Source organism: Strongylocentrotus purpuratus, unplaced genomic scaffold (genome assembly GCF_000002235.5).
Source record: "Strongylocentrotus purpuratus isolate Spur 01 unplaced genomic scaffold, Spur_5.0 spur5_contig_815, whole genome shotgun sequence".
Lineage (NCBI taxonomy): Eukaryota > Metazoa > Echinodermata > Echinoidea > Camarodonta > Strongylocentrotidae > Strongylocentrotus > Strongylocentrotus purpuratus.
In genome coordinates, this window is record NW_022145519.1 from 311,393 (window position 1) to 371,415 (window position 60,023).

The following is a 60,023-nucleotide window of genomic DNA, read 5'->3' on the forward strand; positions in this document are numbered from 1 at the left end:
GTCACATAATTTGGCAAAACTGTCATATTCAATTCAATTCAATGCCAGACTCAGCTGCAAGAGCAGAGGTCCATAGGGGGTACCATATTTACATCTACATGTACCGGTATATAAGCGTAGGCCTAATCTATTCATATAGACCTGCATGTTTATTTAATAGTTTAAAATTTAGATAGTTTGGCAAAGTTGGTATTATGATTTTAGACTCCATTCTTCAGTGTAAACATGTACTTCTTAATTTCAAACTTTGATCTATCACTGTAAATGCAGATTGCACTTTGAACGAATTTCGTTTTGCAGATCGGGGTGCTAATATGGTCATACGACATACATGGACTTCATGTTCAACTTTCATGTTTGCAGTGTGATGAAAAGAGATTGCGCCATTTAAATTTGCTTGGAATTTGTACCAGTAAATCATGCTATCTCTCAAGGAACACAAGTATGAAATGTATGGCAGATCTCTGCTTGAAACATACTTGTACATATATGCATGGCCATCATTCGTACCAGTATAAATACAAAAACATATCTATGAACCTTTAAAAAGAAAACCTGAGCACCAGGAATGACATGCCATACTGCATGATATATCATTTACAAGGATAAAAAGCAAAGGAAACATATGTTTTTTACTTTTTGTTTATCACATCGATGACAGACACTTCGACATAAATATCACATTGGATTTGAAACCAGGCTTGTAATTCACGGCTAAACGATCAATCATTATGGTGTACTCCCGCCTAACTCCCAGCCGATGAAACATACCAGGTTTTTTATGAAGTGGTTAAAGAATAAGATTTATCGAACCTATCAAGTTTGACTTTTAAGATTTTTAGACAGTCTGCCGACAATTTCGACAAACACGTCTTTTGTAGAAACTGTGCATGTAGATAATAGTCAAATGATGGTTTAAACCTCATTAAATATCCTTTCTTATCCAAATGATTATACTATTAGTTAGTTAGTTTCTCTCTATTTCTCTCTTTCTTATAATGTACATACAGAAAATGAACAGGGAGTTTTCATACACATTGTACTATGTACATCTGCATTACAAAGTCTGAAATCAAGTTTTATTTTTGGAGATGTTGAAGTTTTCATTTTCTAACTAGGAGATTGGGAAACTGTATATCACCCAAATATTGTTTTGTTTTTTTTAATTCTTTTTACAATAGTGCAATAATGTTTCACTGCCTTTTATTTTGCCTACTTTTATATTCAGTGATTCCATTCCATTTTACATTTCGATTCAGGTTTAATTTCTCCTCCACCCCTCCTTTTTCTCTGTGTCTGTCTGTCTGTCTCTCTCTGTCTCTCTCTCTCTCTCTATCTCTTTCTTTTTCTCTCTCTCTCTCCTCCTCCCCTCCAGCTCTATGTCCCCTTTCAGCATTGCCATAGTCAGAGATGTTCAGTATAGCATAGAATAGCTAAGAGAATTACTTGTATTTTTGCCATATTGAGCAAGCTAAAACGGGCATTACCGTATTCAACCTCCCTGTACTGTTTCATTTGCTGCACACACTAAGCTCTGATGAATTAACTTGAAAGCTTCATGTTTATTTTTAACTCTAGAGAAAGCACCTTCTTTACCTCAATCCCTTCTACAAATGAATGGGTTTCTGTCGACACTATTTACCCAAGTCTCTGGACCCTGGGCAATTTAATACCTCTATCCATTTGCAAATTAGGGGCTGATGAAGGATAGATTCTGAATGGAATACCCATGGCCATGTACTTTTTGTTCGGCGATGAATGATTCTTAAATTGTTCTTACTTCACTCTTATAGTTATACTGATTTGTTGGGTCGGTGGGTTGCCTTGAAAACAAGCCTGCTGTATTTGTGTCCTTGTATTCTGTCCAAGACTCCAATACTGTTTTCACACTGGCAATATTTTGCTTAACCCCGTACTATAGGTGGGGTTAAGGGGGGGTCTTAGCCCCACCTATAGTACGGGGTTAAGCCTATTCCACTTTCTGTTCAGACTGGTTTTTACCAAAGTGGGCTAAAGTTGGCTAACCCCACCTATAGTACGGGGTTAACTAACCCTGCAAAATAGCAGGGCTAACTCCGCAATTGTGGTGCTAACTCCTGCTAACCCCGCAATTGCAGTGCTAAGCAAATGAATGAGAACAGAAACGAAAAATAGTCCGGTACTACGTAATGGAGCGTATCGCAGCTGGCCAGATGCGAGGTATGTCCAATCATAACATACGCGATATCCGGGGTTAACGAAATGCAGTGAGAACAGCGGGAATTTTCTTATTCCGGAATAGGCGCTAGTACGGGACTAAAAACAGCGAGTGTGAAAAGCCAAAAAAATAGTCCGGGGTTAAGGATAGTACGGGGCTAAGCAAAGTACGGGGTTAAGCAAAACCAGTGTGAAAAGAGTATTATAGTTATACTGATTTGTTGGGTCGGTGGGTTGCCTTGAAACCAAGCCTGCTGTATTTGTGTCCTTGTATTCTGTCCAAGTGTCTATAGACTAGAGCACAGATGTACTAGCCTGCAATTATTGAAATACTCATGGGTAGGATACTTCTTGGACTGTGAGTGACTCAAATAGTGCAAATTACAATTTTTTGATATAAATTCAGGGTTGCCAATTGCTATCAGATAAGCACAGTACAATCAAGGAGGTATCCTCCTGCCTCCTTGGTACATTAAGCTTGAATCATGAGGTATCTCTTCATCAGCTCGAGATTGCCAAATAGCCTGCTATTTCTGATTTTGGAAATAAGCCTGAAGTTCAAATTGCGTCCTCATCAGCTCGAGACTTGACCTCTGGAAATTAGCTCGAGATTTTTTGCTCAGCGTTCACGCATTGAGCAAGTCTTCGGCTGGTGACGACGCACCAGACAAATAGCCCAAGATGAGATAATTATCTCGACCAAATATCCCGCTAATTGCAACTGCGGGCTGATGAAGACGCAAATTAGCTGGATAATTTGCAATCGGGATAGTTCAAATAGCAGGTTATTTGGCAGTCTCGACCTGATGAAGACAAGCTTAAGGATGCTTGAATGAAGGTGTACAGGTTTCAAACTGAAACTCGGCTGATTATGTAACACCTGTTAAGAGCCAAAAGGGTGTTGACTCATTGTTAAAGTATATGATTTTACCATATATATGGGTCCACAGGAAAGGGTTTAATTCTTCATATATTTAATGTGAATATATAACATTTCATCATTACATCTAAATACGTGTATTTTCTGTGAAACATGCAGAGATGCCATTTCTGGTCATGCTGTACACTGTTGAGCTCGTAATACAATGTACATGTAGGTCAAATTTGAATACAGGTGTGTGCTTGAAATTAAATTGAACTATTGTAAAGCAGCAAATCCAGCAATGCATTGTACGCCATACATGTACTGTACATATGACCGTATCCTCTCATGCTATTACCATGGACCTACTACGAAGTAGGTCCATGCTATTACGGTACTAACTCAACTGTGTGGCTTTTTTTTCCAGAGCAATAAATTCACCATGCCATTGTAATGCTGATTGTGACTGAATAGACCATTAAACACAGACATTTACTTATAAGAAGCGATAGCTGTCTCTCGCTATTTTCATGATTCTAAGAATTGCTTACAAGTGCAGGGATAAGATTGAGTTGTCAGTAGTTGTCAGCATTTGTTGATTGCAAAAGTACCTCAGCCTTGTAGTTATTTTGCATTATGCTTTAGACAAGCATACACACATACATGTACAACCATGAAGAAAAAAAAATCATATTTGTTCAAAATGGCCAGATGAGAAAATGTACCGGGTAATGAATGAATTTGTGGATTATAAATGGATTGCTTTTCATAAATTCAGGTATTTTAACACCTGGAAAAAAGTGAAAAGCGAATAGGGGGAATTAGATTCATCAATGTCTCTCACAAATACAATCATTATGAATTATGAAGGCATTTGCATTATTTTGATCAAAGCTTTCAATTGGTAAAATAATGTCTGCAGCCTGCAATTACACTCTCTTCTGAATCAGGCAACATGCTACATTGCAATTTTTGTAGGTAATGACAGTGTGTCTAAACTGGCTATGCCCATATAGGGGCTCTATCCCTATGTGATTGTGACCTTGAAAGTTGTCGGTAATTGATCAATTGGGAAATGATTGCAGAGGAGAAAGGTGGTGTAAAATGTTTGTAACTAGGCAACGGCTATCGATTTCCATGAGCGAACGTTTACATTGTATGTACTATGTACATGAGAAAGCCAATCAATTTTCTGAACATTATAATAAACTGAAGGTAGTACAAATATTGCTAAGTATTGCTGCACACAACATAGTATGTCTGCACAGTGCATACGTTGTGGTTTTCAACCTAGGGGACATTTTTACCATTTTCTGAAAAAAGCTAGAGAGGTCAAGTTGCATCGAGTATGTAGCTTTAGCGCTCTATGAAAGAATAGATGTTATAAAGCAATGTCTAAGTTAGTTATTTTCACAATTATACCGTACGGCCATGTGTTGTAACTGTACCAGACTACCAGTCTATTCCATTTATTTTTTCTGTGAAAATCATGAAGTGGGGTTTCGTTGAATCGTTTGCATTCATGTGTAAAATTTCACCATTTGGTAGATACTAGATAGCTGAGTTTCAGGGACAAGTACAGGTACCTTTTGCTCTCTCTAGCCAGAAAATTTACAGAAATGCTGTGTAAACTGTGAAGCTGAATATGTGATAACATCCTGTAGCAACTGCATTATGCAGGTACTTTGATTTGCATACCTTGCTTGAAAACCATGTTTTTCACACGACTGGTGACAGCCTCATTTTATGGTATAGAAGGCAAAACATTGATGTAGATTCTTCCTTTCTTTGTTGTTGTTTTGATTTTTGTGTAGTGTTTAAGGTTGACAACATTTAAATTTCATTTTTACTTGTCACTGCCGTCCAAAGCCATTTAAAATAAAGAATTGATTATACTTCTAGTTATGTAGTAGAAGTCTCTGCAAGCATTTTCTTCTTTTCTTACCTATGTTAGCATACATTTTCCCATTTCCTGTTTCTGATAAGGTACTTTTCATGATTTTCATTGTGTTTTTGTTACATACGTTTGATTTTCACTTCCTAAACTTGTCCTGTATATTTGTTGAATTTACATTTTTGAAATTCCAAGCTACATGTAAGCATATCAATCCCCCGAAAATGCATTGCTTCAATGTTGCAAAAGGCAGCACCATATTCAGATCTAGCTGTGTTACCATGGCAATGGAATACCTTAATCCCTTCATTGTGAAAGCATCCATTATGTTATTTTTTTTTGTATTTAACAGACTTGTACATGACAGCTCACATCCTTAATTCTCCTGCATAGAGTAACATAGTACATGCATTTATATTCCGTTTTAGGATGAGCATGTACATGTACAATTTAGTATGTACCAAACTACCTGTTACAATGGTAATGCGCAGGAGTTCCCATACCCTTTGATATGACAGACTTAGGTTGCGTTTATCAACCAGATTTTTGGCTAGAATCGGGTTTCTCAAACGTCTTTCAGGCAAATTTAGAAGGTGATAAACGCAAAGCCTTTTTCAAACGTCTTTAGATATGGGCATATCTAAAGACGCAAAAAGGTGCATTTTGTATGTGACATACAGCCAGAATCGCGTTTCTGAGAGATCGATAAACGCAAAGCTGTTTTGAACCTCACATACAAATAGGACCACCCAGGTGTTGTGTACAAGCATGTGTGTGAAGTTGACCTCCGAGAAACTGTCTGCTTCCCTGGTCAAAACAGCTGGGCAGACACAAGGCCTTTATTTTGAATCGTGAAGGGACGATAAACGCGACATCCCGCAAATCACGATCGTATAGTGGGGTTCGATAGTGGGGTACGATATGTACATATCTAGTGGCAAGCCCTGATAAACGCACCCTTAAATTATGTTAGATAACTATATAATTTGTTTATTTGACATTGATTCTTATGTAGTGGCTATTAATCAATGTATTTAATAATAACTGTTTTTGACTATTAGTAATACTAAAGTAATAATCTAAGTAACAAATTGCCTAACATAATATATTAGACATCAAACTTTATAAATTTTGTGACTATTGTCTGTGACACAATATACAATGCACCATACCAGTATGTAATAACTTGTAGCTTGTAGTGACAAATATTATCTGAAATTATATATTCACATTTTCTATCAAAATAGACATTGAAAGTAATTACTGAAATGAAAAATATGTCAAGATTAAACGTTCATAATTGTTTGAATATTAAGTGTAATGATATTATGAATATTATCATGTTTTAAATTAATCTCCATTTAGACAAATTGAGATCAAATCAGTCCCTAATTTTGGTTCATAAATCTATTCTTTTTTATATTTTGTATTTAATTATGATAAAGAATTGCCAATTGCATGTATAATATTTATGTGTGTCTGAAAAGCCGAACAATAATCATGTGGCAGTCAGCTTAGAAATTCCCTTGAGGTTGCAGAACTTGTCATTAGTTCAATTTTTGAATTATTACAAAGAAAACAAACCCTGTCTCTAATGAAGAGAAGAGAGAGAGAGAGAACAAATATGAAGACAACGCCATATAGAACCTTGGCCAAAATAGAACTGGATTTGTTAATGAGCAGCATCATTGTTCTTTATTTATAGCTGAAATGCAAGGGTGTGTCTGTCAATTAAGAACTACGTGTAGACTATGGTATGTAGACTTATTAATTACAAAAACAACCCAGAGGGTTATGTAATACTGTTTGTTCATCAGCTTTGAACAATTACCCTGTAAAAGAAACCCTTAATTAAGAGATTGCAGTCATCCCTCGTGTAATGTGATTTTAAAGATAGGTATATATCTGATGGTCTTGCTCCCAGAGAGCTGATTGCATTTCAGCTTGCTTTTTTTTTTTAAATACATTATTGCAGTTCTGATGCAAGTGAAAAATTACTTTAGATATTGCAGTCAATGCAGTGATCATGATTTTTTTTTTGTGCTCACTTTACCATGTTGTTCAAAATGAAGTGATGTAATTTGAATACTGATAAATCATTCATTTGTGACATCATGACATGAATCATTCCTGTTGTAATACTCATAACTGTTACATTTTTTTCATCCAATCTGTGTCTAAAGGGATTTCATAATACATAGGGAGAAGTCACGGACCTCCTTTTTGGTGTTGTCATCCGTTAGTTTATTTTCTAATTTCTTCTAGGATTTCTGCATATTGTCAGATCATATTTGAGTTCCTCGAGCAATAGTTACCTTGAGTTTCAGTAGAAATGTGAAATATAATTGATGTCATGCGTAAAGAGCCATTTTAACGGGAAATATGTTAGTAATTATCGGAGGCAACTGCCCCCATACCCCCCCCCCAGGTCAATGCCCTTATTGTCACAGATGTATTTGAAACCATTCCTTGATTGATACAATCCTGTTTAGCTTTAGAATGTACTATCAATTTTTGAATGATTAATTAGTAGGCTATTTCATTTAAAAAGTCCTTCTTCTCTTCTTTCTGATTTTAGATGTATTCCTGTGAGGTTAACGTGTGCATGTATCGCTGTACTAGATCTCTGTATTCAATGGTACTATTGTATTCCAATTACTATCCTGTCTGTATTGGTTGTGGCTTACTACCTATATCATATGTTAATTTATGTTATGTGCCTTATTATGTTGATGTAAATATGTGTATATACCCTGATATATTATGAATTACGAAAGATATATTATCGAACTCGAATAAACGAAGTGACACCATCGAAAAAATATCAAGTGTGCAAATTTGTGGTTTATATATTGATTCATGTTGGATTGGTGATAATTTTATGTTGTATTTTGCATCAGAATTCTTGGAAAAATATATTGATTACATTATTTAAACACAATGTAATAACAAAATGTTAAAGCATTTAGATGATTTATAGATTTATAAGAATTAATGGTCGTATATTATGTGACAAGATCTCAAAGACTTATTAGGAATCAACTCAAGGATGATTCAATATAGCGTACACTTATATAACAACATATAATTCATGTTCAGATTATACTGATAACGGTATTGTAATGTCTGCACATTGTGATAGGTGATGGATGAGATTTGAAATTGCCGAAGGTTAATTTTTCATAGGTCTTTGCGATCTTGTGGTGTTCAAATTGCAATCGACAGTGGCATTTTCAAGGGCAAGAACATCCAAGAAGGAATACGAGTTGCATGAGTGAGAGAGAGAGAGAGAAAGAGAGAGAGAGAGAGAGAGAGAGAGAGAGAGAGAGAGATGAGAGAGCCAAAGAAAGAGTGATAGATCGAGAGGGAGAGAAACAGACAGAGAGCAAGAAAGTATATAAATCGATGTTCATTAAGATGCTAATTTGGGGAATTACAGACATTTCGGATGAAAACCATCACTCGTCTTTGTCTAAAAGGTATACAAGATTAATGAAAAGCATCTTATTTCATTCTGGCTCCTGTCATAATAGTTATTGATGACCCAATCCTCTCTTTGTCTTTGGAAGTCGGTAATTAAAGCTATTCACAGGGCCATTTAACACACTTGACTTTCTTTATCGCGCCAAGATTGGTTGTCAATTAGTTTGGACTTGATGAGGCACTCGGGTCGGACTGACCATGGGGAGAAGGGGGAATCACCCCCCACTGGCCGATATAGATGTTTTGGCTGGGAGCCGGTCGATTTATGGTCTGAGGACCGGTTGACGATGTACGTGGGGGGGGGGGGGGTTACGCTGCCCGGTCACGTCGAAATTCCTCAACCGAAGTTCAGTCCAAGTCCACCCTTTTCACTTCGATGGAATAAAACCCGATGTTAACTTTCTGAAGAATTGTTCATGTAGGTGATGTTGGCAAATGCTCCAGAAATAGATAAACAAAGAGCGCAATTCTACCCAGCTCGTTGGGGGGGGGGGGAGTGTAGACCTTGGCAGCTCCGGTGTATGTTTAAAAATATCTTTTCCTGTGCTAATTGCGCCACTGCATACTTTCATAACTCGAGTCGGAGCAAAGCCATGCAGACTGAAAACAGGTTCTCATTATCATTGCCTCCGGTGAAGCATATGGTTTTAATGAGAAATAAATCAATCGTGGGTTTCTAATCATGCTGGTATAAAAGAAAATTACCAAGGTCATTTCAACCTCGCCGCTTACGGAGGCTGGCAGGGATTCATAATAGGCGTTCTTAAAGGTACTCTTCGGAATAAGTGGTCAAGGACAAAAATTATTCTCGACGTTTTAAGAATGGAAATTGCATTAAAAAGAATGCATCCACCAATTTAAAGGCCAGCTGTACTAGTCTTGAGAGCCCCAAATTCGACAAAAATTTGATGGCAAAATTTCACTTCATTTGTATCAGTCAGTAGATTTGTATCAGTCAGTAGAGCGTCCGCCTCACAACCGGGAGGTCGTGGGTTCGAACCCCGGCCGCGTCATAACCAAAAGACGTTAAAAGATGGGAGTTGTTGCTACCTTGTTTGGCGTTCAACAATAAGGGATAGAGCAACGTCGATCTGGCGCTGCTCAGTGGCTGCCGGGCTCACGATCAATTGGGCAAAAAGAATTTCCGTTTCGGTTTAATAAAATTTGGAGTGGACTATTAGGCTATTATATATAAATGAAATATGTGAGGGAGGATGATGCCCAAAAGAAAAATGTGTTTGAAGACAAAATTGATTAAAGAATACATACTTGGGTTTTCTGTTGTACGCAGAAACCTAAATGTTGTCTTCTGTCATCAATACTCGACTTCAAACACATTTGTTTTGAAATTCCTTGTTAAATGGCATCCTCTTTCACATTATGATACAATTTAAGTGAATTTTTGCCATCACAATAGTTGGGGCTCCCATTATTGTACAGGGGCTTTAAAGATTTACTCTCCCTTTACACAATTTTAACCACTTTCTTCACTTTAAAAAAACACCACATGATGTATAGAACGCATGGACCATGGACCTTCATACCATGGACCTAGTCCATTGAATTTAGCAGCTGCTAATTGACATTGATTGATGACAGAAGCAAAGAAGGAGGATGTTCGCTCCGTTGCCAATGTATTGTCTTCTCAGTATATTAATCATGTGTCGGTGGTATTATAGAATATTTTTTTATCTCGTGCCCGTTGTTGGCCCCATCTGAGATGTTTTCATTTATACCACAGACAAGGCTGATATGATTTCATCTGTAGAAGGCATCTTGCTCACCGCATAATTTATATCTCTGCTTGACTCGTCCGGACCACAAACTGAACTTAGCATCCCGCCATTTTTCATCTATAACGTATATAATTATCTAGAACGGATCTTTGGATCTGTTATTGATGATTGGAAGTGATCAAATATATAGCCTTATAGGGAAATGATTTTTAACAACCAGACTGAATTATATTTTGTTACTTTGGGCCAAATATTGTCAAATTCAAATATTATCCCTATTCGTATTATATTAAATGCGACAATAAGGCGGTGATTTGATAAACATTTTATTCTCTTGTCAGGAGTCCCCAAGGCTTTTCATGATGTTCATGGATGTAATGCAACGATGGTTTTAGATGAAACAAAAAGCAGCTCTTGATGTAACAACTATACACTGCTATAGGGCAGGTGAGGATCTATTGGTGCCGCGAATATTAAAAATGTGTAGCAAGTTTGCGATACCCTTATCGTCATGGAAACACCCTATGGTCATTTAGTCGATGAAATTATGTATGACTACTTTCACAACGATCAATTTTCGTCTTGGAGTCTCAAAATTGACCCAAGGCCAAATCACATTGCACCAAACGCATTCTTTGCTCCATGCCGCCGAGATGGTAGAGCTCTTCAGTGGCGTAGCTCGTTCCAAGCAGGGAAAGGGGGGCTGGTAATTATAGGCGAGATAGTGGCGGGGGAGGGAGTGGCGGTAGAATAGCGGGGAAGGGCAGGTGTGGAGGAGAGGGGGAGCAGTTTCGAGGGCCAAAAAAAAATAGTGCTCACTCACTACCCCCCCCCCCCCCCTCCCAAACTGATCGAAATATTGGCCGGCACGATTTTCAAATTTCAGCACACTAAATTTCAAATTGATTTCAAATTTGGGCCCCTCAAAGAAATCCTGGATCCACGCCTGAGGGGAAGGGGGTGGGGATAGGGAAAGGGGAATTAATAGCAATCAGGGCCCGAGATATTACGCGCAAAAATATATAAACGTCTAATCGAGATGAATATGAGATTTTGAGAATAAAATCGGACTCAATTTAGGACTGTCTACCCTACTTCTAGTATTTAGTAGCATTACTAAAGATATATTTGCTCTAGTACTATAAGAGTCGCTTGAATTAATATTTTCAAAGATTTAAAAAAACTGATTGATTTCCTTGAAAAAACGGGTTATATAATGAACACACCGCCCTCCCTCAAAATTGAGGGATGTATTACCCTCATCACCCCCTCCCCTCCCCGACGCCCATTCATGGATCTTTCTTGACCTCTGTAATCGCTTGTCATTTTGAACAAGGTGTTGTTCTTGTCAAACTTGGCCTTTCTTCGTGGCTCGCTTGTTGGTGTTTTCATACATATCGTAGGTCACGGAAATTTGCCCTACACAGCTGGCTTTTCTTCCCTATGTTTTCTGCGGCGTGAGGGACAGGCATAGGCCTTCGGATGAGAAGAAATGGTGATTACAAGAATCTCGTTAGACATGAATTGTAAAAAGATTTCTTTGTATTCTATAGTTGTTTCCCTGATTTGACGAGTTAACAAGGTTTCAATAAAGTAACTTAAGATAGTTTTCCTTAATTAATCCACTCGAACATACGCTATTCTAGATAGTTTTTTGATAGTTTGGAGGGGGAAATTCCCTTATGTTTCGACGTCTTGTAAAGCAGGCGGTAAAAGAAGGCATTATGTCGCTGAATAATAGCATTGAATACAGAAATACAAGATAAAAAACTTTAATAGTCTTTATTCACTCTTATACGCCTTTCTTATGTAGTACTTATCATCTCAGTTATATAGTTCAGTGAATTCTTCACTACATATTCCTAGTAATGTAGAAGAAAAAATCCAGAAAGTTCTTTTTTGTCCTACTTAAAAATGGGAAGAATACGCGCAACACACAGTCATCAAAATTTATAGGCTCTCATAACATTTGTTAACAGATTTGTTTATATTTTGCTACAAAAGTTGAGTATACCTTTAGAACAAGTTTCATGTTATATATATATATATCAAGTTGGTTATTAATTTTGTTTTCGTTTTTTTTTTTCTTTTTAAGGAGAGTGAGATGGGGCTGTGTGTGTGTGTGAAAGAGAAAAAATATACAAAGAAAGACAGAGATTAGAGAGACAAAGTAAAACAGACACAACGAGCATGGAACTATAGATGGAGACAGACAGAGAGTTGGAGAGAGAAAGAGAGAGGGAGACAGTGGAAATCTGGAAACATTGAGAGAAGGGTGGGATTCCATCTCCCTCCCAGCATGACGACACAGCAGTCATGTCAACAATCTGAAAGTCGTCAAAATATGACGCTGCTGTTTATTTATCATGACACTAACTTTATGTCCTGCGAAGATCAAGTGTCTATATATACCCTGGCAGTGGCGTAATGAGCAGAAACGTTTGGGGGGGGGGGGGCTGACAAAAAAAAAAATCCGAATCACCCCACTCTAACATGCAGGCCCCGCTGAACGTTTCTCAAACTGGGGTCTAGGTGCAAAGCCTCGGCTTTGAACCATTCTCAACTCTTAATCCTTGTCTGAATTGCGCCCCCCCCCCCCTTCGCGCAAAGCGCGGAAGCTTTGACGTTTCAATAAATTATTACTATTAATCCTTGTCTGAATTCATTTTTGCCCATCCCGCGCGAAACGCGGAAGCTTTCAATTTTCTTTAAATTATTAGAGAAAGAAGACGAATCGTTTTATTGTGTCTTTGTCTGAATTCAGTTCCCTCCTCCCACGCGAAGCGCGGAAGCTTTGTTGTTTCATTTAATTATTACTCTTAATCCTTGTCTGAAATCATTTTCGCGTTTCATTAATTATTAGAGAAAAATTAAGGCGTTTCGTTGTACCGTTTTCGACTCTTAATCCTATAGTCTGAAATTAGTTTCCCCCCCCCCCCCCCCCCGCCCGCGCAAAGCGCGGAAGCTTAGCCGTTTCATTAAATTATTAGAGAAATAAGACAATTCGTTGTACCGTTCTCTACTCTTAATCTTGTCTGAATTATATTTTCCCCCACTGGGCCCCTTAACGGTATATGTGCAGTGTTACATGATGTAAGTATGAAACGTTCTTTCGTAAATATGTGCATCCTCAGCCCGAGTGGTGGGTAGCATGTTATCTCCCGGCAGTGCTTTGCACAGTAGCTTCTGGAAAGGAATTAGTAAAACTGTTAGTGCTCACTATAAGGCCCTTAGTGACTATAAAAAAAACATATGCTCTTTCTGGCTATTTGGGAATGGGTCAGTTTGCAAGAAATAATAAGCATTTTGTTGAAAATCATGTGATATCACGAACATTTATACATTACTTGTGAAAATAAGTCATGGTTCAATTTTATTTGGGGGGGGGCTGGCGCCCCCCCCCCCCCCCACCAGTACGCCAGTGTACCCTGGTGTATTTGTGGCACGAGTTTCTCAAAAAATGATAGGCCTAATATGGTTGATTCTTCAGTACGTCTTTATTCACTGCTTTTCTCTCTCACTCTATATTCTCTCTCATGTTATGTATATCCTTTTTAATTCAATAACAATAAAAACCAACATGCCAAAGTATGATTGATATAGCTACGGATAGTCAGTATATTCTAATTGTATTTTCATTTGTGTTATATTTTGAAGTTACCCGCACACTTGCACTTCGTACACACACAAACGCACCAGCATCACACATGCAGTTGTTCATCCTCCAAATTTTCGGTACTTTACATAACACGTATCGTTAAATGAATTCGCACGCGCACACTCCCGATATTCCTGTCGACGATATAAACGAGAGCAAATACTACACACCCCAAGAATTCAAAAATTCATTTTCTTACAAACCAGACAATATTTCACTTTTACATATAAACTCCAGAAGTCTGAACAAAAATTTCGAATACGTTGAAAACCTTTTACACTCTTTAAATAATTTTGCATTTTCCGTCATTGGAATAAGTGAGACATGGTTATATCAGAATTCTCCAGATATGTTCAATTTGCCTAATTATAAGTTGATTAGGGCGGACCGCAAAGGAAGAAGAGGTGGCGGTGTTGCGTTTTATATTACACAAAACATAAACTTCAAAATCCGTTCAGATATTAAACTAACACAAGCAGAATCTTTATTTATCGAAATTAATAACTCAAATGCCAAAAATGTCATCATAGGTTTGATTTATAGACCCCCTGATTCTAATTGTGATTTATTCTGTGACGAACTGGATTTTTATCTTCATAAAATAGGGGATGAAAATAAACACAATTTTTATCCTTGGTGACTTTAACATCAACTTCTCACCTTCATCTGATAACAGTAACTCAACCAATTGTATGCAGTTGATGCATTCATACGGCTTTTTTTCGATTATAAATAAACCCACCAGAATAAATCCACATTCATCAACTCAGATTGACAATATTTTTTCAAACGTACATAACAACAAAACTATCGGTGGAATATTGTGTTCTGAAGTGTCGGATCACCTATACCCATATTTTTAACTTGTGAATGCAAACTATCTGGCCGTAAATCATTTGATGAGCTTATATATCGCAAAGAATCCAAACGTAATATAGAATTGCTGAAACAGGATTTATTTTTCGAGGGATGGGCTGAGGTATATAGTGTAAATGATGTCAATACTGCATATAAACATTTTAATAACAAATTGCAATATTATTATGAAAAGAATATTCCTTTAGGCAAAATGAGTAATAAGCGAAATAAACCCAGGAATCCTTGGATAACGAAAGGTTTATTGAAATCAATACAAACACGCAATCGCCTCTACAAATTACATTTACACAATCCAACTGACACTAACCTATAAACACATATAAAATTTATCGAAACAAATTAACAAAACTTATCCGTACATCCCGTAGATTGCATTTTTCTAATAAAATTAAAAAAAAGGCCAGTTCAAACACAACTGCAACTTGGAAAATTATCAAAGAGGTAATGGGAAAAAAAACGAATCCCCCACCCACGGATAATATCACATCAAATGGCACTAAAATACATGATCCTAGTCTTCATGCAAATTCATTTAACTCATTTTTTACGAATATCGGCCCTGAACTCGCCAGCAAAATTAATAGAACTCACGCTCACTTTAAAGACTATCTTTCCAATCAAAACCAAGAGTCTCTCTTTTTAAATCCAACAAATCCTAGCGAAATTATTAACATTACCCAATCTCTTAACAACTCAAAATCGCACGGTTTTGATAAAATAAGTATGTCTCTCCTAAAAGAAATAATGTATCCACTTGCAAAGCCTTTAACTCACATATTTAATCACTCGTTATCGCAAGGTGTTTTCCCTGATCTATTAAAACTAGCTAAGGTCAACCCCATTCTCAAAAAAGATGATCCTCACGAAATTAGTAACTATCGTCCAATTTCCCTACTCCCAAGTATATCCAAAGTCTTAGAAAAGATTGTTCATAATAGGCTACACAAATTTATCACTAAACACAAAATACTCAATTCAAATCAATATGGCTTCAGAAAAAATTACTCAACTGACTTAGCATTAATTCAAATTTATGACAAAATTACAAGTGCCATAGCTAACAAAGAGCATGTTATAGGTATATTCTGTGACTTGAGTAAAGCATTTGATACGCTCAATCACGCTATTCTACTCTCCAAACTCAGTCATTACGGAATTAGGGGTCAGCCACTCTTATGGTTTAAAGATTATTTAACAAACAGAAGACAATATGTTACATTTAATAGTTATGATTCTGATCCTCTTTTAATTCAATGCGGTGTTCCTCAAGGCTCCATCTTAGGTCCACTGTTATTTCTTCTTTATGTAAATGATATTATCAATACATCCCCCCCTCCTTTCTTTTATCTTATTTGCCGATGATACAAATATCTTTTATTCCCATAAAGACCTTAATTCGTTAAACAATACTTTGAATTATGAAATTAACAAAGTATCAGATTGGTTTAAATCCAATAAACTTTCCTTTAATACAAAAAAGACTCATTTCATGTATTTTAAACATCATTCTCATAATACAGAAACACCTATATATATTAAAATCGATGGTATGCTACTACAGAAGAAAACTAATTCCAAGTTTTTGGGTGTTCTTATAGATGAAACCTTGACTTGGAATGATCATTTACACCAAGTTACAATGTGCATTTCCAAAAGTATTGGAATAATCTCCAAGTTAAAGTTTCTTCTACCCCATGCAACCTTATTCCTACTATATAATTCGCTAGTTCTCCCGTATATAACATATTGTAATAGTGTATGGGCTAATTGTGGTTCGACAAAAATCAATTCTATTTTCAAACTGCAAAAGAAAGCCATACGTATTTGTACAGGTTCGCATTTCTTAGCTCACACTGATCCTTTATTCTATAAACTTAAAACACTAAAAATTTTCGATCTGAACACTACTCAAGTAGCAGTTATTATGTTTAAGTACATTAATAATCTGCTTCCACCATCCTTTGATAACATGTTTAGGTTTAATAATTCCGTTCATTCATACTCTACTCGCATATCTGGAAACTTCCATCTTACAAACCCCAAATTATCAATAACACACAAATCTGTTAGACATTCTGGCCCGGAAATTTGGAATGATTTACCCGACAACATAAAGTCTTGTTCAACCATCTACTCCTTAAAAGCTACACTTAAACGACAAATAATACAATCATATGCTCCCCCTCTCTAAATTAGTATAACAAAACCGTGACTTATTTATTCTTTATCATGCAACTGCTCACTGCACCTGCACTTGCACCGCACCCTCTTGATCACTCAGTTTTTCGAAGAGAGTTATGTCGCCAATTCTTTTTACGAGGCCGCCATCCATCTCCAGCCTAACCGCTCACGATGGTGGTCTCCTGCGTTCCGAATTACCTCTCTAATTTATTGAATATATTTCATATTTCTTATGTTATTGTATGCTTCGTACATGTTTATCGAATGATATAATATTGTACACGGATTTTTCATTTAATTACTTTTGTAAACATTGTAATCATTGTATTTGTTATTGTTCGAAATTTTGTACTTTGACTTTGAATTTGTATATTTTTGAACGCAGAAATAAAATCAATCAAACAAAAAAAAAATATTCTTAAAGCCGGCATATTCCTCTTTGCATAAAAGAAAATGTATAAAAAAAACTGGAACTATACGAAGTAAATACAACATCCATGGAGCTCTTGGTAAACATAAGAAAGGAACATAATATATATTAAATGATTGCAACCAAAATAATAATTATTACAAATTAGCTTGTGTATCAGTTTCTAAGGAATTGATTGATAAAAAAGTTTGCACGATAGGGCATTTGATTACACGATGAAAATGGGAATATACTAGATGAATATATTGAAACCTCTTATACTGTTCGTTTGCCACTTATTCTCATGTAGCTGAGACGGATGCCAGAGTATGTACCAGCCTAATGTCAAATTATGAAATTTCGAGACCAAAAAAAAAAAAAAAAAGTGTCCGCTTACCCCCCCCCCCCCCCCCCCTTGAAAAAATCCTGCGTACGCCCCTGGTACCAGCACACCCTTTTTGACGGATGCTTAATCTTCCTCATTAGAATATCATAAGTAAGTCAAGTAGTATGATGAATAAGAATTTTCCTTCCCGCCCAGTTGTAAAGTTTCTGTAATAGACCTAGATCTATACCAAAATGCGAACACGTACTCCCCACAAAATACTCCTTTTGTGTTTGCTACCCTGAAGATACCGTACGTCCCTGGTGAATGTAAACAAATTTCAATTTTGAAAAGTGCTGAGACCGTTTTCCCATCTTTTAATCTAGTTTTGATGCGAAACGTCACCTTTTAGATCGAAATTTCATCTGGTAAGTAAATCCTGCTATTCTATATTTAACTTGCGTATGTTTACGATTGATCTAGTCTAGTATGTTCACGGTGTATGGAGCTATAGATTATTAGAGTCTAGATCTAGATCTAATAATATATTTTTCAAAAGCCCGTTCATGCCGCGTACAGTTTCATGATGTGTGTACTTGTTTGAGGATGCAAATCCGATCGTGACTGTGTGTTGTCTGGCGATGTACTGCGATAGGAGGCTCCGCCGCCCGCCGAAGCTCCTCGGCCACTAAATATACACATCCCCGAGCGAAGCTACGCACGGCGTCTGGTCAGGCTACTCGGCCACGTGCATCTGGGTGGTGGGGGAGTTCTGAATTTGAATCTGAAAATACTCATCAGCATCAGTAGAATCTATACGGAAGTGTGAGGTGACGTGATCCTGTTGAAACTTCCGGTCATGCCAACGATGGAGTAAAGTAAGAAGGACTGGGTGTTTGCATGAAATAATAAACAAATATATTTTTCACTGAAAATGCTGTTGTCTGTGGAACATGAGAATCAGTGAACGATGAACCTGGTTGGTATGTATAGAAGTCACAATTTCAGTCTGTAAAGTGTCATGACTCAGACTCAAGACTAGGACCCCGTTCTCACTCACTTCCTACTATCCTAGACTGATCCAGACTAGACCCTATGCCTAGATCAGTCTAGAGTCTATAACTGTGAGTGTGAACAGACAAGCGGTCCAGCCGTCCAGGAAGCTGGAAGCGATCTTCTGGACCGATCCAGAAGCTAGAAGATCACTTCGCAAAGTGGTCTTCTGAACCAGTTCACTTCCTAGATTGCCCCAGACCGATCTAGCTTGCAGTGTGAACATAACCAATGCAGGAAGCATTCTTCAAACAGAAGTGAGTGTGTTTTGGCGGGAAAGTAATGAAAGAAAGAAAGACAATGATAAAAACAAAGAATAACATAAGAGAAGGTGAGAGAAGGAAGAAACGAAGAATAACACAAGGAAAGACAGAAAGAGAAAATGTTAGAATGATAAAAAACAAAAAACAATATTTAAAAAATATTTAAAAAAACGTGTCGCAGCCCAATGGCTAAATTGGTCATGTGTACAATTAAAAGACTGTAATTAAATTACATATATTTCAAACCTAAAATAGAGTTACAATTGATTTGTCAATATTGAAATATCTTGAAGTTTGATATTGCAAGTATTTGTATTATTGCTTAGAAAAGTGATATAAAAAACTACAATTATGGCAATCTATCATTCATTTTCTTTCAGAAATAAAGTGGCTATTGAAGGGAAAGGGAACAGTATTTTGTTATTTTGGTTTCTTGTTATCTTATGGAGACTGAGAGTAAAAATCAGGAAACTTCAACATTTATTAATAGAATATATAATTCAAATAAAATATATATTAATTCATCTATTTTGATTAATTGGGCTTGGCTTTATTGAGACGATCAACAAAGTATTATATGTAGGGGGCTATTTTAGAAACGATTGGTTTTGCACTTGAATTGTTGATATCTAGAAGCATGGTGTAAGGAGATGGCTGTGTTTTTCGAAGGAGGTAAGCAGGACCAGGTACATGTTGGGTGTTTAGCTAAGGATGTAGCAAAATCCAGACAAAGCTTTTCTCTTCTGCATCTAATTCAAGCATTCAAAGGTTACATATTTGGCAAGCATTGGTATAATTTATGTGTTCTGGACCCAACATGATTCTACATACTCTTTTTTTTGGCTTGTTCCCCAAAACTTACAATTGAGTTTGATCAATCTTCTAATAAGAATGTTATGATGCAGCATTTCGAAAGCTTTGCTGGAGTCAGTACACAAAACAGTGGATAAACTCTTGCTCTTTTCACCATTTTCATGACAAATTGTGGAGTAAAATAACCAAGTGAGTGGTCGATAAACCAGGGCGGTTTCCAAATTGTGGGCATCAATTTTGTCGACGATATCCTTAAAGAGCCATTTAGCTATGAAAGATTCAGCATTTTTTGCAAACTGACTCGTTAGTGCAATTGGTAGGAGATTATTGCTGGTTGCTGGTAATGATTTTGGATTAGGGGTTATCCAATCTTGCTTCCACTGTCTTGGTACTATTGTAACTATCCCTTGTTGAAAGGATGATTAATCAGATCTGTTAAAGGTACACCCAATTCATATGCAATTTTTTTCAAGATCTGAAGAGGCAAGTCATTGGTTAATCCAGCTTTACCAGTCTGTAATTTTTTAAATTTTGAATGCACCTCATAAACTTGAGCCTGAGGACATGAACATGGACATGGTGAAAAAAAAGCAGGTAATGTTTCTCTGTCAAGAGATGGAAGGCCAGATGCTATTGACACAAAATGTTTGTTAATTGCATTCGCTGCTACTTTAAGTCGTTTTGGATCAGTACCAGGGATATCTATAGTAACTGGGTCAGTAATCCTATTAGTAAAGTATTTTGTATTTTGATTGTACCATGCTGATTGGTTTTCAGGTTTTAGATTACTGACATGAGTGCTTCAGATAGGGAATGAATAACTTTATTTCTGAGAACAAGCCATAATGCTTCGTTACTTTTCTTGAAGGCCTTTTGCCTACTTTGGATTAAAGATTAGAGACATTTTCCAGATGAATCTTTTGTTTGGTAGATTTCTTCCCATTTGTGTCCTGTGATCCATTGACCCAAAGCCATTAATCCACCATCTCTTAAAGCCCCAACTAGTTTGGCCAGGAGGGATACATGTACAGGGTGTATGTGTAGTTTGACACAGAACCATTAATTGGTATGCTGTGTAGAGAGTGGACATGAAGAATGGTGCCAATCACAAAGAGAGATGAGCACAAAAGGATGGAGAGCACAATACAAGATAATTTTTTTAAGTAGGCCATTGTCAATCCAGAAACTGGTTTGACCAAGATGAAGAGTGAATAGGATTAAGTAAACTTCAAGTCAATAAAGCAGGTAATCAGATTAACAGTTCAAAGTAACACCCTTAAAGTGAAACTAGTATGGCCATTGTTGCCCCCCCCCCCCCTCTCTGAGCATAACTCTATAGGCCTCTTTATCCTCCACCCTCCTTTCTCTGCCCCCTCTCCTTGGAATGGTATCCCCTGAAAGTCTGCTTGGGACATTACAACCATGTGGTCATTCTCTTTTTGCTCCTGAACATTGTGAGGGGAAGACGTGTACTGGTAATGGCTCCTTTTATAGGTAAGAGAAAAATATTCTCACTATTCTGACATTCTCATTCTCAATCTAGAGTGATGTATATACCTGTATATTGCTAGGTAAATGCATTTCACTTCTTAAAACTTTATTCACATGATCATGATGATGAATATCATTTAAATGCGCTTTCTCAGTCAGACTCGGATGACCTTTCATTGTAGGACACTTGTGATTTGCTACATACAGTGAAGTCTTAGTACATTCTCTGAAGACTTGTTTATTACCTTGCCTGAGTGGGTACTGAGTGAGAGTAATGTTGGTCAATTGATATTTCATAGGCATACATCTCCTGTGGATTAAAGTTGTATTATATACGTAAACAACTGTTGGCTTTTAGAGCATCCCTTGTAAATATAGTACTAGGTATAATGATCCCGATTTGGAGAAGCTACATATAGGCATACAGAGTCTGAATGACTTGGACCAGATGCTAGTTGAAGGACACAGAAGGAAAAGGTCTGTGTAAAGAAAGGATTTGATTGTTTTAGCAGGGAACACTCTCCCTGGTTTTAGTACATGTGCTACATTACATGCATGCACGCTACTGTTTTAGGGATTCTAGGGGATTTTTATACATCGCTTACTCTTTAATATTTGACTGTTTACAAGTTACAACCTATGCAGACCTGCCAACCAGTACGATTTAGTCATATTCAGTACGATTTTTAGAAGCAAATACGACAGTACGATTTTCCTCAATAAAATACGATTTTCCAAAAAAAAAAAAAAACGATTTTTTTTTTTTTTTTTTTTTTTTTTTTTTTTTTTTTTATTTATTTATTTTTTAAATTTATTTTATTTATTTTTTGGATATTTTTTCTTGGTGGTATTTTGTGAGTGTGTGTGTACCATTTCCAATGGCAAAATGCCCATTCTGTCCTATAAAGTATCCTACAAGCATCTCACATTGGGGCTTTAGGGATGTTCATTGGTTCATCGAACACACCAGTCGTGATGAAATCATGCATATTCAACCAACGATCCTTTAAAAAAAATTCTTCCTGCATTGAACCGCGTAACAGTCCGTGTTTATATTTAAGAATACAACTTTTGTCAGTAAAATACAACTTTTGGGATTAACGAATAGAGTTTTTGAACTCCAGAGGTTGGCAGGTCTGCCTATGTTTTGCCTTACTATGCCTCTCTGTACTGACCTCCCTGCATAACATTAATTTAAACACAAATCTGGTATTACAATAGTATGGCTGCTATATCACACCAGCATTTGCAGCATCTATCAGCAACAATTTGAACTTTTGAAGTCATAAAATACACTACAATTCAACACCAGATTTCAACATAAATGGTCTAGTAAGTTCCATGATAATTCACAATAAAACTGGTATCATGATTGATCACGGTAGTCAGCGCATACACACAAAACTTGACAAATCAATTGGAGCGACGTCACGGGCAACCCATGCCCATGCAAGAAGAAAGAAACAAGAAAGCGTAAGGAAAGATAGGGAGAGAAAATAATAGAATAATAAAAACAATGAATAACATAACAGAAGGTGATTGAAGGAATAACAAAGAACAGGATAAGGAAAGGTAGGAAGAAAATGATTGATCTATAAAAACAAAGGATTACATAAGAAAAGGTGATAGAAGGAAGAAGCAAAGAATAACATGAGGACAGATAGAAAGAAAAAATGACAGAATGATAACAACAAACAATAACGTAAGAGATGATAGAAGATGCAATCTACATGTATGATCTAACTTTCAACCTGCAAGGAATGGGAGCACTCGCAGACCTCGTATCAAATTCGCTGCCAAAAAAAAAATCATGGGTGATTTTGAAGCAGTGAATTTGCGCTGCAAATTGCAGCTCAACACCTCAAAGAAACTTAGAAAATTGAATTTTCAGAAAATCATATTTTGTATTACAGGTAGTAGGGGCCTTTTTATACACTCCAGAAATCTTAGTAGATTTGCCTGAAAAAAATGTCTATTTTGTTTTCTGTTTTTTTCTAGGCTAAATATAAAGAAAGTTTTATCGGTAATGGGCCTGATGTTTCTCTTTTTACACTCGCATGTTATTTTTCACTTACATGTTATTTTTCACTTACATTAAACATAGGATGGTTAGGGGTAAGACTGGAAAACATAAAACAGATTTTTCTGTATAAATGTGCCTAACTAAAAGTAAAACTAGAGATTGCACACCCTCGTAAAATGCTATGAACTTAGATTGCTACTTCCCCATTCACTTCCACCTGGCATTGTTAGTGGGTGCCTTAGTTACCAACTTTAAATTTCCAATATTTAGATCGCCTTTGACAGTGGCAAAATATATTGCCTTGTTAGTACGAGATTATAATCTGTTCTTTTCTTATAATGCAGGTCAAAGGTTGACATCGGGTAGGCAACATGGATTCCTTCAAGGTTGTCTACCTCCAGGTGTGCCGGGAGAATAGGATCACCCCGCAGCAGAGTGTCCTAGATCAGCTGATGGATGCGGACCCCAAGTCCTCTCTCCATAGGAGTGGGTCCAGAAGTAGGTCCAGGTCCAGGTCTTCCCTTACCACCCTTGACCTGTCCACGACCTCACTGACCGTGCAGACATGCTCGGTGCTAGGAAGGGCTCTGGCAACCAATCATATCATCCAGGAGCTCTTGTTGTCGGATTGCATGATTGGAGATGAAGGTATTTATTTGAAGGCATTAATCTTCATTTGCCACACTCAACCCAGGTGAGGTAAATGGGTACCTGGCAGGAATTAATTCCTTGAAATGCTGGACCACTGTAATGGTAGCTAGGCTAAAGCCGAAGTAATAATACATGTATATGCGCCTCTGAAAAGAATTCTAGATAGAACGCGCTATAGAAATGCCTATTATTATTATTATTATTATGTTTTTTTCCATCCAAAGTCTTGCTCACAAAATGAAAGAATTATTAGAAAATTATTGAAAGATTAATTCCTTATCTAAATGAAAAATACACTCCATTTCTATGGTAGTTCATACAGTTAGTTTTATATTCAGTTTACGTGCACCTACTACGAAAGTTTGCCAAGAAATGGGATATCCGATGAGTTTACCAACACTGGACTAAACAAGAATTTTTATTTACCTCGTGAAACATTCCAAAACCTGTTAACACGTGTGAATACAATCTGGGCCCCATTTCACAAAACTTGTCATCAGTGACAAATGACAGTTTTGTTATAAGCTACTGAAATGCTTGCTTCTGATTGGTTATCAGCAGATTTGTCACTGATTTTTGTCATTTGTTATTGATATCAAGTTTTGTGAAACACTTCCCTGATCTATATATCTTTTGTAGGTGCCAAACACCTGCTCCATGGGTTATGTTCAAATACCTCTATCAGAGCCTTGGACCTCAAAGGGAACAACATGAGAGGGGCTAGTGCTGAGGCCATGGGAAAACTATTCAGACAGAACCATTCAATCAAAAGGTGAGTTATGTGTACAAACAAGGATGGATATATTAAAGTCGTCAGATACATGAAGGTGTTTCTAGTGAGTTCAAGTGAGTTTATTGAAGTCCATTTGGTACCATTTTGCCAAGTTTTCTCTTATGGGTTTTTTTTTCAGGCACAGTGTTCAACAAGGTATCGACCAGTTTTGGAAACGCCCCCCCCCCCTTCCCCTCTCAAAAAATGAATTGGAAGCTCTTATTACCAATCATGTGAAATAATATGTTTTGACTAATACGTGATGGTAGAAATTTTGCCGGGAAACCGCCTACTAATTGATATATTTGATATATTTGGTAAATTATTATATCTATCTGGACTGGATAGATATCGCGTAGTCCCATATACATCTTTTTGTGTACAGTGCTTGTAACTTTACCAAGACTGGGCCAAATTTCTTATCATTTTGATGATTCCAGAATCTTGCAGTACACACCAATACTTATATGCTAGATGATCAACCTTTTCTGATTGATTCCACGTTTCTTTCACAATGCAATCGCATGCCCAGAACTGGTCTATACCTTTAATGCTATTTTTTAAAATAAAGATGTGCTACTTTAAGTAATAGCTTTGACAAATATTCTTTTTTTAAAGACTAATTTCTTATCAATGCCATGATGAAACTCACTCTGACACCCCTTCTGAAGTCCTATCACAATGTTGATGAGTGAATCTGAGCTATAACTCTTGTTCTAAAAACTCAATATTTCATTGCTAATTCTTTCACAATGCCATCACATGACCAGAACTGGTCTATACCTTTAATGACTACCTGTACTGTATTTTTCAAACTGTTTTAAAATCTGCAGTTCTTTGTTAAATCCAGCACTCTTTCTTGAAAGATGTGACTGTAGTTATCTATCCTTCCTCTGAACATTGTCCTTTTCTTTGACTCAGGATCTGTCTGGAATGGAACGCTTTAGGCATAGAGGGCGCAAGATTCACCAGCCTGGCTGAAGGGGTGTCAGCAAACAGCAGTCTGGAAGTCCTAGACCTGAGGAACAATCAGATCGGCCATGATGGAGCCAGCCAGCTCGCTACGGCCATCACCAGGAACAGCTCAGTACAGAATATAGGTTAGTCTCTGATTTTTGTGCTCAGGGATCCCCATTACCCTTTAAAAATTGTGTTTCAAGTTTTTTATTAAAATCACTTAAATCAGGGAATATATCAGTGACTTTGTTGGGCTCAAAGGATAATATGTTTGTATGTTCTATTTGTGTCCAGACAGCACTGGGTTATTGGCTATAGTGGTTAAGGAATTTGTAAAATGCCTCCTTTAATGGTCCTGGAATTTTTAGAAATCCATCGGTACAGGGAAAAATCAGGGATTTTGTTTTTATAAAATGTGGGGAACCCGGTATGTTTGATCACTGTAAATAATATGATAAATGAGATTTGATGTAGTCTTGAAGTTGTTGATCTTTAGGAACAATTGGACTTGGAACCGTGAGATCACTCACAACCAACCCAGTCAGCTTTGCACAGTTATTACCATAAACAGCTCACTTGTGAACATAAAATTGCTGTTCGACATGTTTATCTCAATCTTTAAATTTTTATTTATTTATTTATTATTGTTATTTTTTTAATTTTATTTTTTTAATTTTATTTATTTTTTATTTTTTATTTTTTTTTTGGGGGGGTTCTCTGTCTGATTTTAATTATTCCACATTATTGCGGCAGCATATCATTTGTTGTAGAGTTAACATCATTTCTAGCTCTCAACAGGCAACATGTTTTATCGTGCACAGAAATCAAACTAACTCTCACATTGAAACATGGTCGTGGAAATGAAAGCCATATAATTAATTTCTTTTTGATTATCTATCAAACAGATCTTAGATGGAATAATGTTGGTATCGTTGGTGGGAGATCTCTATTGGCGGGCCTACAGCATAACCAGACCGTAACTGAGATGGATCTAGCAGGCAACGATATACCACAGGACATTCTGAAGGCTATTGGTAAGTCGCCCTCATTTCAGAAATTAATGTGAATTTATACGCCTGACCTGCCACTTAAATTTAAATGACACAAACTGGCCTGGGGTCAGGGTTATACGACAACTGCTCCTACGACTATTGCTCTGTGTCAATTTCCTACACTATCCGGATTCTTAACTTCCAGCCTGGAGTTTAAAAAAAGATGTTTTGTTTCAAGGACCTTCAAACATTCCCTGGCCCTATCAATATACCTAACCATAACCCGATCTCTAAACCTAGCCTAAATCCCAATTGCAACCCTAACCCCAACCCTATATCTTTGCCGAAATAAAGCCCGTAGCGATTGCCAAGGGCATGCAAGTTTACCTAATTACATATTCATGCATCAATTACTGAGAAACTAATCATAGTTATCACATTTCCACCACTTGTTCAAGAGATAAAACATTCATCAATCAGCACAAAAATGATCACCTCAATCAGACTAATTGTTCACACATTATCCTTTAGAAAATAAAGGCATTTTCCCGAAAATCATGAATTAATAAAAACAAAGAAATACAACAGGCACATTTCACGCATTCAATTATACACACTAACATCCAGTATAACCCAAAGTGAAGGAAAAGAAAGGCAAATTTTGTCCATTTATATACAAATTTTTTATAATTTATGAAATCAAAATCAATATAGGAGTCCAAAAATATGTACAAACAAGACTTAAAACCCATAAATTATAGATTAATTAAGTTTCTAATCTACTTTTGTTAAGAGCTGTCCGGCATCAGCCTTGCTGTTTAAAGCAGGACAGCTCTGAATACTGAACAATAGTCAAGAGAGCCGAAGGCGGTGGTGGAAATGGCAGTGTTTAGCTTTCTTCCGGCCCTAAATCTACTACACTAGTCTACAGTACTACATTCATCTACAAGTTTAAATCTAATATATACATATTTACATATACAAAACTAATTAATCTTAATTAAAAGTGAATAATCAAATATATACACAATAATATAATAGAAATTGGAAATTGGAAAATCCAGTGGACAGAACAATATATACAAAATAAGTAAGAAATAAATTAATTGAAAGCAAAACATCACAACTAATTAATTAATTACAAAAGATAATTCCCTTAAAAAGCCCCAGCCTCATAAACTACCCCCTCCCTTTCTGCATACCCCTCCTCTTTCTGTGAACTGTGAACCCTATTTGCCTCCCTCTTTCTCTTTTCAACCTCTGTCGCCCTAATTTCTGCCGCCCGTAATCTATTGCTATCCTTTCTTTGCAGCAATGACAAGGTGTGATCATACATTGTAACATTTAATGCATTAAAATTCTGTTGCGACCTTGCTCTGCGCCACAGTTGAATGCAAGCACAGCCATGTTGACTGCGATGCGGACAACGCGTGGACCTCTCCACAGGTGTTTAGGACACCGTTTCCAGATGAGAGCATTGAAGCTCTCGTTCTGGTTCTGGGTGTAGCCTGGGAGGCATCTTGAGAGAAGATCTGGAGCACTAAGTCGCTTGAATGTAGGCAAGAGCAGATCAAGAAACACCACATCAAGGTGATGGTCTTTGTCTACCATGCTGCCTGTATTTCTACACTCACACCAGCCTTGACGCACTTCATTATCAGCAAGTTTGACCTCATGATAAAGGACTGCCAATACTGCCCTCTGCATACGTTCTACTGCCCCTTGTCTTTCCCTATCATCCCTATATGCTACCTACGATAAAATTTAGACAAACGCCCTATTGACCCTGTATTGCTTGTCCCAGTTAACCGACCCTTCCCCCCTCCCACATTCTTCCCATCTGACAATTTACCCCTATTATCTTTGCGAAATTCATTTAAAGCATGATACATCCTCTTCCCTACATGCCCTACACAGTCATGTTTCTGTACTAATTTTTATGCCTCCGCCACCGAAGGTGGTGCCGGAGGCATCATGTTTTCGGGTTGTCCGTCCGTACGTCCGTCCCGTTTGACCGTTATCACAATATCTCAAGAACCATTTAAGATTTAAACTTAAAGACTCGGGAATAGTATTTATCACCATAGGAAGACGATCTGATTAGATTTTGGAGTACGTAGGTCAAAGGTCACAGGTCACAGAGGTCAACTTATGAAATTCCTAGTATTGAGATTGTTAGCGCGATATCTCAAGAACCATTTGAGATTTAAACTTCAAACTTAAGGATAGTATGTATCACCATAGGTAGACGATCTGATTAGATTTTGGAGCACGTATGTCAAAGGTCAAGGATCACAGAGGTCAACTTATGAAATTCCATACATTGAGATTGTTATCATGATATCTCAAGAACCACTGGAGATTTAAACTTCAAACTTAGTGATAGTGTGTATCGCTATAGGAAAACAATCTGATTACATTTTGGAGCACGTAGGTCAAAGGTCAAGGGTCACAGAGGTCAACTTATGAAATTCCATACATTGAGATTGTTATCATAATATCTCAAGAACCACTGGAGATTTAAACTTCAAACTTAATGATAGTGTGTATCACCATAGGAAGACAATCTGATTAGATTTTGGAGCATGTAGGTCAAAGGTCAAGGGTCACAGAGGTCAACTTATGAAATTCCATACATTGAGATCGTTATCGCGATATCTCAAGAACCACTGGAGATTTAAACTTCAAACTTAATGATAGTGTGTATCACCATAGGAAGACAATCTGATTAGATTTTGGAGCACGTAGGTCAAAGGTCAAGGGTCACAGAGGTCAACTTATGAAATTCCATACATTGAGATTGTTATCATGATATCTCAAGAACCACTGGAGATTTAAACTCCAAACTTGTTGAAATTGCTCGATGGCGGAGGCATCATTTTCGACTGCACGCAGTCAAAATTCCATCTAGTTTTTCATACTTCTGTCAAAAGTAAAAGTGCTTACCTGTACCATGTACATTCAAAATAGCTGCCGTTTCATTGACAAACATCTAACAACTTCTTATCCATGGGTTTGGGGGAAATTTCAAGGTTATGGCAACCACTTTTGATTTTAAAAGTTGCTTAGTTGAATTTGTTATGTCAGAAAACATATTAGACACTAAAATCATTAGAATCATTAGGACGATGTTAACTGTGTTGGTGAATTTCTAAAGTGCATTGGCCTTTTTTACCATAGCACCCTCATTTAAGGTCGGAGGTATAACAAACTACCGTATACATTTCTGGAATCCTTATGACCAGACGAGTAATTTGATATGCAATTTATTAAGGTTAACTGTGTTGGTGAATTTGACCACCAGTCAAAAGTGTGTTGACTTTTCAACGTTTTTGACCGTAATGCCCTCATTTAAGGTCGGAGGTATAGCAAACTATATATTTTTGGAATACTCATGACCAGACGAGTAATTTGATATGCATATTGACACGATTGAAACTATTTGAATGTCTATCCCTGTGTGACCTTTGTTGACCCCTCACGAAAATGCCTGGGATTTTCAAGGGGGCAGCCCAATAGTCAAAATTGTTCGGTATTCATCAGGGAACACAAAAACACTTTCAAACCTTTGTTCCCAGAGATTGGTCACGGGACCTACAGGCTGGTCTCCTACTACCATCTGTCTATTTGCAGCCCTCTATCATCAAAGTCCATTTTATTCTTTTCATCACATTCCATCACCATCAACATTCCTGTTACCATCACCATTCCCTTTAACTGCTTCATGTTATGCTCACTCTCCCAACTTTTAATAGTGTGTTTTGTTCTTCCTTTCATGTCCATCCTATGGTCCAGTACATTTCTTCTCTCCAGTATGATTGGTCAAGCCCTCATTCAATATTCAAAGCAGCTCATTTATATGCACAGAAACTATGCATATTCATGTACCTCCTTTCATCTACAAGCTCTGTAATTTGAATATTCATGATTTACAGTTGTCATACAAATGTACATGTAAATAGAGATATGCAAATTAAACCCCTGAGGTTGCAAGCATGCATAATCCCAGGCAGTTCCCCCACAGGCAAGCAAGGAGTGAAGATGTACATTTGTTTGTTCTCTGCAAGTTATAGCCACGCCTTGCCTTAGCTGCAAACGCCACCCTACACTACCATAACTGTTTAGTATCTTACATACCGGTATTGAAACAACAGGACTGTTACTGGAGAGAAACAAAGTTAGAGCCACGCCTTGCCTTAGCTTTCATAGGCCACTCTACGCTACCATTTAACTGTTTAGTATTTTCCATATTGAAACAACAGGACTGCTACTGGAGAGGAATAAAGAGCGAGCCAGCCTTTCGGCCACACACCAGACAAGGCAGGATATCATGACCAGAGAAATCAAGCAACTTAAGAATGAGAAACATCAGCAGGTACAACATTTTTGATATATTTTGTTTTCTTTAACCCAAAGACAATGGTTATATTGATATTTAATAGTTTTATTTTTATGATTTTGGCTGCAATATAATGAATTTGCCAGTGATTTTTGTTTTTGTTCCTGCTCATGTAGTACAACTGCAGAATACCTCGCACATTTGAGCCGCCAATCAGAAGAGTCTAGCTAGCTAGCTTGGCTGATATGTTTTGCGTCATTAACAGCTCGTAAAGAGGTCACAAACAATTATACCTTGATTATTTATTGCTTTGCCTCACTATTTATACAGGAAAAAAACAGAACTGAATAAATTCTGAAATTGGAACCAACAACTCCAATGTTGTTTTACACTGTCCTTACCGATTGAGCTAACGATGGGTTGATGAAAGGTGGGTTTGCATGATTATTATAACCCTATCACTAACCCTAACGGTTACCATGTGCGCATGCGCAGGTTTAGCTAGCTAGCTAGCTAGCTAGACTCTTCTGATTGGCGGCTCAAATGTGCAGGGTATTCTGCAGTTAAGCCCATTCGGAATCAAGATTTAGTGCAAATCAGCCATTAAATTACACATTTTTATCAGATAAACAAAGCCTTTAATGCAATCAAAATTCTTCATGTTCTCTCTAGGGCAGGGATCTGTTGAGGAGAATTGATCAGCAGAACGATCAAAACGGGAGAAGCAAACGCGACACAGGCAAGAAGATCCGCCTTCTGGAAGAGGCGTTGTCCGAGAGGAAGTCGGCCTTCAATGCAGTTGCTGCAAAGTAAGTTCACTAAATCTTTCTGAAGATACTTTGGCAGTATTCAGGGTACAAGTTGTTCAGACTCATGAAATAGTATAGTATTAATGACTGCTTTGAGAGAAATAGTTGTTTTATTACGCTCAAGGGAAGGTTAGAATTGTGCTATTCCCCGAGGCTTGCCGAGGGGAATAGCCCAATTGTAACCTTCCCGAGAGCGTATGAAAACAACTATTTCTCGAATATTAAAGCAGTCATTAATACTTTTATATGCCGAAAAAAAATAGACTAAAAAATAAAAAATAAAAAATATTTTACATTTTTGTCGAAGACGGGATTCGAACTCTTGCGTACAACAAGAGGTGTATCGAAAACCAACGCTTAGACCACTCAGCTATCACGCGCCGTTAACATGCTTGGCAGTTTTCTCTAATATATACATTAAAATGGATTTTCGTCTTCATGTCAACAATGCAAGATAAAATTGTCCGTAAGATCGATCGAGATTCAATTGTATTGAAATTGCCGACCAATTTTTCGCACACGTATGGTATCCTCCATCGCTCAAACCATTTTTTAACATGTAAACCTATGGGGTAACCATGGAGACTGACTTATTTTTTTAATGACCATGGTTATTAAAAATATTGAAATGTTTTAAGCATGGTTACCGGGAATTTTACAGGAACAGTTGAAGTTTATGAATGTAATTTCGACCAATCAGATGGCTGGATTACTTAAGTGAGGTATATAATTATTCTTATGAAATTCTTAAATCAAATTGTTGTCATTTCTTTTTAGGCTGATTAATTATAAATGAACAATGTCAGATGTGCAAGTCCGGTTACATAGGTTCTTCAGTGTTTGAAAACAAAATTATATCTCATCTTTATTACATCAAAGTTTGCATGACTTGATGACTTGCAGTTGACTTGGAACATGATAGATTGAAACACTCCAAGATTAAATTTGTTAAAATAATCAACTTATGTCGACAATCTGGACGATGGGAGCGATTATAGTTACACTTAACTCACTGCCTAGCTTCTTCATTATCAGAACTTTCTGACTATAAAGAAAAGAGTGTGTGTCCCATCCACTGTGGTAGCCATTTAAAAGTAGACTCCATCTTTTAAAGAGTTTTGATTGTTTCAAAGTGATCACAACTCAACTTCTTGATACAGAAGTCCAAATTCTATATCAATCCCAATTTTTCCCTCAAAGATGTATGCAGGTGATATTAACTTTGCGTTTGTTTGGAGGATTTGTGATTCAACATTTATAGAGTGGTGAAGTGTGACGTCATCAAAAAACTATTTTTAGAACTTCTCAATTTTAACTTCATTTTCCGAAAGAGCATCAAAAATAATGTCCAATTGAATATGTTAAGCATTGGTTGAGATAATGACCATCTGAATAAATATATTTGCTATAGGAACGCTGGTTCATAACTTTACGAATAACACTTAACGACCGGTTTTCGACATTTGGACATAATTTTTGATGCTCTTTCTGAAAATGGAGTTTAAATTGAGAGATTCTATTTTCAAGACACAGCTTCTGTACTCTTTGTTCCCCCTTAGTGTCTGTAGATGTGGAGATTTACTTTACTATGTTCTTCCTCTCTCCTCTGTTTGCTCAGATTGTCCAAAACAGAAGCCGAGCTGTCCTTGGTGTCCCACAGATCACATGACCTTGACACTGTCCTTGAGGACACAAGACAGGAGATGACCTCTACTATGACATCACACCAGAGAGATATGCAGGCACTGAGAGAGGTAGGTAGATAAAGGTCAAGACAGATTTTTGTGACCTTCAGACTTTCCTTACGAAAGCCATGTACTCTTATGGCTGAAATATATGAAATAGATGAAATATAGAGGGTGTTTTGAGGGAAGAGAAGAGATCGATAAACTAGAATAAAAAAGGGACATCACTGGGCGTTGTGGTGTTCGCCTGTAATCCAGCTAACAATGGAAGTTACAAACTGATTCAGACGAGGACGCGTGTTCGAAACTGATTCCCATCTTTTGGATGGTGACGTTAAAGGTCCACAGACGTAAATAATCATATCTGATCGATACACGTCTGCAAAAACCCAATTGCACACACGCACAAGCAGATAGAAAGGAGAAGCAGAAGAAGTTATGTGAGGAACTTACGCAAGCTTTATGATTTACTACTAAAGAAATCCACATATTGTAAACCTACTCCTGATGATTTATTATCACTTTCTAATCCAACAGGAGAAAGTGGCTTGTGAGACGAAGCTGATCACTGAGCTCTCATCGGTGAAGGAGAGATACAGAGAGTACGAGGCGAAGAACGAAGAGCTGGAAAGGAAAGTACAGCTCCAGCAGGAACAGATCTATGAGCTGAAGGAAGAACTGATGGCAGCTCAGGCTGAGGTGAAGATGCAAGCTACTAGGACTGAAGGTAGGAAATATAGATAGAGGGAGAGAGAGGGAGGGAGGCAGGCAGAGGGAGGGAGAGGGTCAGAGGAAGAGAGAGAGATGAAGAGAGATGAACAATGAGACACTTAAACGATTTAGAGAGTATGCAAGCTAATAATAACCGAATGTAGGGCAGTAACAGAAACAAAGACGGGGAGAGAGAGTGTGATAAACTCGAAAGGAGAGCCCAGCAGCAAAAGCAGTATTGTAGGCTTTAGGAAGAACTTGTGACAACTTAAATAGGCAGGTAATGTAGATGAAAGCCACATGGTAGGAAACCCAGAGTGTCATAGAAAGAGGGAGAGAGACAGAGACCAAGAGAAAAGACATAAAAATGCATTGAAGAGAGAGAGAGAGAGAATGAGATAATTCTGGAATACAGAATAATGTGAAGCAGGACAAGAATTAATAATATCCAGAAATTTAAACAATATACTAAGTCTGCTGAAGTTGTTGGAAAAGTGAGAATAGTGGGAAAAGGGACAAAATGGGACTGTAAGATTAATCTTGATTTACGTGTCAAGGTAATATCAAATGATCTTTTGCTGCTTTGTTTTATTTGTTTGCCTTATTCAATGATTGTATGTTTGTAACCCTCTCCCAGAGCTGCTGCAGGTAGAGCGCATCAAGCACAGGGACGACGTCGGCGGCATCGACCGGCGACATCGCTCCGAGGTCCAGCACCACCGTCAAGGGTTCGAGGAGAGCGAGCGGGCGTACAAGGACCGCATCGATCGCCTGGAGGACCACAGGAGGGGTATCGAAGAGGAGCTCAGCAGGGTCAAGGCCCAGCAGCTCAACGAGAGACTCTCCCTGGAGGAACAGATCCTTGCCACCAAGAAACAAGTCAGGGATGAAGAGGTAAAAGTTCTTTGACAAATATTTTGTATGTATGATTTTTTCACCTGTGATGCAATGCAAGTTTATGAGTGCTCCCAAATGGGAACAGCAAATTTTTCCTTTCTAGTTGATACCATGTCTATGTGTGAATCCTAGGTTTTTGGTCTTCTTGGTGTTTGCATTTAACAAATCAGAATACTATCCTACAATATGTGGCTGTACAAAATGCAGAAGGATGTGTTTGCTAGTGGGGACTCGAAATGTCACCAGTTGAGAGCCAGAGAGGTGGTAATGGTAACTCCATGTGGAGAGATATGAGTTGATGTCTTTCTGGCTCTTGGCAGACAATATACAGGAGTTATTGAGTATTGCTTTTCAGCTTTTCTTTTGCAAGAAGTAACAAAAAGTATGATAGTAAGGCCTAAAAAAATAAATTGATGACTTGGCGTAACCCGCCCGACCCTATTTTTATCGCCGACCCTACGCTTTTTTATTTTTTTTGATCCGATTGCGATTGCGTAAATATCGATATCGCAGTGGGGGAAAACCCGGATGTTTGTTGCTTTCGTTCTGGGCTTTGCCGCGCCGTGTTTGGGCCAGCTCGCGCGCCAAGTGCAGCGGGCAGGTACGCCATAGTACCGCTATGTGTCCATATATGTGTGTGTGTGTGCGTGGAGTTATTTGAACATATTGTGGTCTACCCCTCTCATCAGATCATCCCCAAGGTCTGAGGACCTATCTACGCCACTGTATGTATGTATGTGTATGAATGGCTAATTTCATGTATGCAAATATAAGCAACAAAACGACAACAAAAAAACAAAAAAACAAAAAAATCGCCCTACCTACCCTAATTTTCAGTGACCCGTTACACCAAGTCATCAATTTTTTTTTTTTAGGCCTAAGTATATCACCAAACAAGTGATTTGGTTATGTCAGTCAGTAAAAAAATAACCCTTTAACAATCCATAGTTAACTAGGTATTAGGGGAAGGGAGGGGGATGTGACAGTTGCAAGGTTCTTCAAGATTTGAATCAATTTCTCTAATGAACCTTTAAAAAGTAAACATCACTGCATTTCTAACTTCAAATATAGATACGTGTATGGTATGTTTATGTTTGCTTATTTGTTTTGTAACAGCATCAAAGAAGCAAGCTTTTGGAAGACAAGATCAGAGTTCTCCAGAATGCGAAAGATGATATCCAGCAGCATGCGAGCAACCAAAGCCAGATAGTCGCTGAGGTACAGGCTCGAAACAGCAACCTGACACTGGAAGTAGAGTCCCTCAAGAGACATCTTCAGGAGATGACACAGGTGTGTGAACATGCCTCTTGTTTTTGTTCTGTCTGTGCGTCTGTTTGTTTTTTTGTTTGATTGTCTGTTTGTCTGTTTGTCTCTTTGTCTGCCAAGTGGTAGTTGAGGTACAGGCCCATAGCAACAACCTGACCTTGGAAAAAGGGTCCCTTAAGAGACATCTTCAAGAGAAACGTAGGTGTGTCAACGTTTTTCTTTTTTGTTTGTTTGTCTCTTAGAGTGTTTATCTGTTAATGTGTTTGTTCTGTGTGGTTGCCGAGAAGGAGGCTCATAACAACAACCTTACATTGCAAGAAGAGTCTCTCAAGAGACATCTTCAGGAAATTATGCGGGTGAATAAATAAATGTGTCTTGTTTGTCTTTTTGTCTCATGAGTGTGTGTGTTTGTGCCAAATGGTTGCTGTGATACACATCAATAGTAAACCTAACCTAGCTTAAAAATGCATGTAGAACACGTGCAAGAGTCTGTTGTGTGTGCCAATTTGTGTCAGATTGTCAGGTTATGGTTTAATTCAAGCTCTTATAGGCATTTCACTCAAAATTGTTACCCCTGTACTATTTATCTTTTAGTTATTCACACTTTCCTTCTTCGCTCGTAACTTTCTTTTTTACTTTGATCTTGTTGACCCCACAAGATTAATGATAAAACTACATGTATTGTCTTACAGTAATCATTTATAGACAGGCACATTTTTTCCTACTTTTTTTTCCCAAGAGAACAATATCACAAATATTCCATAACAGTCAAACCTGCTTTATTAACCACCTGTTTACAAAGACCACAATTTTTGTTTCCCTTGAAAATGGTTTCTCATTGAAACATGTTTTAAAGGGACCTGTACATAAAGACCACTTTTCTTGTCTTCCTTGGGTGGTCTTCATAGACAGGTTTCACTGTCTGTCATTTGCTAATGTGGAGATTTATTTTTTATTTGACCAGGAGCTAGCAGGGAAGAACAACGAGAAGATGTCAGCCGTGCATCACGCAGAGCTCCAGCATCAGAAGGAGTCTCAGAGAATGGAGACGAAGCTAGCCCACTTACAAGAGTTCAAGGAGCAAGCCGCAGATTTGGAAGCAAAACTCTTGGGTAAGAAATACATTGAATATTATTATCTCCGCTATCTTCAGCATCCATAATTCTGCTCCCACTGGTTAGACCAATGAAGAAATTCTTGGTCAGGTGTTACCTTAAAGCCCCACTTCACTACTTATAGCTACTTGCACTCTCTATACAGCCAACTATGCCTAAGCGGTACTTGTTGATCCCCCATGATGCCCTTTTTTCTTATGTTCATTGAGAGCTGATTTGATGAGATAACCACCTGCCAGTGATCTTGCAAGGAGGTCCAATCGCTCCATGCCAAACTAGTGCAGAGGGGCTTTAAAGTTTGTTTATTCATTTACTTATTTAGATTCCAGGGAGTGTTTTACAAAGACTAAGATTGACTTTAAATTGGACTTATTCATGGCAGGCCTTTCATGCCACTGTTTGCTCTCACCATTTAGATTTTAGAAACTCTGTCGATATGTGACCTGCATTTATACGTCCCTTGAGAAACCAATGCCAGTAAAGGTTGAGAGCAAACAGTGGCATAAACGTGTTTTTTTTTTTTAGATAGCCGTAATGGTAACAAAAAGGGAATTGGGATGGAAACAGGTTGGCTATGGTCCAATACTGTTCTACTTGTATCAAATTAAACTTACATGCGAGGTATTGGATTTCCTTTTCTTTCAGATCAAACCAGGAAACACAGGTGCGAGTTGGCCAGCAAGCAGGAGGAGGTCGACTCCTTGCAAGAGCACCTGAGAGTCAGAGACATGGACATAGCACGCTACCAGGAGGAGGAGAACCATAGAGCCAGCGCACTCCAGTCTGCCCTCTCAAGCTATCTCAATGCACCCCGCTCTCCAGCGGTGACACCCAGGAGATAGCACAGATGGGACTACAGTGGATTATGTCAGTAAGATCCTTTAATCATGAAGTTTGAAATGTTCTTACAGCTAGGAAACTTCATGTAAACATAATATTGTAAGAGTCACATACACGAGCAGTACGTAGAGTTTCCCGCTGTGACTGCTAATTTCCAGAAATACTACCTGGAGATAGCATAGTTGGGACTTCAGGGAGGTAAAGTATTTCTGTAAGATCATGTATTTATAAAGCAGCTTATTTCTTTCTATTGGGAAAAGTTAGATTTAATTTTAATTTTAGAGTTAGAAATTTCTAGGTGTTATGAGATAGATATGAAGAGTTTGCTGTCGGGCTACACCCCCCCCCCCAACCCCTTTTCATGAATATTCACGTTTATAGAATTTATCCTGGAAGTTCTGATGTCATGCTCATTCCATGAACTGTTTCTCCTTCACTGTTTCGTGGATAAACTCCATGAACAAACAGAGACATGAATTTTCACGTTTAATAGAATTTATCCTGGAATTTTTGGTGTCTTGCTCTATCCATGAACTGTTTCTCCTTCACTGTTTCGTGGATAAACTCCATGAACAAACATAGACATGAATATTCACGTTTAATAGAATTTATCCTGGAATTTCTGATGTCTTGCTCTATCCATGAACTGTTTTTTCTTCACTGTCTCGTTGATAAACTCCATGGACCGGAACACTGCATTCTTCTATTAAGAAATATGCAAGATATTTTCTACATTAAAGATGCATGTTTGTTTTTTTGTTGATAGATCCTATTTTATTAAAGTCCTATCAATAAATCAATTTATAATTATTCTTGTTCAAAGAAGATATTCATTGATTTTAGATACTGATTTTATTATTTTTATTTTTAAAGTTGCCCGCATGCTTAGACCATGTTTTGCAAGGTGCTCAATTTTGCCTTTTGGTGTATTGTCATGAAGAAACGTCAGCTTAGCAAAGTTTCTTTGGGTTTCAACAAAGAACGTTTTGCGGTCACAATGTTTCCTGCAACACTAAACAATCGTTCCTCAATGGGTCTAGACCCTCCTTCCCCATTCCCCCCATAACGTTTTTTGTTCATAAGTGAGTTGCCAATTTTGTTTGGTCCAGAGTCTTGAATACGATGATACTTGAGGGGATTTCTTAGTGAAAATACATGTTTCATCCCCTCCTCATACCCGGTGCATCTCTTCCTGACATGCTTTATGAACACACAAAACCTCCCGTAGAAGGACAAGTGAGATACCTACCGGGGACAAAACCCTCAATATCTTGGGGGAAGCACCAGCAAAAAGTATTGCCGCTGACAACATGAGGTTACCAGCAGGAAGGTCAGCTGTGAAAGGCTGGCTATACCACTGATGGGATGGGTATAACAGGCTGGCTTGTGCAAACATCGTTGCTTGTTAGCAACCAAACTCCCTTTCCTATGGCTGACCTCACCTGCTGCCTCACCATTACACAGTGGGCAAACTTCAAACAGCTGCAACAAGCAGCTTTCCAATCCTATGTATTTTGTATTCCATACCACAGGTTTTCGTAATGCTTCTGATATATAGTATTCTTTTTGCCTGCGTCAATGTTGTACTGTCATCAAAATCCAGAAAAACATTGTTCTTTTATACAAAATTTTGTAGTTGAGGTTGTTGAGGAACTTCTTATCCAATACTACTTCAACCATTCTTCTGTGAGGACTGCTTCCTGGAGTCGGCCACGCCTCTCTGTCCTCGAGAGGCCCGTGCTCACACTTGGCGTCTCGTCCCATACCTGACGCCCAGGAGTGTTTGTTTGTGACATGATGTGTCACACCACGGTCGCTTGCCCATCCACGTCGAATCCTCCCAGCTGACGGATATTAGCTACAAGGTCCTTCCTACAGACTTTTCCGCAACATGTTTGCCCAGTTCACTGACGTTACATCGGTTCTCAGGCTTATTCTATATGAAAATTCCTATGATACAGCAAAGTCTGTCAAACTGTTGCTTTATTTGATTTATTGCCGAACAATACACTACAAAAGAAATCTCACTCGATACTGGATCATGGATGGAGCCAGGAGTGTTTGTTGGTGACATGATGGGTCAGACCATGCCACTTGGCCTGTGTGAAGAAAGGTTGATGTTAAAACACATCGTCAATCTCGACCACGGTCGCTTGCCCATCCATGTCGAATCCTCCCAGCTGATAGAAATTAGCTATAAGGTCCTGCCCACAGACTTCACGCAACATGTTTGCCCAGTTCACTGACGTTAATCGGTCCTCGAGCTCCTTTTTGTTTTGATTAAAAGATTTGAGATTGGCTGCTGTTGCTCCAGAATCCTTTTCAGCATGTTATGGGTGGAGCCCCATCTCGTTTCAACGTCTTGAATTAGTTTATGTTCTGGAAACTTGAGGATTCTTTGATGGTTAGCTAACCTGTACTCTGCTTTTGCTGATTGATGAACAAACTCAACTAGTTTTGAACACCTAGCAAGCATCGAATGGATGCCCAGACATTTCAATCTGGCTTTAACGACAAGGGATATTTGCTGCAGTTTCCTGGATGATACTTGGGTCAGCTCCCCGTAGAGCTCTAAAGGGATATTTGGTAGGTCCAATCCTTAGTGCACTTTCTTTGATGGGTTAAAATTACACTTGAAAGTGAATCTCTTTGATGCATACATCAGGATATGATTATTAATCGACTCTAGCATGCTGGTATGCCTGTAAAAATAAACAATTGTATGAAAAGAGGAATTGTCATAAAATCAACATCTGGCTTACAAGTAAACAACAATATCAACTACATTCAAACATACCTACAAACTGTGTTTTATTTATCAGTGTGTTGATCAAGATTCTTATTATCATATGTACTGATATCAGATTGGATCAAAATATGATTGATGTCTGCACTTTAGATGCAGCAATGTCTGTCAAACTGTTGCTTTATTTGATTTATTGCCAAAACAAGACAATACAAAAGAAATCTCACTCGATACTGGATCATGGCTGAAGCCAAATCTACAAAATCACTGCAGTGCACTTAATCCATTCACAGCAAAAGAACACAGAATATAAGAGAAAATTTGGACGAATTGGTTAGCTATACAACCAATACAAGCGATCTATCATGACCCTGCTGAAAACACAAATTTCATTACTTTTCAACACTTTTCATTACCTCTCAACAGCAAGAGTTATCACTTTTCCTTTTATAAATTGTCCTTTTGATGTACGTTGGCACTCTGGTTAGTCCACCTGTATCCACCCCAGGCTCCCCGATGAAGTACGCCATGAGGGGAGCTTTGGGGTCCACTTCCTTCTTCTTAAAGGAATTTAAGATGTTACGGAGGAGGGTGTGCCTGCGTACATTTAACCGAAACTGAGGTACATCGTCGTCTACTTGAGCAGTCCTCCAGCTGTCCAGGCACTCTATCACTCTTACATGATGAAGATGGTGAAGATGTTGGTGATGTCGTGACCAAGAACAAAGTAGTTTTATGCACCTGGAGGGTCCAGAACAGGTGAAACCCTGCACTGGAGTTTCGAGAATATATTTAATTACACCTTGAGGTAATTAAATTTTTGTTCCTTGAGATTGCCTTGGTAAAAAAGCTGTGTATTGAAGATTTATTTCTCAGATTCATTCTGACCGAACACAGGGTTAATTGTGGCAGGGCGAGGCCACGTGCAAGTACTTGCTGAATGTTTGTCGGTCAGCATCATTTCGATATGTCGCAGTTGCAACAGTCTTTCTGATGACTCGTGTGCTTATTTTCCCTTTCAAGCCCAGCTTGGTCCAGGTCTTCTGGAGCACAACGCTGGGCTTGTCGGTCCTCTTTCCAGCTTGGAGGAAGTATGGCGCTGTGTCACCTTCTCCATCTTCTCGGATCTGTTCTAGGTACGTCCTGAAGTATGCACACTCCTCTGCGTTAACTATCAAGTTCTGACAGCCACATCAAGAACATGAAATCTCCCATGATAATAGAAAATACGAATGATTTGAATCACCATTTTATGCCTTTTAAAATGACTTTTACAAAATATTTTCAAGGATGCTAATGGCTTTCCATAACTTTTAAGTCCAACTAAGAGATAAGGATCTTTGTGAAACACCTCCCAGAGTGTGCTTTACGGTACACGTATTTTTTCCAATGAGCAAATTTCAGAGTACGCATTGGAATGTAAACATTGAAAGAGAAGACGAGACCCATTTTATTGCCATTGCTTTTGAATCAGACTTTATAGTTTCGCATTTGATAAAAATACTCCTTGGTATATAGCAACTCTATGTTGAACGTAATTATACAGTGCGTCCCAGAAAAAAATGAAACTGAGAATTATCGATGTTTTATCATAACTTAATCACAATTATAATTGATAAATGACACGTATTTGTAAAGCTTAGATCCTCCTCTTTCATTTGATGCAACTCATATAATGCATATTGCATAATGCATATCACGCATGAGTGATTAAAATCAATTTGAAGAGAGGAAAACAAAAAGCCATTTGGTGGATATCTGAATTTCATTGAGTAAATCATATTTCTAGAAAGTTGAGTTTCTGCCCTTTCATATGACACCTCAATCAGGAAAAATGAGCTAGGAATACCAAAGTTCTGTTTGTTTAAAGTAGTGCTTGCATTTCCATTATTTGATTAAATTTATATAATTTGAATTCGTTTTCACTGGCTGCCTGCCGTATCAACAAACGAAATTAACAAAAGACTTAACTCCGTTTCGTTGACAATCAGCCGTAGACGAAAGACTTCATGCATGGCTGATTGTCAACGAAACAGAGTTAAGTCTTTTGTCAATTCTGCTTTTTGCTACGGCAGGCAGGCAGTGAAAACGAATTTGTTTGCTAAAATTATGAAAATGTAAGGGCTACTTTAAAAAAACAGAACTTTGTCATTCCTTGCTCATTTTTCCTGATTGAGGTGTCATATGAAAGGGCAGAAACACAACTTTCTAGAAATATGATTTTCTTTTTGAAATTCAGATATGCGTGTAATATGCATCATATGAGTTGCATCAAAAGAAAGAAGAGGATCTAAGCTTTCTAAATATGCGTCATTTATTAATTATAAATGTGATTAAGTTATGATAAAACATCGATAATTCTCGGTTTCGTTTTTTCTGGCACGCACTGTACACTGTAATATTCAGAATGAGTACACTTGACGTGAATTGTCCCTATATTACTAGAAATGGGTTAGCACGTATTTCAGGCATTGCGCGTGATGATGACGTCAAGAATTTTCAGCCAAACAGAATGACGCGAGGCTGCAGATATTCTCAGACGATTTTGGTTGATGTTGCTGTTGTTGAGTTCAGCACAGGCGCGTAAGCCCCCCCCCCCTTGGTATTTTTATGTGTATAAACCCCCCCTCCCCCCCCCCCCCCCCAAAAAAAAAAAAAAAAAAAAAAAAAAAAAAAAAAAACCCTCCCCCTTTGGGTTTTTTATTTTTTATTTTTTTAATTTTTTTTAATAATAATAATAATAAAAAAATAAAAAATATTCCCATGGCTGACCTAAAGAAGGTGACCTTACCCCCCCCCCAACGGAGCAAAATGTCAAATTTTCAAATTCCGAGACCAAAAAAAAAAAAAAAGTGTCTTCTAACCCCCCCCCCCCCCCCCCCCCGCTTATTCAGCGGCTGGCTGAGTCGATGCGAAATTTTCGGCCCGATTTTAAAATGTTAAAACACCCCCCTTGAAAAAATCCTGCGTACGCGCCTGGTTCAGCATTATATGAAAATCAATCAAATTTGGATGATTTGGGAAGGGGCGACTGATGTATCAAAGGGACAGGAAATCGAATAAATTTTTATTCTGCATTTCAAATCTAGGGCAAGTCCAAGCTGTTTTATCCCCGATGTTCGTTACCGACGACACCTAAGATTTCAGTGAGCCAATACCTGAGAAAAGGTATCAAGCTGATGGCCCTAAACTTGAGCTTGAATCAGACTCCACATCCAATGAAATTATATATTTTTAATCCTAATTTATTTCTACAATAACATTTATTGGTAGCGTGTGGGACGTACATGGGACATGCCCGTACATGGCCGTATATTATGTGATCTTTATGATATGTGCTGATTTTTTTTCTCAGTTTGACAGAGCCTCTATAGTCTATAGTCTCTCTGCTTTTTCTTCCAAGCCCAGGGGAGTGTTTCATAAAGAGTCTCTCTGTCAATGTATAGACCGATCTCCTCCCCCATTCATGTCTCTCACTTTTTCTCTCTGCCCCTTCTCTCTCTCTCTCCTTTTCTCTCTCTTTCCCCTCTCTCTGTAACACTCTTTCTATCCCTATCTCTCACTAGGGTCGCTCCTAATTATTTGCGCTCGATTACCTCCATTCTTGTCCTTTCAATTGAAGAAATCGAAGAAAGAAAAAAAAATTCTATAAAAACTGCTCATAAGTGCGTGGCGCCCTAACAAAAAAAAAGCCACGTTTTATGTATATTAAATAACCCTCTCTTTCTCTCTCCCCCTCTCTCTCTCTCTCTTTCTATCTCTCTCTCTCTCTCTCTCTCTCTCTCTCTTTCTATCTCTCTCTCTCTCTCTCTCTTTCCCTCTCTCTCCCTCTCTCTCTCTCCCTCTCTCTCTCTCCCTCTCTCTCTCTGTTCTTAATTTTGCAATTTTTTTTTACTTCTCCATATCTCTTTGTCCTGGTTTATCTGCTCTACTTCGTCTATCTCATCAATCACCATATCACCAAAGGCACGATTACAAGATGATCAAGATTTGACTAATTTTTATTTGAGATTTACGTTTACATTCCAATACAAATATTTTATCCAAACAAATATTTATTTGTGGTAAAATTGTGAGCCACCCCCCCCCCCCTCCTTATCTGCAACGAAGCACATTACAGACAATAACATTTCAGCCGAAAGACATACATGCGGTAACTAATTACTCAAACTAAATGAATGTTCCCCCTTGCGCCTTCCATCCACATCCACTGAAAAATGATAATTCGTGATACAATAAAAAAAAATTTAAAAAAAAAGGGGGGGGGGAAGACGGCGCTCAGATCTTCAGATCGGGTTCAAAATGAGAACATTTATTGAAGTATCATCGAAAATGTATTATTACGAAGAACTATTTAGTACTGCTCTTAATACCATCGAGTTTCGAGTTTCCCAGGTTGATTCCCAGTTCTGCACTGTACATAATAATATCATTGCCTACATTCACATTTAAACTTGAACTTTAAATCGAAACAAAATATATGATGATATCCAGAAATTCAATTTTTACTCAGTCTTCCCTAATACGAATGTTTGTTTGTTATTTTTTTAACGTACCTTCTCAATGCCATAAATTGATATTTTTTTTTTTTTTTTTTTTTTTTTTTACAGAGCCGCGGAACAAATGTAACTCCTAGACAGGTTTATGATAGCTTCTTAAACGCCCTCTTTATGTTGAACTTCATCTCTCAGTCATTATGGGAATTAATTTGGGAGCCCAAGTTGGCTTGGTCAGCGGCCATCTTGGTCCGAAGCTTGACCATCTGATCAACGCTAGGCCTCTGGAGTCTGTCGACTTTCTTTCACTCTCAAAGCTTCTCCTTTCCAGCTTGTCGCGTTCTTTGTGTTTTTTCCTGGACCCTCTAGATATCCATTCGGCTTCTGTTGTTGAGAGATTTCATTCTCTGTGGGGTTTTAAAAAAGATTAAGAAAGGAAAGCAGAAGGAAAAGAAAAGAATGTAAATGAAATAAATGAAAAAGAATAGAAAGAAAAGAAATGAAACAAAAAGAAACGAGAAGGAAAAAAGTGAAAAGAAAGGAAAAGAAATGTAAAGAAAATGTCTCTCTCTCTCTTTCTATCTCTCTCTCTCTCTCTCTCTTTCTATCTCTCTCTCTCTCTCTTTCCCTCTCTCTCCCTCTCTCTCTCTCCCTCTCTCTCCCTCTCTCTCTCTGTTCTTAATTTTGCAATTTTTTTTTACTTCTCCATATCTCTTTGTCCTGGTTTATCTGCTCTACTTCGTCTATCTCATCAATCACCATGTCACCAAAGGCACGATTACAAGATGATCAAGATTTGACTAATTTTTATTTGAGATTTACGTTTACATTCCAATAAAAATATTTTATCCAAACAAATATTTTGATAAAAAACGACTAAAGTATAAGACTTGAATCGATAAATGCACAAGAAAAAACATGGGCAAAACTTGTGGTAAAATTGTGAGCCACCCCCCCCCCCCCCTCCTTATCTGCAACGAAGCACATTACAGACAATAACATTTCAGCCGAAAGACATACATGCGGTAACTAATTACTCAAACTAAATGAATGTTCCCCCTTGCGCCTTCCATCCACATCCACTGAAAAATGATAATTCGTGATACAATAAAAAAAATTTAAAAAAAAAAAGGGGGGGGGGGGGGAAGACGGCGCTCAGATCTTCAGATCGGGTTCAAAATGAGAACATTTATTGAAGTATCATCGAAAATGTATTATTACAAATAACTATTTAGTACTGCTCTTAATACCGGAGTCGGACTTGTCTGTTTTGTGGATGGTTGACATCATGTTTACTACTTTTTTGTCCTTCCATTGTACAGTGGCACTTTTTCTGGCAGTCTTTCAGCGGCTCCAGCTCAACGTCCATCTCTATCGCCAAGAATTTTATTTACTATATGAAATCCGACACATTTAGAAATTGATATCCTTAAAATGAAAACCAGCGCTTGAATGATACAGTAGGTAGCAGAGGTATATCTGCATGACCATACAGCAAAGTAATCCCATCTTTGTGAATGATAATTCTTGGGTATTTTCACCGTATGGATTGTCTTGGTTTTCACATCCCTGATTATTTTGGATTCGTGAATTGTACGGATGACCCCTTGTGAACTCTGTATGAGCTCATTCAATGTGTTATGGTTAATGATCAAAGAGTTCATGACATTCAGATTGAACCCTCTTACATTGCATACAGTTTTCCCCTTGGGAGTCCAGTAGCTATGATTTTTAGGGCTACCACATAACCAGGATTGTATGAAATCGTTGCCAGTGTCGTCGATCTCATTGGTTAGATCACCAAGGAAATCCCCGGTGACAGGGTCTGTCTTGAATACCACATTATCCATATATAGAACCCCATCATCCAGCTTTTCCAACACGCTACACATTTTCAAGCGTGCTAATACAGCTGTAAAGCTGGCCATGATAATGTTTCAAAATTATACATTTCTAGTTTGATTAATGCTTCATCAACAAGAGGATAATAAGTACCTACCAGACTAGCATCACACCCAGCATCGTGGTTCCCAAGCAGCTGCTTCCATTTCTTTTAATTGGGTTAGGCCTTGATCTCCCTTCTTGTTTACTTTAGTTTACGCAGTTGTAAAGCTGGCCAAGATAATATTTGTGTTGACATTTTGGTCAACAATTCCCTCTGCCTGTGTGTAGTGTAGCTCTACCATATACTCGTTGTGTACGATCAAGTCTTCTACTACTATCGATTGGTCCCTTAGATTGGTGAGAATTTCATCGGTTGTTTTAACATACACCGTTTTTTGGCAAATTTGGTCGCTCTGCAAATTTTCCCCACAGTACATTGACGATTGCTTTAGCAATAGCATGCAAACCAGGATTTTTGCATATTAGAGCGGGGTCGAGTTAGATACCCTCCTGTTCCAAATAATCGTACCATTGTTTTTCTGACTGTGCATGCGCGGGGTAACCCGCTGACTCCCGTTTAATTTTTTAATGAAGGAGTCGATGAAGGGAGCAAATAGACCCCTTCCCTAGTTGACTTGTCTTACACGGTTGAGCTCTCAAAGTGCCAAACTTCCTGCATTCTAACGTTAGTGTAACCCTTCTCAACAGCCCTTTTCAGTTCCTCACTAACCCAAACACCGTCTAACTACCGTTAAATATCCTTGTGCTTACAAGTTTCCCGGTTCAATGTCTCGGCACAAGTACGGCAAAGGGGAAAGGTCAATTTCCCCTCTGACCTGAATGGCAATACAGGGTGGTATAAATCCTTGGGAGGGTTAATTTTACATTTGACCAACCCAAATATGTCTTCGAGAGGTGGGAAATCGGACAAAATGATACGAGGATATCCAACAGGGATGTCCAACAGGATATTTTGAAAATTTGTTTATGAAAGGATAGAAACTTGTGAAATCATAGTAATGTATCCTTTCACGAGGCCCAGCTTCGTAAAACTTACGGCAACCATCCGTCCTCCCCCAAAAAGGAATCTCTAGGATTTAAAGGTTGACGTAACCCTGCGCAAAAATGCTCGACACTCTGTAGTAAATCCCTAACTTTTTCACCCATTTTGTTACGGTCCCAGTCGTGTTCCCAAATAACGTGGACCTTGTACCCAGCTTATTTTAGGAGACGGATTCTGTGCATCGTAGAGATGTACAACACACCCATCTTTTTGTTTAGTTTATGATTGACGAGATCCGGCGCCCAGCATGTCTGACAACCATGAAAGTAACATCCTAGAAACTCCAATACGTGTTTCTCCTCACCTAGGGTGGCATAGCCACCCATAAATCTACAGTGCACCATGCACTCCTTATCCTGAATCGTCCTTATCCATACACGATTCACATTCTCACGATGCATGCACAAACTTGGGTTCGTGAACACCGTGTCCGGAGTACATTCGAAATCAAAGAAGATGTACTTTGTACAGTTTTCAGGTTTTGTTTTCTTTTCCGGAGCTGTTTGCGTACATTTCTTTTTTTTGTTTTGGTACTCCTTCATTTACAACCATACTTATATGTGTGAGGGGATCGTTGTACGTTTCATGACAGTCCTCACACAACTGAGAAGCACACAGAAAAGCAGATGTATTGGTTATGCATTATAATGACAGGTACAGATAGATGACTATACCTTCCGGAGGTCCTGTATATATCAATGCCTCCTTACGTCTACCTCTGTATACCATAAGCCTGTACGCTGGAGCTATCACAGCTTGAAAAGCAGCGTACTGGCGCGAGACACCCTCTTCAACATTCGCTCGAGCGTGAAATTCGTGAGCCATTCTCATAAACTGTTTGGTTGGTGCGCGGTCTTGTTTATGTTTATTTTTTTTTTCTGTATCTTTTGTCATTTTTAGAGTGCAACATGGCAATCACAAGGGCTTTTACGAAACAAAGATTATCATCTGAGGGTGGTATTGTGATGATTGATCGCTTTTTAAACGCGGCCAATTGTTCGGGGAGTCCATCAAACTTACGCACGCGCCCACCCGCAGGATTCGTGATATGGTATAACCGTATCGTGAATCCAAGATCTATGAACAAATTTTGGTTGCTATTTAGAACCTTGTCAATCCTATCCAAAATTGCGCTTATGTCGAAATGTTCCACAGTCGCCCAGGGAAAGGAGACGGGTACATTTAGCTGCGTAGAAACAAGAATGAGTCTCACATAGTCACGGGGTGAAGTGTCGCGCAACACGATATCCTTGATTTCTTCCAAAGATGTTCGTAGGTAATCGAGAACTTCGGATATCGTGTTGGCGTTATGGAGTTGACTTTGGTGGTCATACCATACATCTCTACTCCCAAACCGTTTAGAAATCCTTTGACCAATGAACTCCCAGTTTGGGGTAGAGGGTAGCTGCGAGGGCAAGTCATGAAATGGTTCATCGTCATCAATATTTGTAATGGGATCTTGATCCTCGGACGAGGAAGATTCCGATGTAGAGCAAGGTGGACCCCTATTTTTTGTTTTAGTTTTCCTCTTACCCGTTTTAACGGAATCAAGAGGAGTAGGTGTAGTAAGTCGTGAAGGGGGGGAGGTAGCATCTGAGAGTTTCTTTTTTTTGGGAGTCACTACGGAATGTACATTATATTTGCGTTTCTGACCACCTTGCTGTTTCGTTCTATTAACGGCTACATCTGAATCTTCCTTGTCCGAGGATAGGATGATATTGACATGGGGAGGTGGAACGTGTGAATCCCTGTTACACCCCTCCCCACCTGGACGATTACAGCGAGAGCTACTAGGTCCGGGCAGGGTGTTACTATGTGACGGTGAGCGACCTTCACGCCCGTTTGTTACAACGCGCTGTCCTAAGGCATTACCCGCATCTCTTGAATGGTTAGAAATAGTTCGTTCACTTACCTTGTCTTTTGCTACTTTTGATGTGGATGGTTGTTGCTGGCCACACCATGTACAAAACCCTGTGCCTGTGCAGTCGGCTAAACAGTTTACGCAGTGCGATTCCAATGGTTGTTGCTGGCCACACCATGTACAAAACCCTGTGCCTGTGCAGTCGGCTAAAAAGTTTACGCAGTGCGATTCCAATGGTTGTTGCTGGCCACACCATGTACAAAACCCTGTGCCTGTGCAGTCGGCTAAACAGTTTACGCAGTGCGATTCCAATGGTTGTTGCTGGCCACACCATGTACAAAACCCTGTGCCTGTGCAGTCGGCTAAACAGTTTACGCAGTGCGATTCCAATGGTTGTTGCTGGCCACACCATGTACAAAACCCTGTACCCGTGCAGTCGGCTAAACAGTTTACGCAGTGCAATTCCAATGGTTGTTGCTGGCCACACCATGTACAAAACCCTGTGCCTGTGCAGTCGGCTAAACAGTTTACGCAGTGCGATTCCAATGGTTGTTGCTGGCCACACCATGTACAAAACCCTGTACCTGTGCAGTCGGCTAAACAGTTTACGCAGTGCGATTCCAATGGTTGTTGCTGGCCACACCATGTACAAAACCCTGTGCCTGTGCAGTCGGCTAAACAGTTTACGCAGTGCGATTCCAATGGTTGTTGCTGGCCACGCCATGTACAAAACCCTGTACCTGTGCAGTCGGCTAAACAGTTTACGCAGTGCAATTCCATGGCTGTGTGTTTGTTTTCTCTTTTCTTCTTAAAACAACGTGTACGTATACACAAAATAAATAAAAATGTTAATAACAAAATTCTTTAAGTAACAGGTTTAAACGTAGAGTATTTTAGAAAAACAGAGGTCAGAGACAGAGCTATACCAAAGGGTCTAGCAACTCTTTCGTGAATGAGGTAACAACCGTGGACCGTCTATCTATCATGACAAGACAACAATAGAACTAGTCTCTACAAGCCCTCCTCGCCCTGCGCTGTAATGATAATTGGGCTTGGACGCTAAGAGGATTAAGAAGGGATTATCTAACTAATACCTGTACAAAGCGTTGAACGTACAAAGACGACCCCTAGAAGTTGATTTGATCGATATGGCATCTGTCATCCATAGTGTAATTAAATTAAGTGTAGTGTTATTTGGGCATAAAAAAAAAAAAATAAATAAAAAATTCCGTTTCGGTTTAATAAAATTTGGAGTGGACTATTAGGCTATTATTATATTATCATTATATTAATACATTTTATTATTATTTCTATCGCCGGCCATGAAAGTACTCGTCGTACTCATCACGGTCCTCTGTATCCGGGAACTCCTCGGGGGCTACTACATCCGCGATGTCCTCCTCTTCATCGCTGTCATCCCGGCCATACACGTTGTCCTCGACGGAATAGTCTGAATGATGGTCCGGTTCATAGTCTTCTTCCTCTTGTATCTTAAGGCATACGCCGACGAGGTATTTCATCTCGGCATTTTCATGTCTTCTGTTATCGATGTCTTACTCATCGCAGTCCTCTTCATCATCGGCAAACTCCATTTCTTTCGCTGCTTTCTTGTCGGCCTCTGCTTTGCGGTAGGCCGCTTTCGCCGCGGCCTCGGCGTCGTCCAAGGCTTTCTCGTGGTCAATTTCGGCCTGTATCTCTCGCAAACATTTTTTTACAAATATTGACCTGGAAAAGGGGTGGGTATAGCGTGTACCACCGTTATTTGACCCCTCAACCAGGCCTTGCTGTAGCAATACAAGGTCATACAGGCCATAGTCCATGTGGTGGAACTCCTCATCCTCTCCAAGTACGACATCGCGTTCCGCCCTTGTCCGGTTCATAATATCATCGCGTAGATTTAAAAGCGTTGTCCATGCATCTAAATACATACACATACCGTTGGAGGTATTGAAACATCTATCAGTATGGAAATTTCTATCCTGGTCTCTAAGGACCTGTCGTACGTCCACGAACTGTTTTCCTCTTAGGACACCGGTTTCTATGTACAGGGATGTGTTTTCATATTTGTTCGATAAATTTTTATAACGGTGTGGGCGATCATCACTGAGAACATCAACTTCAATACTGTAAGTACTGCCATTACGCCCAACATGGCCATCGTAATCGTGTAGCTGTTCATCAATCACATCTAGACTCGACAGGAAAGAAAACATGTCTTGTTCTCCCAAGAAAACCGATGATCCGCCTATTACAATATTTTCACCAAATCTATTAAATGTTCTTAAATGTAAATAGAACATCTCCCGGTGTAACAGTATTACAAGCATCTGCAATCCTCTTGCAGCGGAAAGTACCGTACGGAATACCTCCTGTGGAGCTTTCCCCTTTCTGTAAAATCGAGGTGAAACACCTAGGCCGTCATTGAGAATATCGGTTTCGGTAGGAAAGACGTCCATGATTATTTGTAGATTCAAGTTATGATATAAACAAGTGTGATAAAAAAAAATAACTCACAATTATATATAGACCCCCTCACAATGGATTTCACGATTAAGACGACTTCAAATCCTGTGACGCTAACATCTGTTTCTGGTAAGGATAATTGGTCTTGGACGTGAAGAGGATAAAAATAATTAAAATAAAATAAAATAAAATAACAAAACACAATAGAACTAGTCTCTACAAGACCCCCTCGCCTGTATTAAGTATAATAACGGATCAACTTCAAACGTACCGCTAACATCTGTTTTCTGGTAAGGATAATTGGTCTTGGACGTTAAGAGGATAAAAAATAATTAAAAAATAAAATAAAATAAAATAACAAAACACAATAGAACTAGTCTCTACAAGACCCCCTCGCCTGTATTAAGTATAATAACGGATCAACTTCAAACGTACCGCTAACATCTGTTTCTGTAAGAACTCCCCTCTTAGTAAAAGTTTTAATCTCAGGCATTCTCTCTCTCTCTCTCTCTCTCTCTCTCTCTATTTCTTCATCTATTCCCTCAATGGTTTACACAATTTTAATCTTACACACGTCACAAACAATCAAGCGTCAATCTCTCTCTCTCTCTCTCTCTCTCTCCCTCTCTCTCGCCTTTTGTCTCTTACAGGTTCACTACCCTTGATGTCAAGACAACAAACGCAATAAAGTATAATAAACACGTTGGATTTTACTGTAAAATGGTGACAACTTTATTATCATTTTTTTCAAATCATATTCATTCCGTTACATATCCAAGGTTTTTTGTCTCGATGCTACTACAGGTTTTCTCCACTGTAGATTGCACGGTTGATGTTCTTAGAAATCATCAGGACTGCTTTGAATTCCCTCGCAGATAATGTGACGCCTTTTTTAGTCGGAAAGTACTGTCCATTTGACTTGTAGTAATCTCGAACGTCGACATAGACTTGACCTCTGAATTTTCGCACGGCCACGTACTTGGCGCGTCCATCCTTCATGCTGATTGGTAACTTGGCAACGGTTGTGGCTTTCACATCACGGGCCGTGTTTGTTGTCACGTCTGTACCACCTCCATCCACATCCTTCTCGTAGCTGTCCATCTGATGTCCCTTCAGTGGCTTGATGTTTTCTCTCCCACTTGTCTGCCTTGTTCGTTCATTTTTCCTGGCTGTAGATTTGATAATAGACCGCGGGCCATAGATCAAATATGTGGCTTATTTTTCATTTTCGTGCCTCAACTCTTGTATATACCTAAATTTTTGTTACTCAATAGAACAAAAATCATTGAATAACAATTGATAACTCGTCAGTGCAATAAGTTGCACATTAATTAATTATGCTAATTTAAAAAAGTTACAGCGCCCTCTTGTGTTCAAATCTTGAGATCTGTGTTGTGCTAATGGGTTCCACAGGATTTTATTGGACTTGGAGGTTTTGTTTCACCCAGGGAATAACACCCAAGTCTGTCTTGGAATGGTTGGTGTTATATTTTTCTTTATTTAAAGGTTAAGTCCATCCTAACAAATATTTTAGTTTAAATAAAGTCAGAAAAATGAAAGGAAGACGACAGTGAAAGTTTTCAGCAAGTTTTGAAAGTAAGCAAGTTATCAATTTTTGAAGGTGTGATTAATGAAACACAACTCGACAACTCCACAATGTAACTTTTTTCTGCTTCTATTCAGGATGGACTTCCCCCTTTGATTAAACAACAAACAAAAACAATCTTGAAAATAAATAGAGATAAATAAAGAGAGAGATTAATAGAGAGGGGAGAGAAGTGGAAAAGAGGGGGGGGGGGGGTCAGGAGATAATGGGGACTTTGGTAGACTGTGGTACTTTTATTTATGTATTTATTCATTTTTGTTTTTATTTGTTTGGGGGGGGGATATCAATGTGTGCACATGAGGATGCACATCTTTTAATGAGTATAATCATGGTTTCAATGCATTTTGACTAGCAGTATTCATCACTTACTACACAACTTGAACCATCCTTCGGTATCCCATCACAAATATAGCACCCCCCCACACTTATACTGAAAACTTCACCCTCTCTCTCTCTCTGGCTGTATGTCTGCCCCCCCTCTCTCTCTCTCTCTCTCTCTCTCTCTATATATATATATATATACAGTGCATACACACACACACAAACAATCCAATAAATTAATTTACATTAAAACACAATTTGAACAGGTGTCAAGATAGATAAGCCAAAATTTCCATATTCAATCAATATTTTTAATCATCTTTTAACTACATGTATCTCAAATACATTGCAAAATCACAGGAAGTTTTGACAATGGGGGGGGGGGGGGCAGTAGACGTAATGCATAGTATGAAGTAGATTCATTGTAAGAAAAATAAATTGTATTCATGATGAGGTACACTTTTCTGGCTCTTAAAGGAAATTTCCAGGCAGTTTTGTTTTTGTTTTTTTCATAACAATGATCAAACTCATTCCTTAATACCAAATCTATTAAACTGCCCCAACAGATTTTGAACAAGTATAAGTCTACTGTACTAGCAATACAGAGAATTAATTCATACAATGACTTTCAAATGTTCAATATCATTGTGTACTGTTAGAGGGAGAAAATCCATCATTGATTCATACAAGGCATGGAAACCAGACATAAATCAACTTCCTTGCTACTTGCCTTTGATGATTTGATGATTTAATTATATTTTTAACAATATTTTCCCTCCATTACGTTGATGACAAAAACAAGAATTGCCAGATACCCACATTTGTACAGCATAAAACATAAACTTAAACGTGAATACATTTCAATTACTAATCATGGTATTTACAAAATTGTGAACTACTTAATCTCAATCCTCCGATAGTGCACAATCAGAATATTTTTTCACAATGGAACAAAATACTTACATGTCCAGTTCAAATCTATACCTACAATGGTACAATGTATTTATTTAGCAGTGAATAGAGGCAAAAAACACATTTATCTCCCGACATCTACAAGTATTTTCTTCCCTTACATTAACATATTGAGAAACAACTTTCAGTGTCAAGTCATGATGAAAAAAAATACATGAAGAACAAATACTTTCCAGAATGACAAAGGGAATGACCATTACTCAACATGTATCAGGAATTTTCAAAATAAAATATTGGTTCCTGTTTATAGAGCACTTGTTATGCTTTATGACACTTCTCTTTACCTGCATGTAGTAATACCTAGCAACAAAATATGTACTGCTCTGGTTAGATGGGTACCCATTTACATGTACATGTACACCTGAGTGAAACATGGTAACAATGGATTCATGTTATGTTTGTCTAAATGACTATGTACCATAAACAATTGAATGTGCAGTGCAGTCAATAAACCACTACTAGACTTGGGCATCAAAAACATTTTGCTGGAAGTATATACATTTACCTCACAAATACTGTAAATGACTATATATTCAAAGTGGTTATAAATTGTTAAGCCTCATCAATCTCTAAAGTTTTCATATAAATCACATGAACAGTAAAATACAACATCATACAAGTGTGACCTTAGTTGTCCCAAACAACTGTGTTTGAACAGAAATTGGTATATTCATATCTTTACCCTGTTTTTGCATGGAAGGATAACTATCATATAGGTATTGGCGTATTGATGTTACAATGCTACAAACTCTTGTCATCAAAGAAGTGAGACAACAGGTTTTCTTCAAATTAGCAAATCAGGAATAATAAACCTACAGATTTCTGACAATAGGAAAATTTGAATTTCTTGTCCTTTAAAAAATATATGTATGTATTTGTTTTAGTTTTAATTTTGATTTGGCTAATGAATGATTCAAAGTTGTGTTAATCAGCTCAGGGGTCAATAATAACTGTGACATATTGAATAGAGTATAACAAAAGAACATAAATGACACATTAATGCTTAAATCACTTTGTTTTGTGATCTTGTCATTTTTCAGAAGGCAAGTATATCCATCCTGTGTTTACACTCTTTTTATTTAAAGGAAAAAAAACATATGAAAGTAAGCAAAGAATAAAGAGAAATCATCACGGGTGTCATGACAGATTTAATGATTATTTTGCAAGTAATACACATTTTCCTTTTTCATTTTGTAAGCATTTTGCCTTTCATCAACTACAAACACACAGAGTGTAATCATCCAGGATACAAACTTAAATCTAACATGGGTGTAGTTCAAGAATCATTTTGAAATTCTAGCTTTTTCTTCTTTATTCAATGTGAAATACAAATTGCATTGCTAGGGGAATGCTTATTCTCCATCTGAATCTTCTTCATCTGATTCAACCTCCTTTTCTTTCACAAAGAATTAATTTTTCTACCTTCCGTTTACCAGAAGACTGTTCGCGGATATACTTAGCTCCTTTGCAGATAATGCAATGGACTGGCAATACATGCGGCTTATCAAAGTCATGGCTGGTAGAGGGTTGATTTTCATGGGATACTCTCAACCGCAGCAGTCTCTTGGGTGCAGGGGCATCCTCACTTGCTGACACTTCCTCTGGATCTTCTGTAGATGTCTTCTCAGCATCTGTGGGTTTAACAAGAAAAAGAGAAGGAAGAAAGGAACAGACAGGAGAAAAAATACTGATTAAAACCAATTTTATCAAAATCATTCTGATTTTCTGAATATATAACTCAATGTGGTGTTGGTGTTGAAAGTGTGGATCAAGCTGCTGAACCAAGCTCCAACACTGACTGTACTTGAGAAATAGCTCAATACTGAGTGATGTCACGCCTTTTATGTGATCCACTCACGATTTCAAGCGAAAAGGCTATACAACGAAAGTGAAATCAGTGAGAAATGGCATTCAAATTTCATCAAACAGGATGTAAAATCTAAAATCGTATTTTCAAATCAAAAGAGAAAATGTTATTAATCTTTAGAAAATAGACACATATATAGCTCTGATGATTTGTAAAACATTTTGACTGTAAATTGGATTTCGCTTAACTTTGCTGTGACGTTATCATTTGGTTCATGATCTTAAGATCACCAACACCAACACCGAACTTCAAATCACAAATTTCCCAATCTCTAGGCGATTTGTGTTGGGGAATAGGGAAATAACAAATAAATCGTCAAAGCGAACCATGATACTCGGTTCAGCAGACAACATTCAACAACATATTTTCCGAGGTCAATTCCAACACCAGCCGCATTTCAAGTTCAGTGTTGTGGCTTTTGACACTGAACTTGAAATCGCCAGTAGATCTAAATGTGTAGATGCAGAACAATTATTGCACAATTGCACCTACCGGTGTCTTCTTTTGCACTGCCTCACACACGCACAGATCAAACACTCTCCTTCTCTTCTTTGTCTTTGTACTGTACTGTTTAAATTATTTTAGCAGCATTTAATCATTGTTTATTACCTCTCTTCTTCTGAAGTCTTGTCAATGCTCTACTGATTGTCGTTACGTTGCAAAAGTGTCGGTAACATTCAGCATGATATCCTCGAAGCCGAGTATGGTGCTCCCTAGTAAAAGAAAATGTGAGAGATGTAGACTAATAAATAATTTCTATTAAAGTTCAATCTGCTAAAATACAAGAACTGCTGGACCTAGTTTAAGTAGTTAGGCCTATGTAAATGGCTTAATTTCTTGACACAAGCAAGAGTCAAGAATTAGACTATTTTATAATTTATCTGTAGACGAAAAAAAGTACAGGGTCTAGACAGTAGTAGTAGGGACAGGGTCTAGTAGTAGTAGATCTAGACCTAGAAAATCTATCCTGTAAATGTAATCCAGGACCATAGTAGATGAGAGGTCTAGATCTAGTCTGTTCTCTACTACTCTAGACCAAATTTGTAATTTCTGCTCTTTTTTCAAGTGCAATTTTTATTTCGGGGAAAATGTGAACACTTTTCATTTCATGCAGGCCTAGATATCTAGATCTATACCAATATATTAGGTGATAACTTACCTGCTTGTTGTCGATGACTGAAGACCGACTTGTCCCACACCTTCACTTTCGTGTACGTGTTCTTGCAACTTCTCTGCAACTTCACTTTCTAAACTCTCTTCCACGATTACCCACTTAGCTGCACACTCCTTACACTTTTGATAGCTTTTATCACTAAATGGTATAATCTTGCTCTGAGTATCGATGACATGTATGGAACAGAAAGCGGATTCACCAGCCTCAGAATTGTCCGTCTCACTGGCATCAAACGACTCAGAAGTCGCCATAGTACACAGTGAAAGTCGCAGTGCACAGTAAAAGTCGCATAGGCGTGCGCATAAAACAAAGAATATGATTGGCCAAAAGCCAGTCACTCCACACATCATGCTATCAGCAACGTATTGTGATTGGTCATTCTTACCGTAGAAAGTGAAAAATTGTCTCAAATTTGTTTTTTTGTTTTTTGATATTTTCAGAAAATGTGCAAGTTTTGTTACTGACGAGTTTCAGATGTGACTGTAATAAATATTTTTAAACATGTTGACCAAAATACAGCTAGATACAAATTTGAGGCACGAGATGAAAAGAAAATGCACCTCGGCCCGCGGTCTATAAGCCTTCGTCTATGAATAAGGGTTCGGGCGATGCAAACCCAGAATCTTCATTCTCACGAGGTACATCTTCTATGTCTTCGTTAGTCGTCTTTGTATTATGTTTGTAGTAACTGTACATGTTGCTGACGGTGATGTACGATTGAATATACTATTTCTTTTGGACACGTCCACGGTATTTTATACATTTTTTACGTGCCTATTACGGTACCATGACGTGGTTATTCTATGTTTATCCACAGTCACGTCTCTACCTGCCCTTCAAACCTTACGTCATACCGTATGTGTCTCTACACGTCCTTCAACCCTTGCGTCATACCTTCCCAGGTTCCACTCCATTGTAAAACAAGAGACAACCCCCCTCGTAAGGGGTCTTGTTAATTATTTTTGAAGGAGGTAATTTGAATTTTATAGGAGGTACCATCACTGCGAGGGAGCGAAGCGACCGAGGGGGGAAGGTGTGGGAGGGGGGTGTCCCCCCTCCCACGGTAGGGACCTTTTGGGATTTTCCACTTGAAATCGTGCAATCTGGTGCATACCTAAGAAGAAAATTTGTAGTTATCTTTCCTACCTTGTATTACACATATATTGTAATAAACACACATATTGTTCATGTTTAATATTACATGAACAATCATAACTCATAAGAAAAGTTATTAAGTTGATAATTATTTATCAATTTTTTACCATTACTT

The 60,023-nt window shown here is 38.1% G+C and overlaps 2 protein-coding genes across 4 annotated transcripts; one reads left to right on the forward strand and one right to left on the reverse strand.

Moving 5' to 3' along the window:
- Window positions 1-17,969: 17,969 nt before the first annotated feature.
- LOC594611 (leucine-rich repeat-containing protein 45) lies at window positions 17,970-46,018 on the forward strand. Of its 3 annotated transcripts, XM_030978815.1 has the most exons (14): window positions 21,120-21,246; window positions 23,611-23,914; window positions 24,557-24,689; window positions 25,611-25,789; window positions 26,552-26,680; window positions 30,901-31,013; window positions 31,650-31,786; window positions 33,405-33,540; window positions 34,009-34,198; window positions 34,820-35,076; window positions 36,196-36,369; window positions 37,310-37,457; window positions 38,106-38,331; window positions 45,657-46,018. In XM_030978815.1, exons 2-13 carry the CDS (start codon window positions 23,638-23,640, stop codon window positions 38,300-38,302), a joined length of 2,070 nt encoding a protein of 689 aa, XP_030834675.1. In that variant the 5' UTR covers window positions 21,120-21,246; window positions 23,611-23,637; the 3' UTR covers window positions 38,303-38,331; window positions 45,657-46,018. The 3 variants fall into 3 exon arrangements, with proteins under 3 accessions (XP_011670618.2, XP_030834675.1, XP_799139.3); XM_011672316.2 differs by lacking the exons at window positions 21,120-21,246; window positions 45,657-46,018 and adding an exon at window positions 17,970-18,051 and having other exon boundaries at window positions 38,106-39,107; XM_794046.5 differs by lacking the exon at window positions 45,657-46,018 and having other exon boundaries at window positions 38,106-39,107.
- Window positions 46,019-56,562: 10,544 nt separating this feature from the next.
- Window positions 56,563-59,331, reverse strand: LOC105446185. Its single transcript, XM_011682671.2, has 3 exons — window positions 58,739-59,331; window positions 58,189-58,292; window positions 56,563-57,343 (listed from the first exon to the last, which is right to left on the reverse strand). Exons 1-3 carry the CDS (start codon window positions 59,101-59,103, stop codon window positions 57,096-57,098), a joined length of 717 nt encoding a protein of 238 aa, XP_011680973.2. The 5' UTR covers window positions 59,104-59,331; the 3' UTR covers window positions 56,563-57,095.
- Window positions 59,332-60,023: the final 692 nt, after the last annotated feature.

Bases quoted from the DNA above. Each gene is read 5' to 3' on its own strand.
- LOC105446185 (XM_011682671.2), bottom strand. From the start codon at position 59,103: ATGATGTGTGGAGTGACTGGCTTTTGGCCAATCATATTCTTTGTTTTA. The intron at 58,293-58,738 runs GTAAGTTATCAC...TTCTTTTACTAG, and splicing joins CAGTCATCGACAACAAGCAG to GGAGCACCATACTCGGCTTC. The intron at 57,344-58,188 runs GTAATAAACAAT...TTAAACCCACAG, and splicing joins AAGACTTCAGAAGAAGAGAG to ATGCTGAGAAGACATCTACA.
- LOC594611 (XM_011672316.2), top strand. From the start codon at position 23,638: ATGGATTCCTTCAAGGTTGTCTACCTCCAGGTGTGCCGGGAGAATAGG. The intron at 23,915-24,556 runs GTATTTATTTGA...TATCTTTTGTAG, and splicing joins TTGCATGATTGGAGATGAAG to GTGCCAAACACCTGCTCCAT. The intron at 24,690-25,610 runs GTGAGTTATGTG...TCTTTGACTCAG, and splicing joins CAGAACCATTCAATCAAAAG to GATCTGTCTGGAATGGAACG.